General features: G+C 36.7%; 3 protein-coding genes across 7 annotated transcripts in view; 1 reads left to right on the forward strand and 2 right to left on the reverse strand.

The window, feature by feature from the left end:
- Positions 1-34,589: 34,589 nt before the first annotated feature.
- Positions 34,590-35,884, reverse strand: LOC131675245 (putative ammonium transporter 3). The gene is made up of 2 exons (XM_058954152.1): positions 35,232-35,884; positions 34,590-35,158 (listed from the first exon to the last, which is right to left on the reverse strand). Exons 1-2 carry the CDS (start codon positions 35,359-35,361, stop codon positions 34,851-34,853), a joined length of 438 nt encoding a protein of 145 aa, XP_058810135.1. The 5' UTR covers positions 35,362-35,884; the 3' UTR covers positions 34,590-34,850.
- A 139-nt stretch (positions 35,885-36,023) lies between these two features.
- Positions 36,024-37,547, reverse strand: LOC131675246 (gamma-aminobutyric acid receptor-associated protein). 3 transcript variants are annotated; one of them, XM_058954155.1, is made up of 4 exons: positions 37,277-37,547; positions 37,038-37,185; positions 36,546-36,743; positions 36,024-36,216 (listed from the first exon to the last, which is right to left on the reverse strand). In XM_058954155.1, the coding sequence occupies exons 2-4, from the start codon at positions 37,125-37,127 to the stop codon at positions 36,151-36,153; spliced, it is 354 nt and encodes a 117-aa protein (XP_058810138.1). In that variant the 5' UTR covers positions 37,128-37,185; positions 37,277-37,547; the 3' UTR covers positions 36,024-36,150. The 3 variants fall into 3 exon arrangements, with proteins under 3 accessions (XP_058810138.1, XP_058810136.1, XP_058810137.1); XM_058954153.1 differs by having other exon boundaries at positions 37,038-37,219; XM_058954154.1 differs by having other exon boundaries at positions 37,038-37,219; positions 37,274-37,547.
- Positions 37,548-62,843: 25,296 nt separating this feature from the next.
- LOC131675196 (mediator of RNA polymerase II transcription subunit 16) overlaps positions 62,844-72,089 on the forward strand; it is a 391,451-nt gene continuing 382,205 nt past the window's right edge. The window contains exons 1-3 of one of the 3 annotated variants that reach the window (XM_058954093.1): positions 62,844-63,029; positions 63,175-63,315; positions 63,393-63,591. In XM_058954093.1, the coding sequence (XP_058810076.1) occupies positions 62,968-63,029; positions 63,175-63,315; positions 63,393-63,591 (402 nt within the window). In that variant the 5' untranslated portion in view covers positions 62,844-62,967. Of the gene's footprint in view, positions 63,030-63,174; positions 63,322-63,392; positions 63,592-72,089 lie in introns of those variants that run through there. The other 2 variants (XM_058954092.1, XM_058954094.1) reach the window with 2 other exon arrangements.

Genomic DNA, 72,089 nt, shown 5'->3' on the forward strand with positions numbered 1-72,089 from the left:
TCTCCACCTGGCTCTCGAGGTTCGCCCGCGGGGTTTTTGCGCGGCCTTCCTCGGCCCCGCTTAACCGGCGCCTCGATCGGTACTTCAGGAGCCTCCGCGGGCTTCTCACGCTCGTTCGAGGGGGCTGCATTCGCGACGCGCTCGCATATCGGATCCTCGCTGGATTCCTCGATCTTCGCTGGCGGGTCGCCTACGCCCTCCTCTTCGTCCAACGGTGCTGAGTCCCCGCCTCCTGGCTCCTCGTTGTCCTCATCCGAAAAGGGGCCGAGATAGGGCTTGAGGTCCTTGGCGTGGATTAGCTCGGGCAACTCTTCCTGCTGGTTACCTAGGCGGTAGGTATTCGTGCCACATACCTCCTGAACTACATAGGGACCAGCATACTTCGGCGCCAACTTCGCCGAAACGCCCTGAGCTGCGGAAGACAGGATGCGGTTCCGCCTCCACACCCAGTCCCCAACCCTAAAGTCGGCCTGACGTCTCTTCCGGTTGTAATAGACCGCCTGACGGTCCGCCTCCTCCCTAGACTTAGAGCCAGCGCGTTCCCATAAGTTGGGCAACCGGCGCATGTGCTCACCCCATTCGATCTGTTCTTGGCCCTCGGAAGCTTCCCGAGCCAACTGATCCTGGGCCCTCTTGAAGGTCGAGGGGGGAGTGGGCTGTCTACCGAAGACCAGCATGGCCGGGCTGTATCCTGTCGCGCTGTGAGTTGCCGAGTTCAACGCGAAGTTGAACTCTGGCAGGTGCTCATCCCAGCTCTTATGGTCACGCTCCACGTACGACATGAGCATGACCTTGAGGGTTCTGTTCACTCGCTCGGTTGGGTTCGCCTGCGGGTGGTAAACTGGGGTCAGGGCGCGTCGGATGCCATTTTTCATCAAATAGGCATCGACCTCTTGATTTTTAAATTCGGTCCCGTTGTCCGAAAGAAAAATCTCGGGCGCGCCGAACCTGGTTACCACCCTCTCGTGCAATTCCCGTACGATGGTCCTTCCGTTGGCCTTGCGTACGGGTACACATTCCACCCACCGAGTGAACAGGTCTATGAATACCAAGATATATTCAAACCCTCTCGAGCTCTTTGGGAAAGGGCCAGTAATGTCACTGGCCACTACCTGCCAGGGTCGCGAGACCTCTCGACGACCCATCAGCCCGCAAGGCGGCCTTTGCTCTGCCTTGCATTGCTGACATACCGGGCAACTCCGCACGTACTCTCTGACCTGATCGTACATCTTTGGCCAGAAATACAGGTGCCTAGCCCTGGAGAACGTTCGTTCTCTCCCCTGGTGTCCCGCTGCCGGCGCATCATGTACCTCCTCAAGTACTTGATGCCTCTTCTCGGCAGGAACCACAAGCTTCCAGGCTTCCTCGTTGTCGATGGATCCTTCGCTCTCCTCAGCCGGATGGTAATGGTACAGTCTCCCACCCACTACCTTCCAGGTAGGCTGAGAATGTGGGTCCTGGCATACCTCTCTGTACCTTTGAAGGTACCAGGCATCGGCGGTTTCCGGCTGATGCGTCATGGCACCCACTTCTACCACCCCCTCCTCATAGGCCCTAGATAAAGCGTCTGGCACCACGTTGAGGTCTCCTTTTCGATACTCGATATCGAAAACCTGCCCTTGTAGCGCTAGCGCCCAACGCGCTAGCCTTCCTGTAGGATTCCTCATACTGTGGAGCCACTTAAGGCAACTATGATCGGTGATGACTTTGAAGTGGTGCCCCTCGACATATGGCCGGAACTTTCCGATAGCCCATACTACTGCCAAGCATTCTCTTTCGGAGACTGTATAGTTCCTTTCCGCGCTGTTTAAGGAGCGACTGGCGTACTCTATTACGCGCTCCTGTCCATCGACTTCTTGCGTCAATACCGCGCCTATCCCACTATCGCTCGCGTCAGTTTGTAACACGAACTGCGCGTTGGGATCTGGCGACTGCAAGATCGGTGCCGAGACCATTGCGTCTCGCAACCGTTCGAAAGCCTGCTCCTGTTCCTGCTGCCAAGCAAACGGGACGCTCTTCTTCGTCAGGCGGTTTATCGGTTCAGCGATGGTTGCGAAGTCGGGTATGAAGCGACGATACCACGACATCATCCCCATGAATCGCTTCACCTGTCTGATCGTCCGTGGTACTGGGTACTCCATTATGGGCCTGATCTTTTCTGGGTCTGGCCTTACCCCTTCACGGTTCACTAGGACCCCCAGGTACTTGACTTCCGACTTACAGAAATGGCTTTTGGTCTTATTCACAGTGAGGCCCGCACCCAGGATTCGTTGTAAAACCAATCCCAGGTGTCGCTTATGCTCCTCAAAAGACGGCGAGATAATAATCACGTCGTCGAGGTACGCAAAGGCGAAAGGATCTAAATCCGGGACAATCACTCTGTCCATCAACCTCTGGAAAGTCGCGCCGGCGTAGGACAATCCAAAGGGCATTCTCTTGAACTGAAAATGCCCCAGGCCGGGGACTGTAAACGCCGTAATTGGGCGCGACTCCTTTTTGAGAGGTATCTGGTGGTACGCGCTACTCAAGTCCAGCGTCGAGATGAACTTAGCATCCCTGATCCTTCGCAGGATGTCGCTCATGAAGGGTAATGGGTAGGCGTCCGGCTTGGTTACTGCGTTTACCTTCTGGTAATTTACGCAGAACCGGTATTTGCCGTCTGCCTTCTTAACCATCACCACTGGACTTGACCACCCGCTGGTTGCTGGTTCAATGACGTCGTTGTCCAGCATGGCCTTGACCAGCGCGTGCATTTCGTCTCGCACCCTGTCGGAGACCGGGTAGTATTTCTGTTTACAGGGTCGAGCGTCTCCGATGTCAATCTCATGCTCGACCCCCACAGCACAGCCTAAACATTCGCCTCCGTCGGGAATTAATCCGTCGACGAGGCTAGCCACTTCTTGGCGCTGTGCTTCCGTGGCTTCTACCAGGCCTACGGGTGCGAGGCACGACGTACCAGTGACGCTTGCCACTTCTAACGGTACCGCCACTTTGGCTTTTGCCAAGTACAGCTGGTCCGTGTCAGGGTTCAGGTTGGCGCTGAATTCCCTTACGAAATTCGCGCCGACGTAGCAGTCATCAGACAGCAGTGGCGTTATAGCGACCCTTACATCTTTTGTGATTCCCCCTACCGTGAAGGGGAAAATCACATGACCCAGGATGGGACACGGACGGCCGTCAGCGAGCTTCGCATCTCCCGCTCGAGTGACGTCCAGGCCCAGTCCCATATCAGATGCCAACCTTAGCCCGAGTTGACCCATCACCGTTGATGAGGCCCCGGTGTCGTAGAGTGCCCTTAACTTATAGGCACCTATTCCCACCTGAAGCCACCACCTGGTCTCATCCTCGGGTCTGTACCTGCGGGGAGCTTTCGCCGTCCCTCTCCCCTCTGTGGACGGGGGGCTTTCACGGCTCTTCTTGCCTTGGGCAGCCGCTACTCGCGTCGATGTGCTCTTTCCCGCAGGTGTCTGGGTCGCCGGCGTATCCTCCGGAGCGTCAGGTGGTCTCCTGGAGCTCTTGGGTCCGGTGGTCTCCTCTCCGGCCCACTCAAACCCCTGCTCCACCACCTGAATCCGGCCTCCGTATCCTTCGAGGATACAAAATGCCCGGTCACCCAGATCAGGCATCTGTTCGGTCGCTGTCGCTTCTAATGCCGCTGTCCTGCTGGGTCTCGTGGGGTCCGATACCCCTGTCGAGACCTCCCTGAACCCTGAGGTCGTTGACGGGCCTCTGCCACGCTCAAACGACCTGCGACGAGAGGCCACCTTTACTGGGGACGCGGAGGGGACCTCCGTCCTCCGCTTCCCTGCCCGTTTCCCTTGTTGCAATCCGGGCAGTACCTTCTGGTAAAGCCCAGTTTGCCACAAGACGAGCACTTGATGGGTTGGGAGTAATCTATTTTCCTCCGCTGACCCTCTCGTCGCTGGCCAGGAGACCCTGGGGGGGTTTTATTCCTCCCCTTTTCTTGCGGCCGACCCCTCGGCCGCCTGGGAGAGTTAGCCTTCCTCTCCTTAAAGTACCGGTCCATATCGCGCCGCAGGGTCGCAATCTGCGACGACAGATCCTCAATGGGGTCTGTTGCCTGCGTCGCAGCGATTGTGGGCCGGTCCTCGGGTCTCTTGGCCGGGGTTTTAACCGGTGACTCGGGTTGCCGCTGCTCCCTACCCCGAGGCTTGCTGGTCATGGCCGCCGTACGGGGTCCTGCCCGGGGTGGTGGTGCCTTAGCTGGCACCCCCATGTGCTCGGGGTACAACGTGGACGTTGGCTCCAACCTGGTCCTCGGGCGCTCGTCGTCCCGCAAAGCGGTCTCAATTTCGGTCGCCCGGGCATGGAATTCGTCCACGTTGGAGAATGCATTCCTCCGCAGCTGCATCCGGATGGCGGGTAGGAGATTTGCATATAGCAAATCCAACTGCCTCTGCTCTGGTAACGGCGGACGCAGCTGGGCTAACATGAAGAGAAGGTGGCAGGCATATTCTCGTACCACCTCTCCCTTCTCCTGGTACCGAGCTTGCGCCTCTTGCAGCAACCTCTGTTGCTGAAGCTCACTCGACCCAAACCAACGTCGAGCGCCTGCCACGAAGTCGGCGTAGTTTCTCCATTTAAGCTTGTTAAGCTCGTACCAGGTCCTCGCAACGCCTTCGAGGAGCTCTGATACCGAGCACAAGATTTCGCCGTCCGTTAGCCCAGACCCCGCGCGTAGATCTTCTAGCCTCGACAAGAAGGTGTCTACGCACTCTGAGGCCGTGCCAGAGTATCGCAGCTTCCACCCTCTCACAATCCTACCCGCGTCCCGAGTCGCGTAGTACCCTGACGCCGCATTAGCGTCGTACCAGGCGGATCCTTCGGTGGTTGCCTGCCTTTCATCCATGTCGGCGTCTCTTGGTCCTCTTCTCGGTGGCTGCTCCATCCTTGAAGGCACCTGCCTTTGGGGGGCCTCTCGAGGTTCGCCAGGGGTCGGTCGCTGGGGTTCCGGGGTACTACCTGGTACCCTTGGGTCGTAGTGGCACGTATACGTGGATTGGAAATCCACGGTTCTCCTGGGCCGCTCTGGTACGACCGTTCGTCGACCGGTGGGGTCCCTGTTTCTCAACTGCTGGACCTCCACCTGCAGAGCGGTGACCTGGTCACTCCACCGTGCGCATACTTGGTCGTGCCTTTCCAGCATCTCAAGTATGCGGTTGATCCCGACACGGTTGCGCTCGATTTCCTCTTTCAATCGTTCAGTTACGCACCGTTCCTCTTCTTCTTCCTGAGGCTGTAACTCCTCATTCTCGAAGCGTCGGGCTCTTCGCCTATCTGGCGATCCGGTGGAGCCCTTGTGCTCACCTTCGACCCCCTCCGTGGGCCCCTTAACCTCGCCGGTCCCCCCTTCCTCTGCGGGCTCTCGCTCCCCCATCTCGCTCTGGCTCTCCTCTTCGAGGTTCTCGTAGACGGCGAGAGTCCGCGTTAGGTTCGCCTCCACCGCCTCATCTCTATATAGCAGCATGAGTGGGTGGGCGACAAGATCCTCGGCGTCGGCTGCTTCCAACTCGCGTCGCTTGGTCTCCAGCCACCTCTCGCGGCTCCGTCGCCTGCGTTGTGTGGCCTCCCTATCCAACGCCGCTCCTTGGAAGTCTAGGTCGATGTACTCGCCTAGCAACCAATATGCTAATCGGACTGCCTGCATCAGCCTAGGACCATCTGTGCGCAACTCCAGTTGCGTCAGGTATCTGTCCAGCTGTGTCGAAGGCAGTTCCGAAGCCCACCGGGTTATCGCGTCGGCGGTATCCTCCATGACGCTTATGCTGGGGCGTAGGTGACGGTTGAGGTTAATTTACCCTAGTCGACCACTACCGCCTCCTATCGCCCAAGGCGCGAGCGGGGTGTTGCAATTATTATCGCCAACCACCCAATTACGCCTTTATTCACAAGGCAACAATACGCGTGGCTTGTGGGTGTGTGCAGGTATCGCGCACTCTAAGGAAGTTCGAACTTCCGCTTCGCAACTACCTGCCTATAGGTGGAGGCTAACTGTTTGTTAGCTCCACCGGGTTAGTTAATCTAACCCTACACACACCCCTATTCCGCGCTCTGCTGGTACTGTCGCTCGGTGACTCACCCCCACTTAATTACCTTAATGTGTAATTAAAACACTTAAAAAGTAAAAAGTTAACCTATATACCCTTAGTCACCTTTTATTTTCAAATTAGAGCGACTACGGACGTCTCTTCGACCCCTGGGGTTAGTGTGCTCTCGGCTCACAAAAGCAGGTATTATTGGGTCGGAGAGGCGTCTTTCCCCTACCGCAGAGCACGTACCGAACGAGCCACGCGCTATTTTACCCGCTCGCACCTTATTACGCGCGCGCGCAAACGTCTCTCTCTCGCGCGCGTTGCTCTCTTTATTTGTGCACTTTCCCTCGTGTGTGAGTCCTAAATTAGTTGGGCGCCATGTAACAGGCTGTCGTTTAGTCGATAATCTCCTAAAAGTGCCCGTATTTCAACTATACGAAGCCTTGTTATCTATGCGCTTGATGCGCATTAACCTACCTTACCTCGGAGTGCGCCTGCGCAGAGTCTCTTCAAAGTTCCGAGTTGGGTTCCCCCAACTCGCCACTTGGCGGCGCTGTCGCTCTTGCTAGTAGCGCTCGTGCGGCCGCCGCTGGAACTCACGTCGTCGGTTCACCTCTACCTATGTTAACGCGCTCCGTGCTACGCTACCGGCGAATTCGAACGAAATGTAAACAAGGCTAGGCGCGACCTCCGGACAAAGGATTAAACACAATAACGGAAACTCGTTTAAATGGAAAACCACGAATGATTTATTTAATAAAATAAATTACACGGAGGGAATGCCAAGAGTCTCACGCACGCACGCGTGAATGACAATACACGCTATTCGAGAGAGAGAGAAAAGAAAACCGCGATTATCGCGAACTACCTACTCGCTCGCAACAACAAATTCTTCGCGCTCGCTGCGCGGATTCGCACGCCAAATTGTTACAACAATTAGAAAGGGGAAGGTGCACCTACCGCAACGACGGCGTGGATACGGTGGCCAACCGTATCCGAATAACACGCTGTTACTCGCTGTTCCGCTGCTTGCTGCACCACTCGATTACTGTCGCTGCTGTTGTTGTTGTCGCTATTGTCGTTGCCGTTGTTGATGCTGCTGCTGTTGCTGCTATCGCAGTCACTGCTACTGCTATTGCTGCTGCAGCTGCACTCTCGCCCACTCACGCAATGTCACCAGGAAAAGTCAACGGCAAATACGAAAAACTTCGAAACGGGTGGAGGTTAGGCGCGCTAGCTGACTGAGTGTCACAGTCGTACTGCCGGTTGCTACCTCCCCTCCCGGTCAATGCCCCTTACGCGCTCTCTCTCTCGCGAACCGAGCGCGGCTACTTACATTTAGCCGCTCGTTAACCTCGCGCGAGTCACACGATTTTCGGCAATCGTTGCACTACTTGTTATTCCGCGTCGAAATAAAAAAAACTCGATATAGATCTATTTTTCTTTTCGTACCAGAATGATCGGACTACAGGTCAATTACTCACAGTTAATTTTCAATGATTGATTTGCTTACATTTACCGATTGGAAAGCGGTCAGCTGACCAAGGGAACGGAGAATGTATAGATACGCGCTTAGCTTCGTGAATAGGTCGCTAGGCGATGCGTTGATATAGTATAATCTAGTATTTTCACCCGTAAATATATTTATATGTATATTTACCATATTCTCACGCGAGTCTTTTCGATGTGTATGTGTGTGTGAGCGTGTTTGTGTTTGTATAGCACACGTAATATATTTATATTATTTTATCATATGAAAATATTAATGTGAGTTGTGAAAGCAGGCCCTTTGAAACTTTTGCGATAAAATTGATTGTTTTGAAAGACATTCTGGGCTTGTAAAAGAAATTTTGGAATATTCTATTATTTTTTAAACAATTTAATATTGAGGTTATGTGCCAAAAACATGGTAAAAATGCCGAAAAAAACGGTTTTTTCAAATTTTGAGCAAGTTCCGGTCGAAAAATGGTGATTCTGATGCCGGCATTCAGAGGAACGGAAAAAGATACATCAAAGTGTTATATTTAAAAGTTAGCCAATTATATTGTTCATAATTAAAAAATTCATCGAAAAATTCAAAAATTTTTTCTGACTGGAAAAAAAATTGAAATAAACTGAAAAATGAAAGTTAAAAATGTTTCATACTCTTCAGAATTTTTAATACAAAATGTAACATAATATAATTTAATTAAATATCAAACGTTTAACAAAAAAATAAAAATTAACATATTAAAATATTTCAGTTCAATTAATTTGGCTATTTAAATTACCAAATACACACAAACATCACACACACGCACACACACATATATATATATAATTTTTTAATGCGGCTACAATAGTATTGCGTTGGTTTCAAGCCCGTTGGAACTCAGAAAGAAAGTGATTATGCATTAAAAACCAATGTACGCTAAGAGGTAAAATAAATAGATATATATTAATCTCTATTCATTCATGCCATTTAGAGACTCACAAAATAAATCAGGGTTTGTGACCTTCACTGTAGGTGATTTACATCACACAGCGCGGTCGAGCGAGCGTCGTAGGCCCTGTGAGCATCCACTATTATCGCTCACTGTGTCTCATCTAATGATCGCTTGATAGATTTAAAAATGGATTTTTAAAGAAAAAAGCCAAGAAATTCAATAAAAAAAGAATTTTCAAAATAAAAATAACACTTTTTGAGCTATGGCCAATTCAATTCTCTTTTTTATAAACTTTAGTGTAGCATGTGGTGCAAACTACTACAGTTGGCGCAGATGCATCAATTTTGAAGCCCACTATGCCTTCAATTTTCACTTGAAGCTTGCCTTGAATTGTTTTCAATGTCTTACTTGAAGATAGACATAATAAACAGAGTCTTTTCCTGTTATCTTCATGAGATGGTGAAACGTAACACTTTTTCGAAACCGGAAGTGGCATTTTGTTGTAATTATTGGAAATACATTGATTTCCATACACAGTGAATAAAAAGCATCTTGTGCCTGACAATTCTTAATCAATACTAATTGGGAAAGCTACGAAAAGTCTCTGTAATGTGTTATGATATTGACCAAATATTACACCAGCTGTTCACCTCATCCATGTATACATATATCTCAATGCACACAAAAGAATCAAAACAAAGTCGCCGGTAGCCAACCAAGCATTTTCAAGCATGATCATATTATAAGCTCTATTGCTACAGCGTATATCATTAAATGTAAAAATATTATCACTATCCAAGATCCCACATATATATGTGTGTGTATGTGTGTATATGTGCGTGTCTGTGTGTATACAATGTACATATCTATATAAATATGCGCCTACATTTGTCATTGTAAGCATGTTTTTTTTAATTAATTTGAATCCGTAAAATGATACTTTACATTTTTTTTGATAAAAAACGCTTTTATTTGTTTTTCTCAAAAAGTGTATCATTCGCGATTTTGAATCAACTTAATTCTCATTGTATATGATATAAGAAACATAATGACGTAAGAATCGGCGGGGTGGGAGACCGATTCATTTAAATTGTCTACAGAACACCGTGTGCTGAATATGAAAAATGTACAAAGATAGCATTTTTTGTTCATAGAATATTGGAAATTAGTATTTTTTTGGAGTTTTCAATATTGGAAAATACATTATGAACAAGGCATTTTTTGAAAAAATCTAGCTTCTCAATGACAAAAAATAAATATAGATTAATTAATTTGGCATTACTATTATCATTATTATCATATTTCTAATATTATTTAAAATTAATTATTAAACGTATTTCAATTCGTTAGCATCGAAATATTATGCCACGCATGAAGGTTGAGCACCGTTTTTGTTTAGCTGTGGCGCGCTCATAGCAGTCCATCTCACTGCTCCCTGCTCGCCGCCGAGAGCCTATACTTCCAAAGCCGCGCGCTGATTGGTCGATCTTTGAAACTAATGATGTAATTACTCGATTGTTAAAAAAAAAAAAAAAATAATAATTGATTCTTAAATAACTTTTGGAGATGAATCCGGCAATACCAATTTCCTTTAATGTTTTTGAATCGCCCTGTATACATGTTTGTTAATTTATTAAGTATTGCAGAAATTTTTGTATACAACAGGTAGAGAATTTGAAAAACTTCAACCATTTTTCAAATTTCTTACTAACTAATAACTGCCTCGGGAAAATCGATTGATTTCAACTAATTATGTTTTGGAAATCACAGAGGGATAGAGTCAAAATTGAAGAAATATTCTTCTTCAATAATATTGTATCTTTTGGTAAAATTAAATCTCTAATGAGATCATTCAATTTCACCTGCGATACCAATGATGGAATTCTAGATTTTTTGTTATTTCGTGAATATTCTGACCTGCTACCATCGTTGTTGTCGCTCAAAAAATCACATTCTTCATCGTATTCTACTAATTCATCTTTATGTTTAGTTTCAACTAATATCAAATTTCCCGCTCTTTTCATTCCTGCAATAAAAAAGTAGGGTTGCTCTTTAAAAACTCCAGGTTGGTCTTCAAATAACCTTGAAAATCGCGTTCAAGGTTAAATCTAAGGTTATCATCTTACTTCGTCCTCGATATCCTACAACTTTATTCTCTACCATTTTTTCGATTGGGGTCGTTCCTGACGAGTTATTTGTGGTGCTCGTTTAAATTTGGTCACCCTTTATAGGTTAAAAAGGGAATCGGCAGGCTGACCGGCTACCGATTCACCTTCACGCTAGCGATTTGTCGTAGAGTCTATCGACGTGAGATTGCCGTCATGTAAGTTATTATTGACGAGTAAAGGATTAATGGGTTAATACGCTGTTGTGTTTATTCGCCGCTGTGCTCGACGCGTTATTCAGTCGTGGGATCGTCTTTCGCTTCCCGAGTCCTTGAAATAAATAATTTGTTCGGACTACCGCGAGCTACCCAGGCGGGAACGGACGATTCTCCATTACAAAACATTGGCTGCTACTAATCTTCAGCCACTTGCAACCATATTCGCTTTTGGTGCAAGGCGAAGAATGTTACTATGAGGACGTGTACTAATCTGTCTTGCGTGGAACGCATATTCAGATGGGAAACGCCAAGAAGGAACGATGATCAAGGTCGACGTTGTCCCCTAACTCAACGACTCAATAAGGCCTTCGGAAATCTTGTTCACTTGTTCCTTCTGCATAACTAGTAACGGATGTGCACGGTATTCGCATTTTTGTCTGCCACTATACGTTAATTCCAGCAAGCATTTTGCCTTGGTTGATTTGGGTTCGATGCACTCGTATATCGGACAATAGACTTTCGACTGCCTCCCAGCTCTGCAGCCTAACGCAGTCGTCTCATTAGTATGTTTAACGGATGGATCGATAACGACTACCGGAGGTGAGGTCACTCTATACCTTGTCCTCGGTAAGATTTGCCGTGCTTTGAAAGCTCGTTTACTCCCTTGCCTAGCTTACAACTACGTGTTTGGGATCGATTTCTTGAAGAATTTGAAATTTAAGCTCGATTTCGTCACGAAGGTTTGGTCACGTTGCCTGACTCATCGTCCGGTCGATTCGATACCGACGAGACTACTGTGGAGTCTGCCTCTATTTCTGCCACCACCCTGATAGAGATCTCACTTGCGGAGGAGACTCAAATTAATGAGCTCCTTAGTTGTATGAAGCGACCGTCGACGGCAGGCTTTGGCATTACGAATTTAGTTGAATACTCCATCGGCGTACAGGGTCATGAGCCGATTAAGCAGCGCTACCACTTGGTGTCAAGACCAGTCAAGGAAGTTCTTCACAAACAGCTGTACGAACTTGTAGCTAACGGTAAGATAGTAAAATTCAACAGCCCATAGTTAAATTTGACTATTGCGCGACGCTCTCGAAATTTTGTAATCAATTTACCTTTATTTATCAATTTCTGGTGCTTTAATAAAACTGTAGTTTGCGGTATTGTACGTTGCATTGAACAAAATACAATATTACAAGATTCAATCAACGAAAAAGTTGAAATGTCACCTCCAGCCGATTTTGTTCATGTTCTTGTGTACTTTCTATATGAGTACTTGTACTAACTTGACTTTGCTTTAATGATGCCTGATCTAATGGAAATTATTTTTTACAGTTTTCATTTATTAATAATTGTAAACCACTTTCTTTGAGAGAAGTTATGTATTCTTACAGATCTTGAGATGAATTTGAAATGATGAATGATAAGAATTTGAAAGATTAGACTGATTTTTCAAATTCATTATCTTTTAAAGGCTTAGCTTTTGATGCTAAGATTTTGCTCAATTTCCATATATTTTTGTATTTAGAACAGAGGTAATAACGAACGTGAAGAAAAATCTTATGTTGAGTGTATATATCGTCTCACTCTTGGTGAGTCAATATTTGTTTATGAAATCCAGACAAATGACGTAAATATTTATTGCATTTGAAATATTTATAATTTGTTTTCCTCTTTCTTTTAATAAACTGACCTTCACTTTTAGAGTCCATTCTGTTTAATGATGTCCGAGTTGTTTGATATCAATAGTGTGTTTCCTGTCATTGATGAATATAGCGACGAAGATTAGAGCTGTATTTTGTATTTTCATTCAAAAATTATCTTCAAAAATTACGACACATTGCTATTGTAAAGGTTTATAATCAGAAAAATCAATTTAACTAATAATAATGGAGATTTCTGAGTAGATACGTCCAATAATTTTGATTGTTTTCTTTCCTTATTTCTTTCGACAATAATCAAATATCGTTTCGTAAAGTATTGTACATACGAGTATTTCCACGTATTTTGTTCTACAGAATCGAATAGTGCTTTTTGTTTTGTTCTGGAAATCTATGAAGAATTAGCGGACAAAAACCATAAAAAAAATTTTTAAAAATCAATTTTTCGATGTTTTTCCAATGACCCACAACGAAATATATATTTTAACGAAAATCTGAGATAGCCAAATTCTTCTTCTGAGATACTCTATCGTAGAAAAAGTTATCAGGGTGATTGGCCGACCTCCCTTTCGCAGCCAATTAAAAAAACTGATGGAATTACCCATATATATACGAATTCAAAAACTCTAATAAATTAATCGTCTAAATTCCAGTAATGTTACATTTTTATTCATTTTTGCACCTATCTCCACCCTAACAGTTTAAACATTGCCAATTTCCCATGGATAATTTTTTTTAATGAATATTTCAGCAATGACCCTACGAGTAAGTGTAATATATGCTTTCAATGTATTTTTTTCCGTAAAATTCATTGGTGCTATCAGTTTTAGTATAGAAGGGGTATACAAAGCGGTAGAGTCGAAAAACCATCAAAAAAATCGAAAAAAATGCCGTTTTTTCGATTTTTTTCAAAGGACTCACCACGATATTCGACTTTTTAACCACATCAATGGATTTCTCGTAAAAAAATTACACAATTAAAAAAAAAAACGTTGTGCATATCTTTCAGAAACCAAAAATTTGTCACTATGAATATTTTCGGAATTTTTTAAAAATCAGAATCATTCAATCTTATGACTCGAAAAAAAAAATCACCTGTTTTTGTGTTATTACAAATAATATGTGTGATTTTTTCCGAACCCCGATTATGCACCGTTTCGGAGAAAAAAAATGTTCTTGAAAAATATCATTTTTTGGTTGTATAGAAACTTAGGGGGCTTGCAAACGCTAGGGTTTGCAGCGAACGTATTGTTTTTACATGTTAAATGTGCCTTTAAACTTAGTTTTCCGATCCCGCGAGGGGGGTATTTTGAATATACTAAAACGAGGGGTACCCTTTGAAAAGACTTTAGATTCAGGTGGCTCCGGCGTTTTGTCCCGTATCATGAGGAGAATCAGTCAGGCATTTTATCAAATTGTGAACTTTTTAGCAGAAAATGTATATAAAATGATTTCAATTTCATATAGTCGTTGAAAGGCGTATACCTATGAGTAATAAATGGGGAATTAAATTAGTAATCGGATATCCTCGTATAGATCGGAAAAAATCAAAGTAAAATTACAAAATTTTTTTAGTCAAACTATGCATTTTAATCTGAATTTAGCAACATTTTATTCACAGCTTCAAAAAGCATAATGAATTTTGTTGTGACAAAAATTTAATTAATTTGAGGTGTATGATAAAGCTGAAGTCAAGAGTTTTGTTTGCTATGTTTCTTATCCACTGCAGCAGTGTGATTTATAAAAAAATTCATCTATTCAACATTTATATCTCGACGATCAAGGTCGTTAATCATAAGACAGGTAGACCCAATATGAAAAATCTAAACACTTAATTTAATGATATCTAGCCAGAGTCATAACTTTTTTTGTAAAACGCTGTTTTTCGATTATGCATAAAAAGTGAACCCAATATTAAACTATTTGGAAAAAGATGTTTTTACATATTTGAATAGTTTGAGAACCATACAAAACAGTTATATTATTGACATTTGTTGAAGTTTTACTAATTTAATCTATATACGCGTAACAATCTTTAATAATAAAAAAACGTAGATTTAGAAAATACAATAACATTTTTCATGAGATCATTAAAATAATTGGTGCATTCTGTGCATGTCAAATTTTCTTTGGTTCATATTCCTCGCTTTAAACTGATAAAATTAATATTGGAGGAAAAAAATAATATTATAAGGTTTATTCAAGATGGGTGATCAATATTTTAATAACACAGGCACACACAAAAAAAGTAGGCTGTTTCAAAGATGGCACCTATGTACCCTTATATTTTTTGGTGCGTTAAATCCGAATCCACCGTCAGAATTGGCCCTACACTCTTAAGTTACTCGTAATCGGGGTAAACTACCCCTAAAATTCGAAAAATCCCTTCTAAACTTAAATTCTTCCGTTTATAGTACATTTTCATAGATAAGTTGGAGCCTGGTGTAATATTTACAACTACAGTTCTGTATTTTAATGGACTGAAGTTGAATTTTGGAATGTCAGAGTGATGCAACCGCCTAAGTCTGCATAAAACCACGCCTATTACGAAAAAATTCTTGTCATTGTATAAAATTGCGGGGATTGACGGAATCGGAGTATCCGGTGCCAAGCTCAGGGAATAAAGTTGCACGTACACTCAGGTGTACGAGGTGTGTTCAAAAAATAACGAGAATTTTCGTTTTATGAAAAAAATATTTATTTATTCATCTACATTAATGTTGTCGCCTTCAAAGTAGTCCCCTTCGGATACAGTACACTTATGCCAACGTTTTTTCCAATCTTCGAAACACTTTTGAAACTCGATCTTTGTAATAGCTTTTAGCTCTTTCAGCGATTCGCTTTTAATGTCATCTATGCTTGTAAAACGACGGCCTTTTAATGTTCTCTTTATTTTTGGAAATAGAAAAAAGTCACATGGAGCCATATCTGGCGAATATGGAGGCTGAGGCATCGTTACAGTTTCGTTTTTGGCCAAAAATTCACGAACAAGCAATGAAGTGTGAGCAGGCGCATTATCGTGGTGCAAAAGCCATGAATAGTTTTGCCACAAATCCGGGCGTTTTTTTCGGATTGCTTCACGCAAACGACGTTGAACTTGTAGGTAGTACTGCTTATTGATTGTTTGACCTTGTGGCAAGAATTCATAATGCACTATGCCATTAAAATCGAAGAACACAGTGAGCATAACCTTCACATTCGACCGCACTTGACGAGCCTTTTTCGGTCTTGGCGATCCAGAATGCCTCCACTGGGACGATTGAGCCTTAGTTTCGACATCATATCCGTAAACCCATGTTTCGTCACCTGTTATAACACGTTTTAGTAGTTCTGCATCGTTATTGACTTCATTTAGCGACTCCTGAGCAACTTCCATTCGCCGCTGTTTTTGTTCGAAATTCAACAATTTTGGAACGAATTTTGCTGCCACACGTTTCATACCCAAAACATTCGAAAAAATGTGATGGCATGAGCCAACTGATATGCCAACATCATCAGCGACTTCTCTGATTGTGATTCGGCGATCGTTCATAACCATTTCTTTCACTTTTTTCACGTTTTCATCGGTTGTTGATGTGCTTGGGCGTCCGGGTCGTTCGTCATCTTCAACGTTTTCGTGGCCATCTTGAAAACGCTTATACCACTCATAAATCCTTGCTTTACTCATAGCAGACTCACTATATGCCTTTGTTAACATTTGACAAACTTTACTACACTTTATTTCATTTTTTACGCAAAATTTAATACAAATTCTTTGATCCATTTTTTTTCACAAACGAAAATCGCCGAGCTCGAAAAACACGTCTAACGTTAGCGGCTGCCACTTAAAAAGTAAGCAATGAATATTGCTGAAAATTTTGTCGTACTTCAGGGGCATGTGTACCAACATAATAAAAAAAAATTTTATACAAGCGGACTCTCCAAACCCGCGAAATTTAAAAATTCTCGTTACTTTTTGAACACACTTCGTATAGCATCTTTTATAGGTTTTCGCAACTCCCTAAGTCAGCAGAATACCACCCCTTATCTGGAAAATTCCCTGTCTAAACGAAAAACTGCGGCAATGGTATCAGAGTATCAAATGCTCAATTAAAAGAATAAAATTGTACGTACTCTCAGAGGCAGAACAGGATTTAGAAATTTTCGAAACTCGTAGCTCCCTAAGTCTGAAAAAAACTGTCCCTTCATCTGGAACACAATATAGGAATTTCAATTCAAATGAAAAAGAATTTCCTTTGTAAAGTACCGGTAACAAAAATTTTGATAGTCAAAAAATTACTCTGCGTTTGCATGAACTGATTCTGTATCAAAATAGCCGTAAACTTATTTCAGAAATTCGTCATTTTCTTCATTTGTACCAAACCCTCGTCTCTTGAAACGATCTGTGTAGTGGATTTATTTTTCTCTTCTTTCCTTTGGTTTCAGTATCCATCTTTAACATCCAACAGAAATCTACCATCATGTTTAGATCCCATCTTCCCTGGTAACTACGTTCCATTTCCTGTATATCCTGATGAAATCGTTCACCTTTTTCTTCACTGTAGTCCCCAGGATTTGTGGGATAATAGTCGAGATGAGAATGCAGGAAATATAATTTTAATTAGGAAGGTCGGTGGAAGAGTGTTGACGTGTCTTGGCTGTGAGTGCGAGTTTTGGTGAGAAAGTTAAAGAGGAAAAGTGTTTGGGGAGAGAAATAGAGGTGAAAAGAGCGTGGAGGCGGAAGAGGAGTGGAGTAGAGAGAGAGAGGAATAAAGAAAAAAAGAAAAGTTGAGGTTAAGAGAGAAAATCAGGAAGCGGGAAAGGCAGGTAGAGAGGAGGGGCGGTAAGAAGTAAAGGCGGAGACAGAAAAGGTAAGACAGGAAATAAAGGTGGGATCACGAGCAGAATTAGAATCAAATTAAGGCGTACGGGATAGTGATGGAAAGATTTGTGACAACAGAAAAATTAAGAGATAAAGGTGGAAGGATGGATAAGAAAGGCCCAAAGGAGGAAAAGAAGAAAAGAGTAAAGATAGTGAGAGGGAGAGACAGCGGAGAGAGGCTGGGGGAGAATATTAGAGGAGAAATGAGAGAGGCAAAGAGATGCAAGAATGAAAGCGAGGGGAGTGAGACGGAAGGGGAGGGGAGAGAAGGATTGGACAACACGATAATAGAAGTGGGAAAAAATAGTGGTGCAGAAGATATAATGGAAAAGATACGGGCAGATATAAGGGATTTAAGAGAGGTGTGGGAGGATGAAAGGAAAGAATGGACAGAAATGTTTAAATAAATAATGGGAAAAATGGAAAGACTGGAGGCAGAGGGAAAAAGAAGAGAAGAAAGATGGGATAAAGAAATAGGAAAAGTTAGGAGAGAACAAGAGAGAGAGAGAGAAGAAAGAAAGAGACGAAAGAAGAAAGGAAAAAAGCAGAACGTAGAGAAAAGAAAATGCACGAAAAATGGGCTGAGAGGATGAACCAGTTGGAAGAGGAGTGCGTGAAACTAAAAGAAAGTATAGAAGGAGGAAACAAGAAGCAAAGAGGAACAGAAGTAGGCAATAAGGAAAAATTAGAGTATATGAGAGAAAAAATGGATAGAGAAAGTAGGATAAACAATATAATAGTGACAGACTTAGAGGGGAAGTTAAGATGGGAAAAGAAGGGAGAGGCAGAGGACTGGCTAAGGGAGGAACTAGATGAAACTAAAATGAAAGGAGAGATAGTGAATCTGAGAAGAATAGGAGGGACAGCGGGGAAGGATGATTGGAGAGAAAGAGGAAAAAATATGTGGCAAATTAGATGCGCTTCATGGGAACAAAAAGAAGGAATTATGAAGAAGAAAAAGAAGCTGGGACAGAAAAAGATATACATAGATCAGGACTGGACGTGGAAGCAGAGGAAGATAAGAGAAGAAGTAAGAAGGAAAGCGAGAGAAATAAAAAGTAAAGATAAAGAGATAAAGATATGGCATAACAGGGTGAAGTTAGAGGAAGAAGAATGGTGGTGGAACAAGGAAGAGGGAAAAATATAGGAAAATCAAAGATGATGAAATGCAGAAGAGGAGAAGGAAGGGGGAAGGAAGAAGAATTCGAATGAGAAGGTGAGAGGATAGAGATGGTTAAAGAGTACAACTACTTGAGATATGTGATAAGCAGAAATAACGGAAATAAAAAGCAGATAAAGAAGGTAGAAGGGAAAATAAATATGGGACTAGGAAGAACTATGGGGGCTAGGAGAAAAGCTATTTAGAGAAAATTGGGAGCTAAGGATGAACCTGTTTGATACACTGGCGAAAAGCGTGATTATGTATGAAGCAGAAATCTGGGGATGGAAGAGATATGAAGAAATAGAGAGACTACAACTAAAATACATAAAGTGGGTATTAGGATTAGATAGAAACACGCCAAGTTACTTAATACGATGGAAAACAGGAAGACAAGAAATGAAAGAAACAGCATTAGAAAGAGCAATGAGGTATGAAAACAAAATAAGAAAAGAAAGAGATGGCTCAATAAAAAAATAAGCATGGATTGGCCACTAATTGTTTTAAAAAAAATGTTAATAACTTTTGAAAAAATTGATATTAAAGTATTGTTCGCTTAATATCTTCAAAGTACACCCTTTTACGCGTCATGAAAAAAAATTCGTTTAGATAACTTAAATGGTTATTAAATATATATTATCTTGTATACATTTTTAAAAATTTTTCGTCAAAAATTTTCAATTGTTTATAACTTATGATATAATTATTATTGTTGAAAAATGTATAAGCGAGCACAAGGTGAAATTAGTATGTTTGAGATCTGTCCTCAGGACTGTTAGCTTAAGAGAGAGCCCAGGCCGAGTCATAAAACTTTTTGCTCGCTACTCGCCTGCAACACAACGCCGCGCCAATCACCGATGTCTTTAGATGGAGTAATAAATGTTTTTTGGCGCTTTCCCGTACGAAAGGATGAGTCTAGCCACATCTGCGAATGCAGTTAGTTCAACCCTAGCGCTTGAAGGAGTAACAGCTTTTATTCTCGAGCAACTTCACTATTTTTATATTCAATCTATATGTAACTTTTAATTCTTTAATCAATAAATTCTGAGTTTTCTGTTTAATCGATTTAATTGTTTTTTGCTGAATCAATTCAATAATTATAATAATCTAATAATAGACCGATTATAGTAGACCACCAATAGTAGACCAAGTTTCAAGAAAATCTGAAACCTACCCCTAAAATATTTATTGTTATAGTCTGGAATGTGCCATATGTAATCATACCGAGAGAGAGAGACATAACGAGGAGTAGTCTCACTCGTTATAATAGAGAACAAATACCTAGGTATTATATTTAATTACGACATGAAATAGGATAAACACATTATATATTTAATAAATAAAATAAAGTATTTGATTTTTATATTTGAAAAATTGAAAAATATTATGGATTCAAAGACACATACGATAATATATTATGCTTTGTTTCATAGTACTGTCAAATCTGGAATAATTGCTTAATGTGGAGTATATACAAATAATCCAACCCTAATAAAAAGAATACAGAACAAAATATTAAGTCATAAATAAACATCGTTTTCCAAATGCAGAAAAAATTCTTACAATCAAACAATTGTTCCACCTAGAAGCAATAAATTACCATAAGTACGATAGCCTACATAATACTTACGCGAAAACGAAACATATAACGAAAAATAAACCCATACATCTACTTAAATTTAGCAAAGGAATTCGCAATAAAAATAGCTAGCTAGAAGCAATCAAAATTTTCAATAAATTATCAACAGAGCTGAAGGATATAAAGGGGAGTAAAAAAAAATTAAAAAAAAATCCCTAAGTACATACTAGTAGAAGGAAAAAAAATTATGGAAGCAAAAATTAACTTCAAAGATTTGAATTAAACACTGGCTGTTGTTAGTGAGTGTAGCCACACTCGCCTACGTCACGGATAGAGGAAATGTCGGGGTCACCCCTTTGGCTAACACGGTTGCGTGTCGGTGTGCGTGTAAACGAGAAGTCTCGTGTAAAAAGGAATTAAACCCGTGAAGGTTGCCCGCCGTGCGAGCGAAGAGAGGCTCACACTCGGGAGGCTGTTCAGGCAGAAGCGTTTCGTCCCGATGTTACCGGCTGGACTCGTCAGTGAGGCTCGACGGCCGGTAACATCTGCCTCATACGCTCGAAGTGCTCCAGCCGCTGTGCGGACTTATATATGCAGCGAGCGTATTTCTTGCCGCTCGTGGGCTGCCGACACCATCTGGATGCCGATTGTCGAACCACGAGACTGCCACAACTGGAAACGTAATATGGAAATCGGTATCCTACATCGGAAGTCCTTGAGCATACAGATATACAACAAAAAATATTAGATGTAAGAACTTGTATTTGTGCACAAGGAAACTGCAATCTGAATTACAAAAATCGCAAGAATAACAATATACATTACAAAAAATTCAATTAAAAACTAAAAAAGAATTCGAAGCCAGAGTGGATTTGGCAAATGACTATAAAATCAAGAATAAATGAAATAGAACCACTACAGAAAGTATACAAACACACACCACTGGACAAGAGACTCAAGATACGTATATATACGAGCCTCATATGTTGAAATAGATACAACATCTACATCTAATAGTCTGGCCTACAAACCTATTGAAACAGTAATTGACAGAATAGATAAAATAGCCAAAAAAAATAACATCAAGGTACTAAACAGGATAGCACAACCAGCACCACCTATGACGATTACACAAATTAATCATATGAGAATGATGAATGGGGATATAAATTACATTGGCAATAACCAAGCATTACTTTGTTTTCATAGAGGTATCAAATGGAAACTAAATTTTTACCAATTCTGTATATTCACTAAAATTACAACCTAAATATAAAGACATCGTAATAGTAGGTGAAATTGTATTTACATCTTCCTGCAAATGCGATTCAATCTTTCAACATTATATAATAGCATGTGCAGTTGGATTAACCTGTCCTGCAAGATTAAACCAAATTGAAAGATTCGTATTTGCAAAAAATATGAAAGCACCTACAGGAAACTTTTGTATCGCCAAACAAATGCTCATCAAATACTAGTGAACATATAAAGACAAAATTCCCAATTACGAGTATAAGAATTGAAGTTTGCTTATAACAGCAGTACATAATACTGCTGAATATAAGTAAGCAAGATAATATCTGATTAGTAAATTAGTAAATAAGAGTATAATAAAACTATTAAAAGTTGAAATATATGTATTCTATATATAATTCTAATATAGTTGGTTGTCCGTAGTGTATAAGTTTTGTTTATGTACCCAGCCTATGTACAGGTAACATGTTTACCTCTTTTGGCAATTACAAATGTACATTTTTTAATGGGAGGTCCTAGATCCCCCATGTGGGTCTAGGAGTTTAAAAATTTGGGAAAAGTGTTTTTTTTATTTACTAAATATAATGGTCAGGGAGTAAGAGAGAAAGAGACGCAATTCTATATACGAGAAGTGGGATGTTTCCACCGGCAAAAATCGCCAGACTCGCTCATCGGAATAGCTGACACTAACTAGGGTCAGACCCGTCTAGCGAACGCCATTCGTACTGCGTAGCAGGTTGATTTCATCTACCGTTCTCTGTCAACTAACATGCAACAACATATATGAAATTATGCTTCAAAACTGTGCTAAATTATGATGATTTGAGTTGAGTTGACATAAATGATGAGCTAGCTATCAAGAGACTCAAACCCTAAATCCTATAACTATAAAATTAATCACAAGCCCCTCTCGGCAACTTAAATATAACTTTCGACATTTATACAGTGATATAGGAGGGTGGTCCGCTAAGTACTTAGCCTCACCGCCCGATGGCGCCACTCTCGCAAAAGAAATATTATATCACATAGTACAACCTTCTCGATGGTTACTGTCAAGATTTCAGCCGGATCGGAGTTGTAGTTTATTTTTGAGAACGTGTGAAAGCAAGTGTGTCCGTTGATTTTTGAAAAATGGAAAAAGAGCAGTATCGGTCGATGATTCGATTCTAGTTTTTGGAAGGGAAATCGCGTAGCAAAATCAAAAAGCGCTTGGATGCTGTGTACGGTGACTCTTCTCCTCCGATAGCGATAGTCAAAAATTGGTTTAACGAGTTTCAACGTGGTCGCACGTCGATTTTTGAAGAGCCACGTCCAGGTGCTCCGAAAACGGCTACCACGAAGGATAACGTGACAAAAATTCACGATCTCGTATTGGCAGATCGACGATTGAAGGTGCGCGAGATAGCTAAGACCGTAAGCATCTCAAAAGGCCGCGTGGGTCATGTCCTGCATGAAATTTTGGGCATGAGAAAGCTGTCGGCGCGATGGGTGCCGCGTTTGCTCACTCCGGACAGCAAGCGCAACCGTGAGACAACTTCAGAGCAATGTCTGACGCTGTTTAAGCGCAATCCGAAGGAGTTTCTGCGTCGTTTCGTGACAGTCGACGGAACATGGATTCACTGGTATACACCAGAGACCAAGGAACAGTCGAAACAGTGGACTTTACCAGGCGAAAGTGCTCCGAAGAAGGCGAAGACTGCCCTATCGGCCGGAAAGGTGATGGCCACCGTTTTCTGGGATTCACAAGGTATGATCTACATCGACTACCTGGAGAGGGGCAAAACGGTCACAAGGCTGTACTATGCTGAATGATTGGGCCGATTCGACGTCGAATTGCAGAAAAAACGGCCCCATTTGGCGGAGAAAAAAGTGCTCTTCCACCATGACAACGCACTGGCTCACACCTCCGCCGTCGCCATGGCCAAATTGGTCGAATTAGGCTATGAACTGCTGCCCCATCCACCGTATTCTCCAGATTTAGCCCCGTGCGACTTCTTTTTGTTTCCAAACTTGAAAAAGTCACTCGCCGGGCAGAAATTTGAGTCGAATGAGGAGGTAATCGCTGCCACGGAAGCCTACTTTTCAGACCTCGAGGAAACGTATTTTTCAGACGGGTTAAAGAAGTTGGAGCATCGCTGGGCCAAGTGTATCGAACTAAAAGGAGACTATTTTAAAAAATAAAACGCCACTTTTCCAAAATTTTCATTTTTCTTTTGGAAGCTAAGTACTTATCGGACCACCCTCGTAAACACGTTAGCCGAAAGGCTAAGGTTTCTGCTTTGAATTGTTAGGATCGCCGGTTCGAATCCTAGAGATGAGTTTTTTTTTCGTCATTATGGAGAATATTGGAATCATATAACTACGTAAAACTAAATTGAAAATACGAATAACATATTATGATTGATTCTGTGTTTAAATGATAAAGCACATACAAATGAAAATTTTTGAAGATGATATTTAAAAAAATTAGCATATGCTTCCACCATATTTCCTGTACCTATTCAAAGTATAAAATGATGGAAAACGTCCGTGAACATTTGAAGAGTTTACTGGAGCATTTTTATCAACAATTTGATATACTTATCTTTAACTAAAATGCGTGCCACAAAAACTAAGCTTTAGCGCTCTTGACATGAATGCTGAAAAAAAATAATACTATGGTATTATACGAAAAAATGGAAAATATCGCCGGTTAGAAACATATATAACATTCTTCAAAATATAAGTTCATTGCGCTTGAAATTCAAATAAGTAAAACTAACGCATCAACAGGTCGTTCGATCGATACAAAAAATCACTTTATTTTCTATATTTTTCACGAGCTACTGAAAATTATTTTCAATAATGCGACGTTTATTTGAGATCTACTTTTTTGTTATACGATATGATGATATTATTCGTATATGTATAGATAAACGAGTGTTGCAGTGATATTGTATAAGACAAATATATTTAAAACAATGGAAATGTTATATGAACATGTGTGTGTGTGTGTAAAGAGGAACATCTGAAAGCTTGTATGAGCGAAAAACTTTCGCCTATTTGAAATGGTAAAAAATATAATCCAAAATAATGTCGAATGAAAGGGTTGAAAAAGATATTAATGCTAATTTGTTAAATATTCTTTATCATTTTCTACAACTATATATGAGGTCTGTCCGGAAAGTATCGGGCCTACGAATATATCTTCGCGCCATAGTGTTCGAGCGACCTCTACCGGAGACAAACGTCAACAGTAAAGCCTCACGACTCTATTGGTTAGCAGCGTATCTTTGTTTACAGTACCTTTTCGGCGTTCGTCGGATTTTGATATTGTCAAAAATGACTGAAAAACAAGATCAACGAATTTGCATCAAATTTTGCTTTCAACTCGGAAAAACGAGTTCGGAAACTATTGAAATGATGCAAAAGGCCTTCGGAAGCGAGTGTATGAGTAAAACACGAATAAAAGAGTGGTATAAACGGTTCAAGGATGGTCGCACTTCTGTCGATAGTGATTCTCGTTCCGGCCGACCTTCAACGACAAAAACCGCAGATAATATTGAGCGGGTGCGACTTGTAATCGAACAAGATCGTCATATAACTGTGCAAAAACTAGAAGAAGACCTTGGGATACCAAAAACTATCACTTCAGAAATTTTAACCGAAAATTAGGAATGAAACGCGTGTGTGCGTAATTCATCCCAAAATTGCTCACAGCAGAGCAGAAGAAGAACATTCGCTTACAAATCGCTCTGGACAGTCTGGAAATGGTCAATAATGATAATAATGTGCTTAGAAAAGTTATTACTGGTGATGAATCATGGGTTTATGGTTATGATCCTGAAACAAAACAACAATCTTCACAGTGGAAGTATTCTGAATCGCCAAGATCAAAAAAAGCACGTCAAAGTCGGAGCAATGTTAAGTCAATGTTGATTGTTTTTTTCGATTCTGAAGGTGTTGTACATCACAAATATGCACCAACAGGTCAGACAATCAATAAAAAATACTACGTTCAAATTTTGAAACGTTCGCGTCATGCAGTAAGACGAAAATGGTCGCACTTTTGGGAAAGTGGTGACTGGCTTTTCCATCACGATAATGCGCTAGCGCATTCATCCAATCTTGTGCAGCAGTTTTTGAACAAACACAATATCGCATTGCTTCAACAACCCCCATACAGTCCCGACATAGCCCCTTGTGACTTTTGACTGTTTCCAAAACTACAAGAACCACTCAAAGGACACCGATTCGATGACAAAACAACGGTTGAAAACAATGCGACGAGTGTGCTTAAGGCTATCCCTAAAAGTGAGTTCCAGGACTGTTTTGATAAGTGGAAACATCGATAGAACCGTGTTATTCAATCAAGTGGGGATTACTTTGAAGGATACCACCCACCAGATGATAAAGAATAACGCTAGCACGAAAATATAAAGGTAGGCCCGATACTTTCCGGACAGACCTCGTATCTGCCCGTATCTTTTCCATTATATCTTCTGCACCACTACTTTTTCCTACTTCTCTTATCGTGTTGTCCAATCCCTCTCCCCCCTTCCCTTCCATCTCGCTCCCCTCACTTTCTCTCTTGCATCTTTTTGCCTCTCTCATTTCTCCTCTAATATTCTCCCCCAGCCTCTCTCCGCTCTCTCTCCCTCTCACTACCTTTACTCTTTTCTTCTTTTCCTCCTTTGGGCCTTTCTTATCCATTCTTCTACCTTTATCTTTTAATTTTTCTGTTGTCACAAATCTTTCCTTCACTCTCCCGTACGCCTTAATTCGACTTTCTAATTCTGCTCGTGATCCCACCTTTATTCGCTGTCTTACCTTTTCTGTCTCCGCCTTTACTTCTTACCGCCCCTCCTCTCTGCCTACCTTTCCTGCTTTATCTCATTAATTTACGGTACAATAAAAGATTCCCATGATTATCATCATGAGCTGTCGTGCAAATATCAATTTATATTTGGTTATTAGGAAAGTTCGCTCATTAAAATTTCGTTTATACCTATTGTCTTCTTAAATATTATTTCACTATAATTTAATTTACTTATCTCAAACTCGCTCGAATCCTCACACTATGTTTTATTGAAACTTTTAATAAAGTATTGTGTCAGTAAAATTATTTGTTAATTTTTAAATTAAATGAAGACACCTGATGGGCTAGTAACCTTAAATCATTGGTATTCGTGGCTTGAAGTGGAAAATCCGAAAAGTTATCATATGAAAGTTAATTACAAAATCAGAGAAGAGCATATCAGACCATAGTACTATCAAAAAATGAACATGGCAATGGCATTTCAAGTAATGTATAACTTCAGTGAATAGTATGCGCTTTGTAACTTTAATTTCTTTAATTGAATTTTGCAATCTTGAGCGGAGAAAATTATTGTTGCTTATATAGTTCTTTGGAGCAGGCGATATAATGACCGTTTTGAAAGACAGTCATCCTGGTTTGAGTGATTGCGATGGGACTATTAAATTCTGTAATAGGGTGAAAAGGTTAATAAAAGCTGTGAATTACCGAACTCCAATCGACAATATGAAGATAGGGAATGATTTGTATAAGGTAAATTATATTATTATTTGATTGATTATTACGAAATAAATTTATATTACATTGCATTTTTTATTAATATTTTAGATTGTTGAAGATTTCATTGTTTATCTTGAAAAGTGAGAGCAAAAAGTTAAAGATGAGTATATTGAGTTCATGCCTCCAAATACATGCTATGGTTTGAAGATATCTTTGAAAGCAACTTTAGAAATATGTAATTTCCTTGTCAACACCTGTGGTTTCAAATACTTAATGACAGCTCGTTCAAATCAAGACAGTTTGGAAGTACGTTAAGTCTAAATATTTTAGATATAATATTCTTCGCAAATTTCTAACTTTTATTTCGATTGTCTGCGTTATTTATATAAACCTGGTAATTTCCAAGCATGCGCATCGATCCTGTCTTTTTTCATTTTTTATTTAACAATCAAACGGAAATTCTAAATGAGTCTTAGATTATCGACATACCTATAATAATAATCATTAATTACTAGCGAATACCTATAATAAAAATCATTAATTACTAGCGAAGATAACCTCACTCTCTAACGCTCGTATATTTTCAATTGTGCTAAAATATAATTAATAGTTTTATATTTCATAAACTTGTATCGTTATTTAATATTTGTTAACGTAGTCACATTTAAAATCTTTGAGATCGACCAATTACTATTGTATAAGTAAAAAATGGTATTATTATTACATTAATCTCATTAAAATATTTTATTCGCAGCGATTTTTCGGTATGATGCGTAATTATTGCGGTTCAAATGACCATCCCGATTTGGTGCTGTTTATACAAACTTACAGGCTTGTTTCGACTTACTCATTAGTCAAACCACCGAAAGGGTCAAACTTTACAGGCAGTGATATTATGAAAAGCTTAACTTCAATAACAAATGCTACAGATATTTATGACGTAGAAAAAAAAACAACAATGGGATGCACTAATTGACACATTACTGGACAAAGGAGTGGATATGTAACTTGAGAAGGTTGATGTCAAGTTCGAAGAGCATGATTATATGAAATGTACTACCTTTCAATAGATAATTGCATACGTAGCTGGATATGTGGCAAGAAAATCAGCTCGATTTGGCACTGTAATGGAAGTAGACACTAACGGTAAAATGCGTCGTCTAGTTTGTTCAATTTGTACCACAACACTATATCTCGACAACAAAGAGCTCGTCCCAAATTCTTACAAGCTCATACAAATCAGAAATAGAAGTGCTTTAATATAGCCTTCTATACAGCTTCTTAATTTAATTAATATTTTAGAAAGAGCTATTTCGACAGTTATTAATGATCAGCAGATAATTTATGCGGAATTATTATACGACGTTACCATAAAATTGGCAGAATTACCACCACATCCATTACTTGGTTGTAAAGAACACTATACTGTATTCACTCATAACATTGTTGCTTTCTTCTTGACGACACGAATGTTTTTTGTCGCGAAGCAATCTAACATGAATGACAATATTGAGAAAGAAATGACAAGTGAAAGAAGAAAGCTTTCAAAGCTCTCGAATGTTCCTGCGATAGAAACGAATGGTGTTGGCATCGTAAAACAATCCCATAAAATTAAAACCAAGAACGCTACGGAAAATACAAGAAAAAGAAAATACGCCTGTTCCAGTATCGAAGTTGAAGTAAAACCTGCCGCGAAAAAAACAATGTGAGGGAAAAGATAACTAATTTGCGAATAAGTTAATAGTGAATCGACGATAATGAAATAATATTATTTTTTTCAATGATAAATTTTGTAATGGAAAGAAGGGCAATAGTGAGAGATGGAAATTCACTTAATTTTAATTATATTCAGCAACGTTTCGTCAGCACATTTGCTGACCTCTTCAGGCTGATTTCTCTTGTAGTCAAATTATTATAGGCTAAAAGGAATAACTTGTAGCCAGTCATGTTACCATATATATAAATAATATTGTTTGTGAAGGTATGACATCGACGTGTAAATAAATCATTATAAAAAAATTATACTCACGTAAATACCCATGAAGTCAATTCCAATTCTCATTTAAACGACAGTTCAAATTATTTTAATATAATTAACATCAATATATAATGATGATGTATCGATATATACTGAATAAATCGATTGAAAAAAAATCTGTTAACATCTCAAATAAACGTCGCATTATTAACGCGCTAAAAATAAATTTCACTGCGTCTTCGGGCGTTTTTTCGATTGTTATTTAAGGTTATATAGTTGTAGAAAATGATAAAGAATATTTGACAAATTAGCATTAATATCTTTTTCAACCCTTTCATTCGACATTATTTTGGATTATATTTTTTACCATTTCAAATAGGCGAAAGTTTTTCGCTCATACAAGCTTTCAGATGTTCCTCTTTACACACACACACACATGTTCATATAACATTTCCATTGTTTTAAATATATTTGTCTTATACAATATCACTGCAACACTCGTTTATCTATACATATACGAATAATATCATCATATCGTATAACAAAAAAGTAGATCTCAAATAAACGTCGCATTATTGAAAATAATTTTCAGTAGCTCGTGAAAAATATAGAAAATAAAGTGATTATTTGTATCGATCGAACGACCTGTTGATGCGTTAGTTTTACTTATTTGAATTTCAAGCGCAATGAACTTATATTTTGAAGAATGTTATATATGTTTCTAACCGGCGATATTTTTCATTTTTTCGTATAATACCATAGTATTATTTTTTTTCAGCATTCATGTCAAGAGCGCTAAAGCTTAGTTTTTGTGGCACGCATTTTAGTTAAAGATAAGTATATCAAATTGTTGATAAAAATGCCCCAGTAAACTCTTCAAATGTTCACGGACGTTTTCCATCATTTTATACTTTGAATAGGTACAGGAAAAAATGGTGGAAGCATATGCTAATTTTTTTAAATATCATCTTCAAAAATTTTCATTTGTATGTGCTTCATCATTTAAACACAGAATCAATAATAATTATATGTTATTTCCATTTTCAATTTAGTTTTACGTATTTATATGATTCCAATATTCTCTATAATGACGAAAAAAAAATTCATCTCTAGGATTCAAACCGGCGATGCTAACAATTCAAAGCAGATACTTTAACTTCTCGGCTAACGTGCTTACATCACTGTATAAATGTCAAAAGTTATATTTAAGTTGCCGAGAGGGGCTGGTGATGAAGTTTATGGTTATAGTATTTGGGGTTTGAGTCTCTTGATAGCTGGCTCATCATTTATGTCAACTCAAATCATATCGTAATCATAATTAAGCACAGTTTTGAAGCAAAATTTTATATACGTTGTTGCATGTTAGTTGAAAGAGAACGGTAGATAAAATCAACCTGCTACGCAGTACGAATGGCGCTCCGTAGAGGGGTCTGACGCTAGTTAGTGTTAGCTATTCCGATGAACGTTGTCTGGCGATCTTCGCCGGTGGAAACGTCCCAGATTTCTGTTGGTCGACCGTATCAGTTGGGTCCTCTTCTCCTTTACTTCCTGATAATGGTAAACCCGTTTTTCAAAATTTTTAGGGGCACTTTTGATCATCTAATCTAACTAGGCTCTTTCGGAAATTTGTAAATATTTGACCGTTCTACGTTAATATCATGGAAACTATCTTTGCTCGCTACGATAATATTTTCTTCTTCATCATTCGGTACAAACAACAATATTTTTTTGATTATCATTTTGTTCAATAAGCGGATTTACATTTTTAATCGATTTGATTATTTTCATTACATTCGTTATGATCAACAAATATTTTGATACGAGAATTTTCCTTATTTTTACCGTCAATTCTTTGATTTACAATGTTATGCACATCATTAAAAATTATATCTCTATCTAATTCAACTTTGTAATTCTCTGTAAACAAAATGTTGTAATCTTTTACGCATTTACCGTGTTACGTCGAGGACGAGTCAGACTATTTTATAGCGGTAAAATTTTAATTTTTTATGAAAGGGGAGTTCCCGTAATTAAAAGTAATAGTCATTTAATAGCTGACTTTAATCTCAGTGACGCACTTATCCCTTCTGGGATTAACCCTTTATTGATTAGTTTTTATGTATTTTGTGCTATAAAAGAGGACGCAAAACAATTGTAACAGACACTCTGTATTCGACTCTGTGACACTACGCACCCTCTGTAATTTGATCAATAAATATCATAAATCTATTTCTATAATAACTTATTTGAGAGTTATACCTAATCTACGTTACATCTCTGGCTTCTGAGGTACGAGTTTCTGGACCAGATAAACTGCAGGTAAATTATTTAATTATTACTTTCTCACTCGGTACTTTAGATACGTTGCCGCCCTGCTTTCGTTTGAGTCTCGCACCCGTGGTAAAGCGCTTACGCGTTGACCGAAAAGAGACAGTCGCGTTTGAGTAATTCTTGTCAATTCGCGGCCGTTACGTGAGACGTAACAACCGTATCTGACGAAAAAGCCTACTGTAGCCTTGGCATTTTATTTGAATCTTTATTGTTTTGGTATATGCACATACGTTTATACTCTAAAAACTCGACAGTATAAAAAGGCTGGTTTCCTTCGGAACCATAATAAATACGGCGGTGGTTTGTTTTCAAATTTGTTGTCCTTGAGCAGTTCAAAATATATGTGGATGTGTTAATAGCTTCTCGGCCCACAATCGCTTATCAAATTTACTTTTTAGTATAATAAAATTGTTCGTCCCGGCTCTAGAAGAGTTCGTTTTTCTTTTTTCGCTTTACTGTTTTGTTCTGACGTATAAGTTACGGTACGTTCATGTTTTATACCAAATTTCTCTGCTAATTTAGACATTTTTTTATTGATGAATTCTTAGTCCAGGAAAAATAGGATTTGAGGCGGTTTTTCATTTCGGCAAGACGATTATTTTTTGACAGGTAGTGTGAACGGCGTACATTAAGATAACAACTATCCATAGTCTGAGAAAGTTTCGGAACATTGTTAAAATGTCCATAAACTAATAAATTTTGTGACTTTTTTCGTTCTTTTCTTTATAACTTTGTTCCGTTAACATTTACAACAAAATAGTTGAATACTTTTTTGTTCGTGAATAAATTACCTACAAAACCATAGGTTGCACGTCAAAAAATATCCATCAGGTAAAAAGTTATTAACTATTAACTTTTGTATTTTGAAAATATTATAAACAATTTTTTTTAGCGTTGTTATAAACATTGTGCCACCGCTTCTCGTTGAATGGTGTCTTTTCGTTACGAGATGATGTGTACGGAATCGCGAATCTGTAAGTTTAATAGTTTACGAGTTATCGTCTTATAAACAAATTATATACTCGTTTATTTTTTGAAGCCCAATTGTTATCCACTAATGAAAAAAAAATTTACGTTATGTCTTTCAATGCCCTCTATCGATTTCCAAAATGATTTATCAAAAAAAATCAAAATTGCGACCGTGAGAGCAAAAAAACAAAAGCGACCTTAATTGCAAAATAGATTAATAACATTTTCAGTAACTTTTTTGTAATAATTATTTCGGGTTTGGATAGCAATTCAAATAAACTTCAATTTAAAACAACGATGGCACAGATCCGTTGATAAACAAAAAAGTTACAGGCCGGCAAAGTTTTTGGCTTATTGTTCAACAATTTATGTCACTAGTGGAAAAAAAATATCGTCATTGGCGGAATACCTCTAGTTTTTAGGGATGAAAATTTCAAGTCTATGGGAAAAAGGTAAACGGCTTAAAAAAATTTGGGAAAATCAGCCCTCGGCAATAATTTTCACGATCTATCGCGCGGCGGCGGAGTGGGGGAAGCCAACGAATACTCGACAGAAAAATTGAGTCTGACCCTCAAAATCAGCAGCGTAATTAAAATCGCTATTTTCTCGTTAACTATTCAACATATTTTCATTATTTTTTTTTTAATTTGATACCCCGCGACGAGAGAAATCTATTCCCGCTATACAAAATCAGTAAAAGTTATAAACAATGGCATAAAATTTATTTATAAAAAAATGTCATTTTTTTCTTCATTATTATTAACAGGAATGAACTATTATTATATAGGTAAGTAGAATCAAGTAGTTTAACATGTTAACTTACATATAAATAAATAATTAAGCTTACTTTTGTACTTGGAAAAAAAATATATGATTCATTATAATTTTTTTGTCTCCTTCGAAAAAAAAGAAAAAAAATTGATTTTACAGTAATCGAGAGTATAAATTTCTAATGTTTAATAAGCGAGCGTGTATATTTAGAATTTATAATAAGCGGACGTATACATGTCAAATTTATAATAAGCGAGCGTATACTACACCGAAAAAAATTGTATTGATTATTTGTAAATTATATTGATTATTTGTTCTTTCAATTAAATGTTGAAAATAAAATGTTAAAATGTTTGATTTTACTTACCTATATAATAATAGTTCATTCCTGTTAATAATAATGAAGAAAAAAAATGACATTTTTTTATAAATAAATTTTATGCCATTGTTTATAACTTTTACTGATTTTGTATAGCGGGAATAGATTTCTCTCGTCGCGGGGTATCAAATTAAAAAAAAAATAATGAAAATATGTTGAATAGTTAACGAGAAAATAGCGATTTTAATTGCGCTGCTGATTTTGAGGGTCAGACTCAATTTTTCTGTCGAGTATTCGTTGGCTTCCCCCACTCCGCCGCCGCGCGATAGATCGTGAAAATTATTGCCGAGGGCTGATTTTCCCAAATTTTTTTAAGCCGTTTACCTTTTTCCCATAGACTTGAAATTTTCATCCCTAAAAACTAGAGGTATTCCGCCAATGACGATATTTTTTTTTTCCACTAGTGACATAAATTGTTGAACAATAAGCTAAAAACTTTGCCGGCCTGTAACTTTTTTGTTTATCAACGGATCTGTGCCATCGTTGTTTTAAATTGAAGTTTATTTGAATTGCTATCCAAACCCGAAATAATTATTACAAAAAAGTTACTGAAAATGTTATTAATCTATTTTGCAATCAAGGTCGCTTTTGTTTTTTTGCTCTCACGGTCGCAATTTTGATTTTTTTTGATAAATCATTTTGGAAATCGATAGAGGGCATTGAAAGACATAACGTAAATTTTTTTTTCATTAGTGGATAACAATTGGGCTTCAAAAAATAAACGAGTATATAATTTGTTTATAAGACGATAACTCGTAAACTATTAAACTTACAGATTCGCGATTCCGTACACATCATCTCGTAACGAAAAGACACCATTCAACGAGAAGCGGTGGCACAATGTTTATAACAACGCTAAAAAAAATTGTTTATAATATTTTCAAAATACAAAAGTTAATAGTTAACCCCTTAGCCTACACGATATCTACCAATTGCGCGAGCTATAATACGCAAGAAATTCGTTCGCGCGCCGTGTTTACCACGAGTGAGACTCGTTGTTTTCGCTTATGGCACAAATTCTTTACCACGAGTCAGACTCGTGGCTATAGGCTAAAGGGTTAATAACTTTTTACCTGATGGATATTTTTTGACGTGCAACCTATGGTTTTGTAGGTAATTTATTCACGAACAAAAAAGTATTCAACTATTTTGTTGTAAATGTTAACGGAACAAAGTTATAAAGAAAAGAACGAAAAAAGTCACAAAATTTATTAGTTTATGGACATTTTAACAATGTTCCGAAACTTTCTCAGACTATGGATAGTTGTTATCTTAATTTACGCCGTTCACACTACCTGTCAAAAAATAATCGTCTTGCCGAAATGAAAAACCGCGAAACGGCCTTTTTCGGCCTATTTTTCCTGGACTATCTAAGCCATTATTAGTTCTTAAAATATGAACATTTTTATTCGTTTAAACGTACCTGTATTATATATATATATATAATTTTAGCAACCTCCGCAGTACCGCATTCGAAAAAAAATCGCGTGCGTGTGTGCGTGTGTTTGTATATATATACGGTTAAACTAGAAGCTATTTTTATAAATTGTTTTGAGCAATCGGTAAAATATAAAATATTACGATAACCCTTTTAATTAATATGAATTGCATACCTTTCAGCCATCGCTCCACTGACGATGGTTGTCGATGTTGTAGCAAAACTTAGTTGGAATACAAATGCAGCACATACAGGTCCAAATATTTCGTCATTTATTTCAGGATCAGTTAAATAAGCACCAATACCAATAATCGGATTCGTCGGCCGTCTATCACCAAAACTCATTCCAAATCCAAACAACCAATAGGTCAACCCTCCAAGAACAATATCCACAACATTTTTCATCATGATATTTACTTCGTTTTTCAATGATACACAGCCAGACTCTAGCATTCCAAATCCTATTAATACATAGTTCTACTGTTATAAAGTAACATCTATTTAATTTCATTAACAAATAATGACTACAGCAACCTGTTTGCATGGTAAAAATTATAAAAGCATTGGAAACGATCCAACTGCTATCTTCTTTGTTGAGCTTGTATAGAGATACAATATAAACAGCGCTATCGTTATTAATATTTGCGTTATTACATAAATCCATTTTAAATTCCAATAATAATATTACATTGCTCTGGATAATAAACTACATTTTCTAAGACTTAAAGCAATCTGACAGTTAATCAATGGAAATGTCGTTGAAAAAGAAAACAAATCAATTATTAAATACATTATGAGTACTTTAGCAATCTATTATTTATCTAACATGCAACATGACTATAAAAGAAATTAGTACTTTTGTGCTTTTTGAATTTTTTAGTTACCTATAGCCAGTGTTATACAGAAATTTTTTATGTAATTTTCGATGTATTTCTATAATATTTTGAGTTCAATAACCAATTATGACAAAAAATTACTTATTTTTAATTTAAATTAGACTCTGACATACCTATTTTGAATAAACAGACTAGTAGATACCTATATAAATGTTTTACAAAATAAAAGTTATTAATTGCTATAATATAAAAAACGAACCTATTCAACAAATGTTTAGATAACATAGATAAATTAATAATTACACTCAATAGTTAAAAATTGATAAACTACCATTAATACATTTCAAAAAGTTTAATTACAATAACTTGTTGATAAATGCTCAATATATCATTACTGAAGAACCTTGTTCAATAATCATTATTTATAAAATTAATTTTTCACCCATGAAATAGCTAATTCATGTGCTTGTGATCATCAGTGAAAGTAAGATAAGAAACAAAAATTTATTGTGTCAAGAACAATCTACATAATTTTATTTTATAATACTATCATCTCTATGTAGTATAGATGATAAAACTATATTTATTCTGTCAAATATGTGTCACTTTCTGGAATATTAATATCCATAAACATTCTCATCACTGTAAGCAATATAAAGAAAAAAATCTTCTTCATGATGCTCCTACAAAAAATAACAAATTTATACAAAAAGGATGAAATTAATTTATTTATGAACTATGTAAGTCAGAAAAGTTATATAATAATATTCCAAGAACAGAAATTATATAATACTAATCTAAAATTAAATAAAACAAATAAATACTTTAGCAAAGAAGGAAACTCAAAATATATATTACATATTATATATTATATATGTGTGTGTGTACATATATATATGTATATGTATATAAACTATTTGAGTATTCAAGTTAATTTTTTATTAACATTATTTAATAAGATATAACTTTCAAAAGCTAAAATCATCTGGCTTAAAGAGTAATGTAAAATTACCTGATAAAGTGAACCCATTGTGGCACTAGTTGGAGGAATAATATTGTTCACAAAAAAAAAGAGTGCATCTTCTGCACGAAGATGAATTCGCTTACGAATCAAAAAATAAAATTGACCCACAGTAAGATCTGACGGTACAAGATATTTTTGTTTATCCAAATCGCTAATTTTGGCTTTAGGTGCTTTTTCAACAATCACCTGAAAATTTGATAAACTCTAATTAGTTTTCATTAATTTAATTTACTTATTGTAATTTTAAATTTCTTATACATATATTTAGTTTCCTATGTAGCTTATTTTTAATAAGTTCTATTCAAATTAATTGTTTCCTATTTCAATTAAGATTTTTTTAATTATTTCAATTACAAACATAAATAATAACCACAACAACAATAACAATAATAATAAGCTTGAAAAATATAATATCGGTTTTCTCTTTCTCTTTCTATCTTGTCTTTTTATTATATGATCATTAGCTTGGACTACACTTACAGGTACTCGATCTGGATATTTTCTTCGAATTTTTTCGCCTTCGGCCTTCCTTTTTTCGAAAGGATGCTCTTCCTTGTAATGAAACTTCATGATTACAAAAGGAGCACGTAATCTCTTGTTATATCGCTTACTCTCAGCAGCTGTTTAACTGTTTGTATTATTTCAAATGAAATAGACTATCCCTATTAATGATGCAATTGTTTATTCATTTATTCTTATTCATTTTGGATATACACTACCTGTCGCTATGATCCACTTTTTAAGAAATTATTAATATTAATTGACATAAATGACGTGCAATAATTTTAAAAATTGTTCATGAGTTGCTCCGTTTTACAAATAAGTTCTTTTTTTCATACAAATTATTCAAAAAACTCATGAATAATGTTAACATCTATTATTACTTTATTGCAACAATATTGTGACAATGAATAAATATTTATTTTATTTATTTAACGTCGTCAACAGAATTGTCTATCGATGAGAGGGCGAGGCTAATCATCGTCTCGATTTGCTGCTTGATTATTAGATACTGCTGCGCATGCGTTTTGCAAAGCTGAAAATGTACCAAAAAATATAAATCAAAAAAAGGTTTAAAGAAGATTAATCATCTCCCACGATATTTATTAATTTTATAAGATTTTGACGAATCTTGAATAAAAAAACATTGAAATATCCATCTTTGCGTTAGTATCATAAACTTATGAAGTAAGCGCTATAAATAGGAAGTTATCGTGCTACGAAAAGTTGTTATTATACATGTCGGTATACGGAAAAAGTTGTATTTCCTAAACAAAATTAACAATAATTTCATGAGTTTTTATAAGTTTTCAATAAAAAACTAATAAGTAATAGATTATTTACTAAAGATTAGAGTAAGAAAGAAAGAAAGGGAGTTAAGCGCTAAAAAGAAATAGAAGATAGACTTTGAAACAACACTTATTTTATTTATTATAAACAATCAAATTAGCTGATATTTACTACGCATGCGTAATATATTATAGTTCTAAAAACCTGTCATATGTGTATATTTATTGAATAAATTGCAACATATTTATCGTTTAAGTATCATAATTTTATTATGATATATTTGTAATTTGTTATTATCAATAATAACTTTTTATTTGAATCATTTATAATATGTAAAAACTAATAATATATGTATTATGTCTCTTGGCTTAAAGTTTACACAAACATTGTCATTATGGCAAAATTAAAATATTAATAATTTACTAATCAATACAACCAATATCACATTTTCTTATATAATGTATAGAATGACATGAAAACATTAAAATTTTTTTTTATTATTAAATTAAAAATTGACTGATTAATCTTCTTGTTATTAGTAACACATGGTTAACCGTTTACACTTTCAGTTAATAAAATAGTCAAACCTTCAATACTGTTCGCACAGACTTTTTCGAAAATTGTTCATCAATGCCAGTTTTGACAATTTTGCTTTTCATATTTGTTGAACAATTAATATCTTTCAAAGTATTTTTCAATTCACTTTCTTTTTTGGTTTTTTCTTTCATCGCATTTTTGACGGTAATAAGAGTCTTATAATCTCGTGTATAATTAACAATGCTTGGCATATCATTGAACAAACCTGTTATATACTTACTAACCATCATTACATAATGAAAAGCATTGTGCGCAGACAATATCTTTCTTATTTATATAATCTTTGATCAGTGTCAATGAGTTAAACTTAATCTTGTTTTCTCGTCTCTGGAGTAATAATGTTTTCTGTAGTAATATAGTGTCTAAAAAAATAACGATAAAGAAAAAAGTATGAGAATGAGTCAATAAGTCCTTAGAAAATCCAAGCGCTCAAAGCATCCCAACTTATGTTGCACCAGCAAGCCTGACTAAATAGAGTACTGCCGAAGTTTCAGCCAGATCTATCAAGTAGTTCCGTTTTTATCGAACAACTTTTGTTTCTTGTTAACAATGGAAAAAAGTTAGTTCCGAACGGTGATAAAACATTTTTATTTAAAAGTTTTACACCGAAAGAAATCAAAGCTGAGTTAGATGCAGTTCATGGTGTATCTACCCCTGTATTTACAACTGTTTACAATTGGGTAAATGAATTTAAATGTGGCCGTACATCGACTGCAGATGAACATCGTTCAGGCCATCCTGTAGACGTGAGCACTCCAGAAATGATCAATAAAATCCACGATATGGTTTTGAGTGACCGAAGAATAAAATTGCCCGAAATAGTTAAGACCATAAGGGTTCCAAAAGGTAGAGTCATTTCGTTTTTGCATGAGAAATTAAACATGAGAAAAATTTTGGCAATATGGGTGCCGCGTTTGCTCTCAGTCGACAACAGACGCAGTCGAGTGGTAGCCGTTAAGGCCCTCTTCCGCATTGATTCATAACTGTAGAAGAAACATGGATACACCACTACAATCCTGAGACGAAGGAACAGTCAAAACAGTGGATTGTGAAAGGTCAACCAGCTCCAAAGAAGGCGAAGACAGTGAAATCGGCCGACAAGGTTATGGCCACTGTTTTCTGAGATGCACGTGGAATTATCTTAGTTGACAATTTAGAAAAAGGACAAACAATCACCGGTGTTGCGTTGCAAACATAAAAACAAGGCTAAAAATTATATTGCGCTTATGAGCGCTCAAAGGCGAAAGAGTGTGTATGGGTGTGTGTCGGTCGTGCGACTATGAATTGAGTGGCACCACTTTGCCAAACACGAACGCCATCTAAGGGTGATTCAGTTCATTTCTTTCTACGGATAGGCGGGAAAATTCAGTCGTCGACGAATGATTGTCGCGTGCGGAACTCCTACGTATATCTTTGTGTAATACCAACCGTCGTTCTCGCGTTAGTGCGATTTCGCCTGATAAGCGAATGTCATCTACCGATTCGTCTGCGAATCTCTTTCCCGTCCACGACGGTTATAATTCCGGCTAGTTTGGAAGGTGCGTTATTGCGCAATTAATACTATAGTTAAAATTCTACTGAGGAGAAAATAGGCTCGGATGCTTTTGTCTCATCTGTATCGGCAGCGTGGTCAACGTGCTAAGCTTCATTGTTGTGCGAGTGGAACATTGAAGTGTAATTGTAGTGTTAAGCTTTGTATTTCAATAAAAAAGGGTATTATATGCCGGTTGACTTTTTCCTTTACGCGTTGTGTTTTCATTCGTTCCTCCTTTCAATAAAATACTAATTATTAATTTCCAATATTAATCAGCGCTAAATACAGCCGATGGTATTTAGATGCAGCATAAACATTGTTGCCTTCTGTGAGGTCTGAGATCCTCACGCTTTCTCGTTTCGCGACACCGATCTTCGAAAGCACAAGTTGTGGCTTGCGCAGGGAAGAAAGTGTGACAGCGCTAACTTCATCATCTGTGCACGTGCTCCCAAGGCTAAAACAATTAAGCAGAACATGTGCGTTAGAGACATTAGTGTCCAGTACCGAACGAGAAAAATCCAAGGACTGAACGAGAGGAAGCCATTCTCCGAAACAAAGGCTTTTGACGCGAATTCAAGGAACTTAAATCCGTTGCGCAGAGGCGCGCACATCAGTCAGCAGTGACAGCGATTGCTAGCTTCACCTGCGTTGAATAACCGAAACTAAGTACTTCAGTGCACTTCTTTATGATTGCGCTTTTTAAAATTGGTTATATCATTGGAAACGTCCTTTATGATGAAATCGGTGAAATGTCTTTATTATGCGTTTCGGACGAAAAGAAACAATTAGCGTTATCTTGGTTGTAAATTCGTCAAAGAATAGATAGCTCGCTTTTCAATTTGTGGTCACGGTGCGTAATTTAACTTATGGTTTAATAGATTTGATTACTTAGTGAATCAAGTTAAGTTAGTAGTTAATTAAAATCTTTGTTGATTATTTATCACAAATCGGTAATTAAATTCTTTTTTTGACATTAGACTATTTCTCACGGAGACTAGACAAGATGTTGCAGGTAGGCAATGCCTTGGACCGCGTTGAGGTCATTGAGCAAAAGATTAGGTCCTTTAAAAATCAAGTAGATTCTCTCACTATGTACTTGTCGATAAACCCTGATCCCTTTAATGCCGAATTTCGTTTAACAGCTCTAACCAAATTATACGAAGACTTTCTTTGTTTTAACGATGAACTTACTAACTTACAACCTGACCATGACGTACTCAATGATTTCCACATAACGCAAAATGCATATTTTGACGCCGCACCAATGTGTTAAAATTAAACAAACCCCCAAAGCTAATCGCGAATTCGACCTTGAACAATAGTGACAACAATATTACTATTTTAGAAAGACATAACTTACACGAACTCCCGACTATTATACTCTCCAAGTTCAACGGAAATCATGACGAATGGCTATCATTTAAGAACAAATACGTAGCTCTCGTCCGTTCGCGTACTGATCTCAACGCTAGTTAAGTATACTCAATTAGAAAGTCTCGAAACGGGTTCCCCTTTAGGCAAGTTAACAGAATTCTACGCGAGTAATGAAAACTACGCAAAGGCATGGAAAGTCCTTTGCGACGTGTATGATCAAAGGGGTTTGACTGTCACGGAACACTTACATGAACTTCTTGATCTTCCTGTAATAGCTAAAGCTACTCCCAATAATTTGTCTGCCCTGATAGATAAAGCACGCGAACATCTTAACATGTTGGAACAGGTGAATGTTAACATGAATGAGGACATTATCGTGAGGATTTTAGAAAGGTGTATTCCTCCAGGAGTTTTATCCAGGTGGTAAGATAGGAAGGATCCTCGCAAGCTCGTCACGCTTGAGGAAATTTTTCAATTTATTCAGTCAACGGTTTTCAAACTTAGATCTTTAGGAAAAACTTCAGTAAGCAATAAAAACAACGCTAAGAGGCTTTTTGGTGAGAGAAGCGAGAGAGCTCCGCTGAGTAAGGTTCCTCGAACTAATGCTCGTTCGTTAGCTACACATCGTCCGACGCAGACTCCATTGCAAAATCTCCAGCTGTTACTTGCAGAAAGTGCAGTCAAAATCATCCTCTATTCAGGTGTCCAGATTTCAACGGTTTCAAAGTTCAAGAACGTTGGAATTTCGTGAGAAATTAGAAGCTATGCTTCAGTTATCTGTCAGCGCATCCTCTACCGTGTAAAAGTAGCAATCGGTGCAAGAAATACAGCCGTGATCATCACACCTTGTTACATTCCGAGAAGAAATCCAAAACTGAACTTAATCAAAAGGACAAAGGCTCTTCTTAAAATGTCACCGATCTCAAAGCTAATGCTTCTGCGTCGTTATGACTTACTGGGTTTTCGTTCACCTCAGTTGCTTACCCTTCAGATTCACTGTTAATGACAACTGCCTTGATTCAATTTCACAGTCAAACAGGGAATCGCTTTATGGTACGTACCCTTCTAGATCCTTGCTCTACAGTAAATCTTGTGACTCAAAAACTTGCTAATTCTTTTCATTTAATCAAACAAACTTGTAGCATAAATATCGGAGCAGTAGACAGTATGAGCACTGTCTCAAATCAATTTGTTAAAGCTTCATTTTTTTCTAATTGCAATAGTTCTCAATTCGAATTAAATTTTTTTATAGTGCCTAACATCATAGGAATTGTACCTAATGAAGCATTTCCTAGACACCTCTACAGGATCTCTAAGAATTTGCGATTAGCAGATCCTCAATTTCACTTACCGAAACAAGTATATGTATTGATTGCAGCGCGAACTACTTTATCGACGTTCGCAGTCAGTCAAATTACTCTAAAAAATAAGGGCTTCCAAATCATTTTGCAAAAAACATCATTGGGTTGGATAGTAGTGGGAGGTTCAAATTCGATTTCTGGTTTTTCTCAGTTTTCTTCATCTTGTAATGCAGTCAAGACATGTTAATCGAACGCTTTTAGCAAATCGTAGATTTCGATCATGAGCCAGTTCGATCGCGAGATGATGTCATTTGCGAAAATCATTGTGTCGCTAACACCACTCGTAACGAGTCAGGACGTTACACCGTTTGCCTTTCCTTTAGGGACAGTAAGTTCAATCTAGGACAGTCCAAATAACTGGCTCTCAATCGTTTCAATACTCTCTGTAGAAAATTCGAAGCTAGTCTTAAGGTGGAATATTCTAAGGTTATGAACGAGTACATCAAGCTAGGTTATATGTCAGTATGCGATGAGGACACTGAGGGTGGATATTTCCTTTTACATTTTTCCGTTATCAGAGAAACTACGAGACTACAAAGGTGCGTTCTGTCTTTGATGCTTCATCCAAAACGTTAACGAATATTTCACTCAATGACTTTTTCCGAATTGCAAACTTCCATAGGCCCAAATTTTCTGCTTCTCGCAACTTCTCAATTCCGTGCCATTTTATGCTAGCGTAAACTTATTTCCTTCGCTTGTATCGGAAGCTTCTGATCAAAGATCGACGTTGTCACGCGAAAGAAAAAACAGGCCCGTATTTTTATACACAAAGCAACTACGCTCTGCTACCATGTTAATACAATGGTCAACTTTGTATTTAACAATGATACTGCGAGAAGAAATCAATTAAAGATCATTGAATAGTTATGTTTATTCAGAAAAGACGACCAATGCGCTGAACAATAAAAACCGAATCGATATCTTACGTGAAAAAATAACAACATGCTTATTGCATAACAACTAATAACAAAAGAATCTACGTTCTAGAAGTATAATAAAAAAGTTACAATAGATTCGAATTTGCTTAGTTCAGCTATGTTGGCTAAATAATTTGGTCGCATTACATTTTCCAAAAAAAAAATCAGAGTTTTCTTTTTACGCAAATTTTAAACGATAATATTTTGCAGAAATATCAGTATTTGTTCAATCCTATAAAAAAACTTAAAATATTACTCACTATCACAAGAAATTTTCCTTGTTATAATATATTTGAAAAGTACATCATTTTTTATAAAGAAATTTAAATAATATACGTACACTAATCAGTAGCCGCAGTCAACTCCATACCTTCACGCATGCGGAAGACGACTGTTTGAATTGGATCTAAAAAGATGTTAGCCATCAAGTTATCACATCATTTCATTTCATTTCACTACGTTGATTTATACTATCTATTGGTAAGGTGAATGTGACAGTGTACTACTAACAAACAATTTCTTCTTAACATTTCAAAAACAATTCTATACTCTCTAAATAAGCAATAATTCAAATATCTCTGAGCTAACCTACAAACTAAGTTGTTAAAGAAGCTCGCTCTTCGGGGCCTGCTCTCTAACGCAGTTCTGCCATGGACGACCCTAACAATATGAAACCCTCTGACGTCAATATATATGTTACTCCCCTTCTAAATCACATACACAATCAATAATTGTTGACACCGAAACGTCACCCATTCTCTCAACGTCCTCCACATACACAACAGAAGACCAAAATCAAAATAAAAGACCTCGCACACCCACCTACCGACTCTGAGATAACATAAACAGACATAAACTCCCACACATAGACAACTCTGCCAATAACCCTCCCTCCCAACTCAATTTATCTTAAAGAATAGAATTACCGAAAATCTCCGAATATACTAGAGACATTCCTCCCCCATACAAAATCATCCTTCAATATCCTTCAACACAATAACACTACCTTAAAAACTATCCAAATAGCCAGTAAACTCATCCCTCTTTTTTCCGGACAATACCTTCAATGAAATTCAATCTCCAGACCATAATAGATTTTTATTCTTTACCCACCAGAGGGAAATTGCAAATCAACTGCTAAAAAATGATATTAAAAACTAAAAAAAATAAAAAATGATTTAGAAGCAATAGTTCCCCATTCTTACGTATGCAAAAATGACATACTCAAAGGAATTTCCACAAATTTAACTGAAGAATAAATACTTAAAAACATAGATATCCCTGTACATTATAAAGGTATTCATCCCATAAAAATATGTAGATTCAACAGAAAAACTGTTCAGGGAAGCAGCGTTTCTCCTTTACCTCATTGTTTTGACAATTTGTAAAGGAGAAAGTGCCGTGTAGTCGACGAGCACTAAACCCTAAATTATGACCGCGGGACAAACTCGCCTACAAAGGTACAAGTGCCGCGCATGCTACCAGTCGAAGTACCCATACGTGTCTGACAGATGCAGCGTTCTGCGATAACGAGCCGATATAGTCTGGCGCGGCTCGATTGACCCAAACACCCGAAACTTTCCCTTAATTTTCTTGGCGATAAAGGAGTAGAGCACGTCATCGTGCTCTGACAGGCCGCAGCGAGTCAGTCAGTCGATAGACAGCGAGAGAGTCGCTTCGCAATTCTACTTTTTCAAAATCTGGTTCACTTTATCTTTCTTTGTTTTACCTTGACTATGGTCGCATTGACCAGTACAGTGCGTTGGTAATTAATTAAGCGCTAGAACGAGTGCGTGCCCGCGAAGTATTGGATTCAGCCCTACGCGGCTGTAGTGGGTCACGCCCTAGTGCGTCCCCGAGAGCGTTACCTCCACACGGCTGATGTGCCCAAATTCCACGAGGCGGCAAGGGCTGTCCCCATCCTCGAGACGTCGAGGTCGCCTTAGGTGGATACCATAGTAGTGCGCTCTTCCATTTTCGCTGCGGCATCGTCGTATCTGCGCACATCATACCGAAAGCTCTCTGCGTTTCCTCATTGTTTGTAGGTGTGTTTGCGTCGCGTGTAAGTGTATTGAAGATTATTGTTAATTATTTTCTATTTTCTTATATCATTGTTCTAAAGTTCGCCTTGGGCTTTTTCCTTACCTATAACTAGGGTTTTTTACGCCCTTGGCGAGCGTCGGCGTTGTTCGTTTTACCTTTTCATTAATTACCTTATAAATATAATATAAATTAAAGTACTCTTTGTTAATTTATTGCACTGACCCTACTTCCTCCTCTTTATTAATCTTTCGCGAACTCTCAGCTAATTTAAATGGGTAAAATTTAAAACAAGAACATTAGATGAAAAAAATCCAAATCAACCCACATACCTTCCTACCGAAATCGTAAAACCAAATTACCTTCAAAGGACGAATACTTCCATAGTTCATTTATTTATTCAGACTTAAACTAATCATAGAAACCTATATTTCTAATGTAAGGCATTAATTGCTTTCGATATTGACACGCTAAAGCAATTTGCACATCAAATAATCCTCGATGCTTATACTGTAGAAATAATCATCCTTCTGATACATGCCAAAACAATGACAAAAAAAAACCCCTCCTGTCTGAACTGTCATCAAAATCATCTACCCACCGATAGAAAATGTCCTACTAGATATTTTGAACAAAAAATACTTTCTATCTCCATAAGAAAAAATAGATCTATACATGAAATAAAAACAGAATATAAAGAAATAGAAAAATATAAATCTCATTCTTCTAATTATCCTGATTTACACAACTCTCTCATATATCAAGAAATAGTTCTAAAAAATCCTAATTACTCCCAATCAATTCTCTCAAATCATCCTCTCCGCTTTGCCCCTCCCCCTTCTCCTCCTAACAAATTAAATAAATACACACTCTCATACTCTCACATAGCTTCAAAGAAACCCACAAAACTTTCCTAACCCAACCTGCACAACGAAAACTTCATCTCCTTACCCTAAAGATCATCTAGAAACACTAATAAATCCTAGTGGTAACTACAACTTAAATCCCAAAATAACAGTTATCTCTCATGACTTCTCACACCAAGATAAACCAACCCAAACAGACGAACACAACGTTGGTCAATTACACAGTATTCAGCATGACAACGGATACTCATTTAACAACATTCTAATCCCACACGAAGGATGTGCCAACATTCATACCAATCTCTTACTAAACATCAAAGTTATTCAATTTACAAATCTTGTACAGACATCTTCCCCTAACTCACCTCAATTCTCGCAATTAAAACTCTCACAATCTCACCCCCACAAATACTATAATCATATCTACAAAATAACAAAATCACTTTCAATAACAATAATGGATATCAGCCATATAAAAATTCTACAATAGAATACTCATTCACTACGAGTCTAACTTGACTCACTAAATGAAATAGCCGATAACTTTGACATACTAATATCATGTGAAATCTGGCTTTATAATGACTTCCACGTCTCCATTCCAGGATTTCACCATATCTCAAAAAATAGACAAATTCATGAACACGGCGGACTTTCAATATTCATTAAAAATAACATCCCTTTAAAAAAAAATATACCATTCCACCTTCAGATTAAAATCCCTCTAATAACTAGAATCTCCTCAATATCAATTTCAATAAAAAATAACTCCAATTCCCACAATAATAACAATAATAAATTAGATAAATTACTATAAATTACATGTAACGAAACAGTAGACCAACTAGCTCAATCAGCTATCACAAAAGGCCTTAATACATTGATTCTGATCCCACACACTAACTTTCTTGAGGATATTCAAACCGCTCACATAACATCTTTTTAATTCATTGTACTAGATCAAAGTTCCTACAAAGGACCTCACTACTTTTATAATTACTACTATCTATAAAATGTCAACCATTGTTTCACAAAACTTATCTTTATAGAAAACATATCACCACTATTAACAGACTTACAAGTAACACTACCCAAGTGCCACTCACCGATTTCAACCAAACTTGGCACATCGTTAGAACACTAAAAAATATTGAACCCGTGTTTTTTTATTTTTGCGGAATCCACTTTTTAGGGGTAGAAACAACCCCTACCAACCCCTATGCGGGATAACCCACCTTACCCTAGGTAGAGCGAGTTTAATTGACTGCTTTCTATAAAAAACTTAAGATCTCAACCATGGAGAGGTTAACCCACCGTAACATTGACATACCTCATCCCCATAAGCCCTTACAACCCCTTATAAACCACCCCTACGAACCACTAAGCAGGCTAACCCACCTAACCCTGGGTAGAGCGAGTTTAATCGACTATTTTTTGCAAGAATTTAATATCTTAACCATAAATAGGCGAATCCATCTTAACCCTGATATACTTTACCTCAACAAACCCTCACAACCGTAATAAACCATCTCTACGAACCCCTAAGCAGGCTAACCCACTTAACTCTAGGTGGAGTAAGTTTAATCAATTATTTTTGTATTAGAAAATGAGTTCGTTGGCTCTAAATAACTTAATCTGCTTGCACCATCATCTTATAATTACTTTATCTCCCAAAGCTATATGCAATCCTCAAAACCCATCTTTTTGAAGCTATTGTTAGTGTTATCCAGGACAACGACGAGGACGTAATAGATTTTTGTTCACATATTGAGTTCGTTTGTAAGAATTGTCATATAAAGCTAAATATTTTTGATTTCCTTGTAACCGTTGATTCATAAAGAAAGATTATTTAATGATTTGCCAATTATTATGAAATTTATATTTTTCATAATTTTGTCAGCAGAGAAATCAGTATTATAATTAGCGTTCTTGAACAACTTAAGATTTCGTTGTCGGAGTAATATGTAACATTATTCTTTGTAAGTAATATGAAAGTGACGCATTACATAGAAAACTAACAGTGTCTAAAATAATATTTTGCTTTAGTGTGCCCTATAATTTTTTTTCTTTTAAACGATGTAATATATACGGAAATATTAAAATTTTTTTTTTTTAATTTGTATTCTATTCATTAATTTTGTGATAATATGTAAGCGTTTATGAAATTATTTACACCTATTGTTTTTTTAATTTACTATCGTATAGATAATTGAAGCTTATCTTGTTTTAATTTATTTAAAAAATTTTGAGTAAGTTTTTAGCTATTAATAAGGATTACTATGAATCCAAAAAATATTTTGAAACTATTAAACTTTGCTTTTCAACATCCAATGTACAACATAGAGTCAAAAATTACTGATGAAGAAACCACTTTTGCAGTAAATATAGTTGATATTATAAAAGATGCTGTTGATAATGATGTATTTTTAGAGACTTATGATACCTTATGTTTAAATGAAAATAGTGTAATTGCTAATGAGGCTTTAATGATCGGAAATGACGAAGTGGAAGATGAATCTGATGAGACATTTGAAGAAGAGAATTAAGTTACTGAAAATATTGATATAGAGTACAAAATGAATGCTGTTAACTTTTGGCGTTCGTCAACCAAGGCGCGGAGAAGTTTAGGCAGTGTTCAGAGCAAATACAGGAAAGTGAAAGATTTAAAACAATTGTACAGATGGGAACAACAAATAAGTAATAACAGCGAAAGAATAGAGAAGTTACAGTTTATTTCTAATAAGGTTTTTCAACATTTTCAAAGAGCAACAGATCAATGTCTTCCTATTCATGATATAGATTTGAAAAGATGGGCTTTGGAAGTAGAGAAGAAATAGGATTATCCGCTAAATTATTTACAGGTTCGGTTAAATGGATTCATAATTTAAAAAAAAGAATGGTATAGTTTCGAGAAAAATAAATAAATTTGTTACTCAAGCGCAAATATCAAATAAAGCAGAATTATTACAAACAACATCAAGTTTTGTTGAACAAGTCAAATTAGAAATTTCTCGAATAGGACCAAGCAACGTTTATAATTCGGATCAGTCAGGATTCAATCTTGAATCCCACGCTGGTCGTACACTCGCTATTACAGGTACATTGAAAATTGAATGTCTTGCTCAATCTCTGAATTCATTGACTCATAGCTATACAATACAGCCAATCATTTCTGCCGATGGTACTCTAAAATCACCTTTACTAATAATTTTGCAAGAAAAAGACGGCCAATTTGGTCCAATGATAGAAAAAATAATATATAAAGCTGAAAATATTGTTGCATATGCTTCGAATTCAGGAAAATCAACATCAAATTTAACTATCAAATGGTTTGAAGATATTTTTTTACGTATTGCAGGAAACGAAAGTACGCTGTGCCTAGATTCATGGACTGGACAGAAAGAAAAAATATTCACTAATTCTAACAAACGGACTAAAAAAGTAAAAGTGTGTATGATACCAGCTGGAGCCACAGGATTTTCACAACCACTAGACGTGTATGGATTCAGACCATGGAAAAACTTCTTAAAATACTTTTCAGATATAGTTCTTTTAAATAGATATGACATAAACTTACATTTAAGAAATAATATCCTTAAAATTCAATCTTTCATCCACAACCAATTTTCATCACCGCGATTTGTAAATATTTTTAAGTATGCATGGTGGAAAAGTGGGTACATTACAGAAAAACCAGAAAAGGTTCAAACTCCTGTTGAGTTTTGTTTTAAAAATGTTGACGCTTACTGTAAAGTATGTTGTAATAGCGTCGGCGTGCAATGCCGATAAATTCACCACTATTACCAATTATTTATAAAGAGGGGAGGTAAGGGAGGCGGTGTATCGCTCCAAGCAAAGCAGGAAGGAGAACAGCGGGCAAAATAACTTCACACACACTCAATTTCGTTAATAAACCGTTTATTATAAACGCACTACCTCGAGTACCGACGAGAGTACAAACCACTTATTACTAATAACACGCGAACTTATTCTAAACGAGATGACCGGCACGTTAGCGCCATGTCACCTCGTTAACCGGCTCAAACAACAACTTAGACTAAACACTGCCGAAAATTACGCCGGCTCGGGGAAGCCTGGCGTAGCAACGCGAACCGTGAAAATCGCCGAGGAAAAGGCGAGATATAAAGAGAGAGAGGAATAGATGACCTGACCAATTTCGGCGGACGTCGCTGTCGCTGGCAATCTAGAAGGTGTCCCACCGGCGGCTTGGCAGGAAGACCCTTGGCTGCTGTGTGGCCGGCGATTTGGCAGAAGAACCTGTCGGGTATTGTCTTGATGACGGCTTCTTGCAGGAAAACCTCCTGACTGCTGCGTCGCTGGCAGAGAGAATCCCGTCCGGCCAATCTGTCGAGGACTGCCGACTACTTCCCGAACGAAGGGGGCAGGCTTCGCAGCGATGGTCACCAACTAATGCGGCCGATTACTCTCGCGTGCGTGCGCGTCCCTCTCGCGAGTGCATGAGAGCCGGCTACTCACGCCTTCTCCTACCACTCGTCTCCTAATCGGCGGCATGCGGCAATGCCGGTCGCGACAAGTGACGCGCGCCAAGCCCAACCGCTAGACTATAGCTTCTCTCTCTCTCTATCTCTCTCGCACTCTCAATATTCGATCGCGTCGTCGCGTCCCTGGCCTCGTCCTCCGCTCTCGTGCGTTGCTGAAAATAAAAAGGGCAGGCATCAGGCACGTGATAATAACGTGCGTTTGATGCCGGCCATGTGCCTTCGCCCGAGAGAGAGAATACAGGCATACACGGTGTAGGCTATGACCAGCCTACACCGTCACAATGTAATACTATTGCAATAATAAAATGCGCCTGGTGTACTAATCCTCTGTGCATGCAACATTTTTTCTCTATCACTGACGAGAATCGTCCTCATTATTGCAAGAAATACGTGAAAAGCTAGGGAATTCACGGAAATCTATCATTCGCGAGAGGCGAGGGGACTCATGTTAATCTAGCACCGGATCGTGAGAGGCGAGGGGACTCACGTTAATCTAGCACCCCAAAGGGAACAATAACCTACTACGTTCTCGTCGTTGTTCCTGGGTAACGCTAAATGTAGGATTAGATAGGTTAGCCTGCTTGGAAATTGGCAGAAAATATTTGGTTAAGATATTAAATTCTTTCAAAAAATAGTTGATTGAACTTGCTCTACCCAGGGTTAGGTGGGTTTGCCTGCTTAGGGGTTCGTAGGGGTGGTATATAGGGGTTGTGAGGGTTCGTGGGGATGAGGTATGTCAAGGTTACGGTGGGTTAACCTCTCCATGCTTGAGATCTTAAGTTTCTTATAGAAAGCAGTCAATTAAACTCGCTCTACCCAGGGTTAGATGGGTAAGCCCGCTTAAGGGTTGTTGGGGGTGGTTTATAGGGGTTGTGAGGGTTTGTGGGGATGAGGTGTATCAAGGTTAAGGTGGATTAACCTGTCTAGAGTTAAAATCCTAAGTTTTTTATTGAAAACAGTTGATTGAACTCGCTCTATCCAGGGTAAGGTGGGTTATCCCGCATAGGGGTTGGTAGGGGTGGTTTCTACCCCTAAAAAGTGGATTCCGCAAAAATAAAAAAACACGGGTTCAATATTTTTTAGTGTTCTAACGATGTGCTACGTTTGGTTGAAATCGGTGAGTGGCACTTGGGTAGTGTTACTTGTTAGAATCAACCTCTATTCTCTAGCAGCCATTCTATACAGAAAGGATTTTATAAATTCCCCTTCATGTCAATGTGGATCTCCAACAGAAGACATTATTGTATGGTCTTGTTCTACGGTCACATCTCAGATAGAAATACTAATAAAAAAACTAAACAAATATACACAAAAAAATAAAATTTTCCCAACAACTACAATCATTAATATATTAAAGCTCATCCCCCATGTCTCTTCTTCACCGAATTTCTTAATAAATGCAAGTTCTCAATTTAAAATAAACCTCAAAATACTAAACAATATATCTTTCAACCCTCACTCTTATATTTAATCCTACACTGTTCACAAACCTCTAACCAATAGAAATAAATATATCAACCTTAACTATAAACCACTTATATAAATTGCAAACTTCTAATTCGTTCTGGTCAACGCATGCGTTGACCAGAACGTTTTGGCATGTTGGAGTCTCAGTTTAGATTCACAGTCAGCATTCCCATAGCATCTCGGTCATATCTGTATAAACGATATTATAGATGTATATGACATCGTGCAAATGAAATATTTTGTAGCGTCATCGGATTCTCATTACGCTCTAGATAGAATTATCTTATATTTATTGACTCATTTATTGTCAACTGTTCTAGCTATAATAAAGAAAATGTTTCAAACAAGAATTATAATTTACTAAATTTACCATATGACCTATATGAATTTACAGAGCTCAAATAAGAATAAACTAATTAGGATTTGACAATTTATGATATATTTACATTTTTTTTAATTCTTCAAAAAATAGTATGAGACAATAAATTATGTTTATTACAATACCTCTTTCTTTGGACTTTTACTCTTACTACTAGGCTACATATCGAATTGTACTTGAAAATATATAATCAGTTCTTCCCGAGGCTGACATCAATTTGATATGCTGATGATCAAAGAATAGCTATATATTAAACAATTGAGAATTTTCTTATTTTCCCTCTTTTAAACAAAAAATTTGAAACGCGGAATTCGGACACGGTATAATGATAGAACAGCCACAAGTGTACAACAGACCTAGATGCGTTATGAATAGGAGAAAAAGAAGTTTGGGATGGGTGACGGAATGCTTATTTCTGACTGTCACTGCTGCTTAGCAGTGATGAGAATTCGATGACGCTACAAAAAATTTTATTTTCATGAAGTTGTATCTTATATATATTGTTTCTATGACTATAATCAAGCTTCACAGCCGGCATTCCCATAGCATCTTGGTCATAGCTGTATAAACGATATTATAGATGTAATATGACACCGTGAAAATGAAATATTTTGTAGCGTCATCGGATTCTCATCACTGCTGCTAAGAGACCCACTGCCATCTAGTAAACTGAAACTGAAACTGAAACTGTTTGAATTGCTTACGATTCCAATGACATTATTTAAATTTCTTTATAAAATATAATGTACTTTTCAAATATATTATAATGGAGCAAATTTTTTGTGATAGTAACAATATTTTAAGATACTGGACTTGAACAAATATTGATATTTCGGCAAGATATTATTATTTAAAATTTGCATAAAAAACACTTTCATATTTTTTTATCGAAAAATGTAATGCGAGTAAATTATTTGGTCAATATAACTGAACTAAGTAAATTCGAATTTATTGTAACTTTTTTTTTTATTTTGACTATTTTCCTGGACTTATCTAGGTGGTCGGGTTAAGCCTAGCGCTGAACAATAGTTGATAAATGTTTAAAAAATATTTAACATCGTTTATGTTATTTTATTGGGAACATTAAATCAGTTCAGAAGCAATTATATGAAATTGACTTCAAATAAAAATAAAAACATTTATTATTAAAATAATTAGAAATGTTTTGAACGTTCCAGTTATAGCAATCATTATTATTAATTTTTTATAAAAAATCTTAAATAGGGCAAATAAAAGTCTCATATTTGACTGCATATTTGAATTGGGCAAATCAAAGTCTCTTAAAAACAATTTCTGTTTTTAAATTTGTATCAATCATGTACGTTGAAACAACCAGATGAGAATTAGACTTGTGAATCTGACACCCAAAAAAATTTTTTAATCATATTTTTGAGTTTTCATGAGCTAAAACGTTTTCTCCCTTTTTCCGGATTATTATTCCGCTTGAAATTTTATTTCCGGATTTTCCGTTTTTAAGAAAATTGCGAAAAAAAATCGGGTGTTCGTACAGCGCGCAAAATGCATTAAACATTTTTCTCCTGTTTAAAAAGAAATAATATCGATAGCGGATGATAGCTCCTTATTCCCGGATTATGAAATAATGTTCCTTTTGTCGATTTTCTATCAAAAATTGAGGAAAATGTAAAAATTAGTAATATATGCGGCAGTTAGTCGATAAAACAGGTCAAACGTTTGCTAATCACCAGATATCCCTATATGAGTTCTACATTGCGTAATTATAATAATAAGTAATTCAAATTCTACTCAATTAACCATTCACATTTTATGTACATATACATAAATAATTTTTTCTAAGGTTTTCTATAAGTTTGTCAACATGCCAATTTTATAATTAATATTTTAACTATATAAAATAACATAATTCTGAACAAATTATAAAAAAATTGAATTGACGAGTTAAAATTGAAAAAAACAATCATTGATCAAAAACTTATAGCTTAGTTTTATATTTGTTGAATTATTTAATAACGAATTTAATTTTACTTCCATTCTTCTTAACAATATAAAGTAATAATCCATTGTAGCATATTATAAAAATTCTTCAATATATTTGAAGTTTATTCAATATATTTTTAAGTTATTGAAGTATTTTCTATACTTCAATAAGTACTTAAGTATTTTCTATACTTCAATAAGTATTGAAGTATTTTCTATACTTCAATAAGTACTTCAATATATTGAAGTATTTTTATAATATGCTACAATGGATTATTACTTTATATTGTTAAGAAGAATGGAAGTAAAATTAAGTTCTGTTTAATGTTGAGAAATTATCATGCCCTAGATGGCATTGACGCTGATTTTTTCTCTTTTTTTTGTAAGGGAAGGGTAATTGAATAATTAAAACATGCCTTTTTTTGATGGGAAAAAGCCTGTGATGATGCGTCATCACTCGAAAATCACGCTGCCTTATGCTAGCCCCGCTCCCACTAGAAACGCGCGGCCAAGCGTCTATTGCCATACACCCGCCCACGCACTCCCGGACCTCGCGAACTATGACCTCTAGAAGTCCCCCTGACCGATTCGCACGACCCTTACGCTCGCGTACAACCTCTCGCGCACTCACGACCCGATCCGACAATCCCCCGGGGAGCTAGAAGCCCCTAAAGTCTCCAGCCGCGATCAGCTGATCGCAAGCCCCCGTTAGTTATGCAGGCATAGCTAGACTAGAAGTAGGAGCGATCGAGCGCGTGAGAGCGAGCGAGACCGCCGATGCTAGACCGATCGGAAGCGAGCGAGGGGAATCGGTAAGACCAACGAGCGGTAGATAGAAGAGGATAGACAAGCGACGCTAGTTGACCGACCAATCGTTATCAGCTTAGGGGTGGTCGAACTAATGAGGGAAAACCGACGCTATCTTCGCGACCAGTAGGCAAATTAGGCGCGAAGGACCGACCAATAAATAAATTGCGCGGGTAAAAAACATTAATATAGACGGCGCTGAGACCTGGCTTAGCAACAAGCTAGCCAATCGGCAACAACGAAGGGGAAGTAAGCTAGGAGAAGCGGCGCGTCGCCGAAAAACGGCGCGCCAGTGACCGTTAAGCCTCGACGGTGATCAGTCCGCCGAGCCTCGCCGTTGCGCGGCACCCAGTGAGAAGAATAGATATAATAGAGATAGTGAAAGAAGTAGGCAAAAGAGATAGTGAAAGTGAAAACAGCAAAAGAGATAGTGAAAGAAGTAGGCATAAAAGAGATAGTGAAAGAAATAGACATAAAAGAGATAGTGAAAGAAATAGGCATAAAAGAAAATAGTGAAAGGAATAGGCATAATAGAGAATAGCGAAAGTGAAAACAACAGAGGAAATAGTGAGGAGAATAACGATAATAGAATAACGAAAACAGAATAACGATAACAGAATAACGATAATAGAATAACGATAACAGAATAACGATAACGGAATAACGATAACAAACAGAGTAGTAATCGGCCGAAGGAATCAACAAGAGTAAGTACCCTTCCCTTACTACCGATTTTATGTGCATGACCGATAATCGTGAGTTTGCCGCACATTGCTGACCGTCGCGTCCCGGGAGTGCCGTACGACCCTCGCGCGTTCGGGATAATACGTTAACGCGCCTCCATTGCCGACCTCTGAAAATCCGCTATCAAGTCGTCATACTATCGTTGGCCGCATGACGGAGTTGTCGCGTAGTTACCGAACGGGAGTGCCGCATGACCTTCGCGCGCATTACGCCTTGTGATCGAAAACGTTTGTCGTTGTCTCCGAGCCTCTCCTTTATTACGCCGCTTCTTTGTCCCACACCTGAAATCGTCGCATGACCGCCGAATGTTCGCGCGCGGGATCCCGTATGACCTTCGCGCGCCCGTTGCCGTTGCTGTATATGTTTTCGCCACCGACCTTTCGGGTATAGTTTCGCGAGTCGCCGTGTTGCTATCATCCGTGAAACGAGTTTTCCTTAGTGCGCGTCTTTGAATTCCTTTCCGAGTCGACCTAAACGTTACGAGTCGTGTTAGACCTTCATCCGACCGGCAAAGTTCAGATACATCGTCGCCTTTATTTTGTTCGCGAGCATCGCTATAAGTACCGTCAACACCGCGAACAGTAGCTAACCTTCGCGCGACCGACCGAATTCCTGAGAGCTTTAGTTTCGAACGAGCTGGAATTTTTGCCGCGAATAAATAAACCGACGTTACGTATTCGAACCGTATCTGAAGTCCGAAACATTCGACGGAGTGATTGTTTGTTTAAGCCGACTTCGCGCCGTAGTACGCCACTCGCGTCCCCAGTAACCTAAACCAGGCTGACCATAGCAACGGGTAGATCGCTGGGCTGACCTGGGAAATTCTTTCGATTAATAAACTTGAGTTACCCTTAAGCCTGATTTATTATTGACTATACCCACTTGATCGCCCCATCCCCCGTAGCTTTCGCGATCGGTTTGAGATTAGTAAGCGCTTACGCGACTGCCCTGATCATCACCTAGCCGATAGCCACCGTCGCAGCCACTGCGCCACCAGTCCAGGGAAGGAGCTATCATCCCCTGAACCACTAGCCGTCAACCGGGGCGCCCCTGCGACGCCCCCCCTCGATGTACCCGCTTCTGGGTTAAGAGCCGCCATGCCCCGAATCTTCTAGCTAGCCGAACGAGCCGCAGCCGTGGGTGGCCTTGAAAACCACCCGTTGCCCCCCTTCTTCCCCCTTCACTCGATACGATCTAGATTCGACCGAATCGTCGCCCAGGACTTCGCGCCCCCGCTTCATTCTTCACAGGTGATAGCCGGCCGCGCGCGCAAGAACACCGACGGCGACGAGGAGGGAGGCAACGGGTAACCACCCGACCTCACAGCGACCAGCAGGACCACCGAGCCGAGAACCAGCCAACGTTGCAGCGCTACCACGCTCTCCTAACGCGAGAGCACGGTAGCTGGCGCCCAACTTAATAAAATAAAGCTGCACACGTTGTCTCGGCTGACTGCGCGCCGCTGGCGACAGTGCAAGACCGGAGAAATACCGTCTGTTATTTTTCTCCTCCCTCTCCCCCGTCGCAAGCCTAAAGGCATAAAAAACCCATATTTAATAAAATAAATGAAAAAACGAAATTACAACGTTGTAATACAAAAATAATAAAAAAAGGATAGAGTTGAGAAAAGGAAAAATGACGCGAACTACTCACATACGCTCGATTTTATGAACAAAGAAGGCGTTGACGCACCATTGAGGCGATCGTTCAACGACCAATTTATGAACAAAGGAGGCGTTGACGCACCATTGAGGCGATCGTGCAACGACCGTCCTATGTCGTTAAATAGCGCACCGTTGAGGTGATCGCTAAAATTGCCTATGAAAGGCAATGAGGTTTTTCGACACCTCGGAAAGGCGCGAATACAAAAAACTGCACTAGGCAGGACGTTTTTTATTGTTAACGAACCTCATACATTTATGCACTCGTTGTACACTTAAATTTTTACACGATTCCTTTAGCGGTAACTCAAAAAAAATTGAACTGAAAGGGTTGCGCAATACGTCGATTTGCGTCTTTGTGAGGGCTACTGGGGTAATGCCGAAAGGGTCTTTGATTGCAAGGCGAACACGTGTGGTTTTACCGGTGTCAGCATGAATACTGCCCTCTTTTCGCGGCAATTCTCATGAGACCGGAAAAGTACCGTCACACAGCGTCATTGAACTGTCGCGCTCATGTGAACTCACCCATGCGCATTCACTCTGGCGCACGCACACACATACAAATTCCGTCACAACGGAACAAGTTCGTTATTAAATAATTCAACAAATATAAAACTAAGCTATTAGTTTTTGATCAATGATTGTTTTTTTCAATTTTAACTAGTCCATTCAATTTTTTTATTACTTTGTTCAGAATAATGTTATTTTATATAGTTAAAATATTAATTATAAAATTGGCATGTTGACAAACTTATAGAAAACCTTAGAAAAAATTATTTATGTATATGTACTGTGACGGTAAACGTCTAATTAGCGATAACAATATAACCTAACTGTTACTCGCGGGGGCAGCACCTACCGGGGGGACGAAATACGTAACGAAGGAATTCGGCGCGCGAGCGGACGGAACGCGCGCGATTGAAACCGAACCAGTGAAGCTTTGACCATCATTGTGTTCGCCCGCTTTTCTTTCCGCTATCGCCGATCTTCGTGCCGTCAACGCCAACACGATAAGAGAAGAACATAGAGATCAGTGCCAGCTTGCCGTGACCGCTGTTGCCAAGGCGCCACACGTCTGCAGAACCCGAGCCGACGAAGGAGTGTGTGTGAGATTTCGCCATCGAGGGCGAAACCGTGTGCGCGCGAATTCGCGACCGGCGAAAATAAACAAAACAGTTCCGCGCAGTGCGACTACTTTTCGTCCGCTCCGTACGCCTGCAATAATAAGGTAAGCTGGCCAGCTTAATCTCGCGATCGCGGTTGCATGTTTAATAATTAATTTCCGACATTCGAAGCGTGCATGTAGCGGCTCCAATAACAAAGAGCAGCGAGCGTCCCGACAATACGTGTTGTCGATGAGCGAGCGTCGATGTAAACAAACGCGCGGGCCGACCTTATGTAGTATTTGAGTGATAATAAAAGGTTCTGTTCGAGTTACTAACAAGTGTTTTTCGATTCGCTTAACCCATTAACGACCAAGACGGTCGATTTTAGACTAACTTTTCGTAGCTGAATTTCAGGTACTCAACGAAGTAATAACTGGGTCCGACATATCAATCTTTATGTATTTTTGTCTGCTGAATCAGAATCTGGGCTCGAAATTCGAAAATTTCTATTGCAAAAAAAGATATGGCGATTTTTTTGCAAAAAAATCTGAAAAAAAATCGCATTTTCAAACTTTATGATTTTTTTTCAGGCAGAAATCGCATGAATTCATAGTGAAATCATCAACCATCGCTGCACAAATTTGTTGAAGTTTAACGATAAATTTTTACATATATGTATTTTTCGCCAAAATGCAAAAAATTGCATAAAATCGCATTTTTTGTTCATTATTTTTAGTCTTGAAAACTAAAGGATTAAACAAAAATTGTCTAAGAATAAAAATGTCTTAGAATTGAGCAAGGAATACTCTTAAATTATTTCAGATTTTTTGAGTCAATTTTTGATTTTTTGAAAAATGCTAAAACCAAATTTTTAAAAAATGTCTGCAAAAAATCTGAAAAAATTTGAGAGTATTTTTTGATCAATTCTAAGATATTTTTATTCTTAGACAATTATTGTTTAATCCTTTAGTTTTCGAGAAAAAAAATAATGAACAAAAAATGCGATTCGTTGCAATTTTTGCATTTTGACCGCCATTTTGTCGATAAATTCAGATATGTAACAAATATCTATCTTGACTCTACAGTGATTTTTTACTCTTTGCATAACCCAGAGACAACGTCGTGGACGTGGTAAAAAAATGTCTCCTTCGGGGTGCTTTTTTACCGTGAGTCCCCTTGCCTCTCACTAGTCGGGGTGCTTTTTTATCGTGAGTCCCCTTGCCTCTCACAAGCACCTATATTTTAGTGCCTTTTTTTCATACACGAACTGCAAAAATATAATTGGCAATCACTACATAAAAGGTATGTTCTTACAGGACAATTAGAACAACTTTTTTGCTTGCTTTCTCTGATCGTTTGATGTTTACTTTGCTTTATTTTACCATCATGAATATAACTTTTAGCTATCGATATAGCGAAGTCTTTTGTTCCAACTTTATTTTCATTATTCTTAGCAGCATTGAATATAACAACAGAATTTGTAATGGCAGCCTGGATGAGCCTAATGAAGACAACCCAAGTCCATTTCTTTAAACGAATACTAGGCAATAAATTATTACAGTGTCCATCATGAACATCGACCCCACCCATGTACTAATTGTAAAGGTGAAACGTTTGTGGGATTGGTATCTCAATTTTTGCCTTTTCGTTCGAACTATATCTCCTTAGTGGTTCTAATGGAGTGACCCCTGCTGACGTTGATAATATTGACACCAATTTTGAATCCATTACAGTAATATAGTTGAACGAAAAGGCAAAAATTGAGATACCAATCCCACAAGCGTTTCACCTTTACAATTAGTACATGGGTGGGGTCGATGTTCATGATGGACACTGTAATAATTTATTGCCTAGTATTCGTTTAAAGAAATGGACTTGGGTTGTCTTCATTAGGCTCATCCAGGCTGCCATTACAAATTTTGTTGTTATATTCAATGCTGCTAAGAATAATGAAAATAAAGTTGGAACAAAAGACTTCGCTATATCGATAGCTAAAAGTTATATTCATGATGGTAAAATAAAGCAAAGTAAACATCAAACGATCAGAGAAAGCAAGCAAAAAAGTTGTTCTAATTGTCCTGTAAGAACATACCTTTTATGTAGTGATTGCCAATTATATTTTTGCAGTTCGTGTATGAAAAAAAGGCACTAAAATATAGGTGCTTGTGAGAGGCAAGGGGACTCACGATAAAAAAGCACCCCGACTAGTGAGAGGCAAGGGGACTCACGGTAAAAAAGCACCCCGAAGGAGACATTTTTTTATCACGTCCACGACGTTGTCTCTGGGTTATGCAAAGAGTAAAAAATCACTGTAGAGTCAAGATAGATATTTGTTACATATCTGAATTTATCGACAAAATGGCGGTCAAAATGCAAAAATTGCAACGAATCGCATTTTTTGTTCATTATTTTTTTTCTCGAAAACTAAAGGATTAAACAATAATTGTCTAAGAATAAAAATATCTTAGAATTGATCAAAAAATACTCTCAAATTTTTTCAGATTTTTTGCAGACATTTTTTAAAAATTTGGTTTTAGCATTTTTCAAAAAATCAAAAATTGACTCAAAAAAATCTGAAATAATTTAAGAGTATTCCTTGCTCAATTCTAAGACATTTTTATTCTTAGACAATTTTTGTTTAATCCTTTAGTTTTCAAGACTAAAAATAATGAACAAAAAATGCGATTTTATGCAATTTTTTGCATTTTGGCGAAAAATACATATATGTAAAAATTTATCGTTAAACTTCAACAAATTTGTGCAGCGATGGTTGATGATTTCACTATGAATTCATGCGATTTCTGCCTGAAAAAAAATCATAAAGTTTGAAAATGCGATTTTTTTTCAGATTTTTTTGCAAAAAAATCGCCATATCTTTTTTTGCAATAGAAATTTTCGAATTTCGAGCCCAGATTCTGATTCAGCAGACAAAAATACATAAAGATTGATATGTCGGACCCAGTTATTACTTCGTTGAGTACCTGAAATTCAGCTACGAAAAGTTAGTCTAAAATCGACCGTCTTGGTCGTTAATGGGTTAATTCTTATTGCTTCCACTCACTTTTTCCTAGATCAGATGACTTATTGGTTGACTGACGCCTGTCTCCGCATGCTCTCCGGACTACATTTTGAGCATAGATTATTACGTTCGCCCTTTCAACAAAGTCGCGCGAATAAAAATATAATTAAACGGTTCTACCCCGTTACAGTACATAAAATGTGAATGGTTAATTGAGTAGAATTTGAATTACTTATTATTATAATTACGCAATGTAGAACTTATATAGGGATATCTGGTGATTAGCAAACGTTTGACCTGTTTTATCGACTAACTGCCGCATATATTACTAATTTTTACATTTTCCTCAATTTTGGATAGAAAATCGACAAAAGGAACATTGTTTCGTAATCCGGGAATAAGGAGCTATCATCCGCTATCGATATTATTTCTTTTTAAACAGGAGAAAAATGTTTAATGCATTTTGCGCGCTGTACGAACACCCGATTTTTTTTCGCAATTTTCTTAAAAACGGAAAATCCGGAAATAAAATTTCAAGCGGAATAATAATCCGGAAAAAGGGAGAAAACGTTTTAGCTCATGAAAACTCAAAAATATGATTAAAAAATTTTTTTGGGCGTCAGATTCACAAGTCTGAAAATTTCGATCATGGAGTAACCCTATGGATGTAATAACCCCCAACGTCCTAACTTTGAAAATGAAAATGAATTTAGATAGTAAATTTGAAATTCACGTAAAATGCTATATTTAAGCTGTAACAATTTACATCATGGATTTATTATACAATGTTAACAGAAAATCATATTCTAAGTCATTTTTGAATCAAGAAAGGTAGGTATTTATGTGTAATAAATAATGTAAAAATATAATCATTGATATTGATTTATGCTACTTAATTTAATGTTTCTAACTTTTTATTTAATTCATTTTGCGGTGAAACATTTTCAACTAATTTCAGTTGTAATTTACTTTTCAGCCCATACAGTGAATGTTCTATATGCACTATATCATGCAGAAATATTGTTGCATTTACTGCGACATCAGACTTAGAAGGTACAAATAGTAAAATATGGGGTTGTCATATATATGTATGTGATTTAAATAGACCATGGCATATGTATAAGTAATATTTTCTTTGAATATTTTACATTAAAACTTAGAATTTCATATTGATCTTGAACTTCAATTTTTTAGAGTTTCGACTAATAAAGATCTTGTGACAGTACTTAAATGGGATTTGTCAGGAGAACAATTAGTTGTAGCAAATTGTATAGGTGTGGTACAACTTTGGACTTTCAAAGATTATGTATTAAATAATTGGCAGTTAATTGCTTCACATTATTTTATTGGTGAACATATATTGGATGTCGCTTGGTTTCATAATGGAAAAAGGGTAAGAAATTTTTTAATCAATAGTATATTATGACAATTTTTAATATTAATTAGATTAATATCTGTCATCTCTTTCTACAATATAATGAAGTTATAATTTCTATGTTAATTCAAAACCTTATCCTGAATATTTTATTTTATTATATTATATCACAAATGTTATAGATTGTGAATTAAAAATACAGATAGAAATCTTTTAATCATATGAAGCAAATTATATATACTTATATATATTGTTGTATACTTATATATATCATATTATTATTACTTATATATATCAGCGTTGTTTCGTATATTCAAATATTAATTTTATACTTAAAATTAATTTGAGGTTTAAAACTATCCATGTAGCTATTGATATCTCCAGTATATTCCATGGTTTGTACAATGCTGATTTAGATTGCTGTTGTTGTACATGCGATATAATACAAATAAAATATAATTATATTATATTTATATTTTTATATTTAATAATTTGTATAAATCAGTTTAAAACATAATGACTTCTATTCATATTATTTTTTTTATAAATTTGATTATTTGAATACTTGTAAGACTGATCTATTATATTTATATATGTAATATTTTATAAGGACTTAAAAGTGAACAGAGATCATTGGTTATTTATCTGACTATAAATTTGAACATTGTTGTACTTTCACTTATTTCAATATCTCCTGTTTAAAGAAAATTTTATCAAAATCCATATGAAACTTCTAATTTGTAAATATCATTTATTTATTAATTAAAAAAAAAATCTGTATTAATTTTTCATTTAGATCTATTTATTTTAGTAGTTGATAATTATTAACCCATTAAGGCCCATGCCAAAACAGCATGAGACAGTGCTAAACTAACTATGCCATTCATAGCATAAGTGAAAAAAAAGTAATTAAACAAATTACCAAAAAAGTTAATATTTTTAAAAACTGCGGCAATCGATTCCACGGGAAAAAATATGATAAAAACGTATATAACGTTTTCTTGTCAAACTTCAAATTGTTAGTGTAAAACTTCAATAAACAATTGCAAGCCGGACAGGCTCACCTGTTATACGCCAAATCCCAAGCAAAATCCATGAATGGATAGACTACAGTCATTAACTAGCGTTACATTTAAGTCTGACCAGAAAACGTTATATACGTTTTTGTCGTATTTTTTCCCGTAGAATCGATTGCCGCAATCAGTTTTTAAAAATAATAACTTTTTTGGTAATTTGTTTAAATAATTTTTTATGAACAATTGCAAATGGCAAAAGAAAAAACTCGGGTACTTTTTTTTTCACTTATGCTATGAATGGCATAGTTAGTTTAGCGCTGTTTCATGCTGCTTTGGCATGGGCCTTAATGGATTAATTATATTTACCATACATGATAAATAAGATTTTTCTTACAAAATTATAAAATAACTAATTGCTGTTGTATTTCATTGTCACATTGTCATTTAATTTTGACAATACTATTTATTTTATGTAGTTACATTTTTATATATGGTAAAAGATTGTTTATCTAAACTGAGAAAAAATATGATTTAATTGGATGTCAGATTAAAATTTGCTCATTGTTGAAATTTACGTCAATAATTTGTAGTTTACGTGAAATAGTATAATCATCCATCATTTTTAATATTATAAGGCATGGTAGATAACACTTATTGTTGTCAAAAAATATTTATTGAGCAAGAATAACACAGGACCACAAAATGCGTCTTGAATATAACAAAAAACTACTAGTACAAGAGTCCAAGAAATGGAATTTCAAATTCATGAGGCAATCAACATCTTTGAATGAAAATACTATTATTGCTACAATTTTTGCACAATTTGGATTTTTTTTTATTTCTTTAAAATTTCTCCATTATCTCGCTGCAACTTCGCCATACCCGTTTCTCTTCTCAATCATTTTTTGTTCAAAGGTTACATAAGTTATTAAGGTTCTTATTTATGAACCAAGCACTCCTTTATTGATTTTCACTTTAGTGAGTTCAAAAATTTTATAAAAATATATTTAAATGAATCTCTCTCTTGTCTTTTTATGGCCTTTAAAAATTGTTTGATTAATCCTAATTTAATGTGAAGTAATAGAAGTAATATTTTTTTTTAGGTATTAAACTATTCTGTATAATGTTTTTGGAACCTGGTTCTAAATTCACTCGAAAATTCCATTCTTTTTGTACAAACGGTCACTCTTTTCACCCAACTGTCCCATTTGCATAAAAAAAAAAGGATATTTAGTATTACCGCTTTGTTGTCTTAATATAATGGATATAATTTTCAAACCCCACACAACAACCAGTCGTGCTTATCATATTACAATTTTGTCAATACAAGCTTAAGATTTATATAATCTTTTTTCAAAATAGTAGAATGTACTAATGGTATTATGGGAGCATACACGTTACCATTGTTTAGTAATACTGCCTTTAAATTTCTTATCAAAGAATCCAAAAAGAGTCACCATTCATTAGCATCATAAGTAATTGCGAATCACTCAGTTAAAGTTTGAACATTGTTGCAATATACTAAATTTTTATCTCGACAAAAGAATTTTCTAAAGGGCTTATTTCGCGTGCGATAAAATGTTAATTTCATTTTACATGATAAGCAATTTTTTTTTCTTTCAATCTTGATGCTAATAACTCTGCAGTTTTTTTTAAGTCTTAAATCTCTGATTAAATCGTTGAATTCGCATTGATTAAAAGTACTTTTCGCTAGTTCATTCGTTTCAAAATTGTCATTTCTAAATTCATTGGAATCTTCAGACTGTCTGTTATTTGCTAATATGGTATGATTATGTGCCATGACGGAAAAAGTGATGGATCGAACATTGGGATACTCTATAAAGTCTTTGTTCTTTTTTATTTTAGTCGATTGTGTTACACAAACAAAAATAGCAATCGGTTCTACGGTCAAAAGGTTCTTTTTAAAGCATTGAATGAAGAATCTGTTTTGCATATGATGCTTTATTAACTAAGGAAGAAAGGTAAATGTGACAATTTCTACATATGATTTTAGAGTCCATGTGTTACTGATAGTGTCAAATGGAATATGAAAGAATTTTTCATAATTTTTCTGCATATCAGTTGTACAAAGCCTTCTCCATTAAAGTAGCACATATCGTCCACAAACAATACAAAAAGTATTCCTTTCTTTACAGACTGACATTTTTATAGAATCATACTTCTGAAAAATATGATCAAATAAATCAAACAACATAAAATCATTTAATAAATGTAAGATGAATTGAGGTCAAACTTAAAAAATTACAGTTTGAAAAATACTTAGTTTTTTATGGTTACAAGCTTTTAATTAAGTTATGAATAGATTGAATACTCGTGAGTTCAGTACTTAAGACTTCAAACTTTAGTATATGGAGTCTAAGGTTGTAGAGTTTCAGAATTTATGAGTTTATGGCTTTGATTTGTCGGTTTAATGAGTCCTTTTAGTGCTATTGAAAAATCTAATAATCCACTTCAAGATAACAGATATATTTAGGATCATTAACACACTTATTTATTACTACTTTCAAAACCCCTGACCGCGATGAAGTTTTCAGCATAAATAACGGTAATAACTTTTATATGACCTTAAATTTGAGATAATAAAGTAAAACGGAGGTTATAATTGATTTTAGCGTATCAAAATATATGGGGATGCTAGTTGCTATTTTTTAATTAAAAGTTCTGTTTTATCTTCAAATGAATTTAGAAGCGAGGTGATGGGGTTAAAATAAGAATAGATTTGGTTTTAGCTCGTTATAATATATAAAAGGACACTTTTTTGTTTTATTTGCATAGTAACCACAAGATTTGACCTTCAGATGACCTTCCGGGTTCATTTAAACAATAAAAAATATATTTATCTGAACGTAATTTTAAATGCCCTTGAACCGAACGTGATGGGGACAAACGGAGTTCAGATTTGGGTTAAGCGTGCCAAAATACATGAGAATATTCGAGACGTTATCCTATTACATTCGCCCGCATTTTGTGGTCCAGTGTAATTGATACATATTAATAAATAGGGACTACGTTTTTTATCTTGTAATCATTTATGCTCATTTAATATTTACTTTTGGTAAATTATAAATCAATTATAGAAGTTGACTACCCTCAAGAATAATGTAAAGAGTGATATGAAATTATTATATTCTCTCAATTTCAATTTATCGAATATAATGGATTCAATGAATTTTAAAAGTTAGGGTATAATACATCAATTCTCTTAAGAATAACTTTTATCATTAATTAAGCTCTCACAGGTTATAAAATAATACATAATTTATACTTGCTATTCAATCATCATTCATTTTGTAGAGAAATATTACAGTAAACTATTGTTTCTTTGGAGAAGCTTTGTTTTTATTTTATTTGAAAATGTTTGAACTTTTGCTACAGCATATTTGGTATTTGTCATTTTATGCTTTAATCTTTGTTTTGGTTAAGATCTAAGATATTTGAGTATATCCAACGAAATTTTCACTGCAACCATATTTTTTAGTCAATAAAAAACCAATTGTTACTAAAAAAGATGATATAAAAACAACTGAATTAAAAAGTTTATATTATTCATTTTCTAATAAGTGTGATCAAGTTTCTAAACAGTTAAAATGAACACATTCATATGTTTTATCATTTTGCCTTCATAGTTCACAGAGTATTCAGAAAAAAATCTATTAAAAAGCAATTGTCTGATGACAAACTTATTAACAAATTACTAACTACTAACATTTTCATTTTTTTGACTAAATTATACAAATTCAATGTTAGCGACTAATTAGTTGGGATTCAGGTTACAAGCATTATTATCTATTTTTTTTCCAGTTTATCTACATTGCATTACGAGTTTTTTTGTCGAGTTTTAAACGGCTGGGATGTGTGTTGTGTCGAATTACGGTGAAAGAGAGAAATGGGAAAAAAGTAAAGAGATAAAAAAGAAAAAAAAGGGATAAAAGAAAGTGGTAAGCCACTATTTGAGGAAATTAGATAAGAGTTGAATATCTTCAAAATTGATTGTCTAAGAACTGTTATGAAAAATTGTCTGTCTCTCACTCGAAGGAAGCTTCCCCATCCTGACCTCACCGACTTTAATAATTTTTTGATATGTTACAGTACTCAACAAAATAAGAAACATGTATTTTTTTTATACAGACATCTACTTTTAAGGATAGAAAGCCATCCCTAAATCTTACCCCTAAAATTGTTTTTTATTATATCTCCGCATCTAATGAATAATTTTTAATAAAACCAAGTGGAGAATAATTGCTGTAAGAAGTCTAAGATATTAGGAGTATTTATAAGTCGGGGGTTGCAATCCTTATTCCATATTTTTCAAAACTACAATTTTATTCACCTTTTTTAATGAAAACAAAGTATAAACTCAACAAAATTAAGAAAAGCATTTCAATTTATTATATCATTCAGTGTTTGACCACTAAGGTGTGCAGACGTATCAACACTGTGCTCTACCTGAAAAGTTAAAGTATTAGCCAATCAGTAAAGTGACAGTTAAATTTAAAATTTAAATTAATAAACTCAAAAAAAAAAAAAAAAAACAATGGCCGAAATGGCCACTTATCAAGAGATGACAACATCACTCCTAATAAAAACAAAGAAATTTGGAAAATCGTAAGTCGCAAAAGACGAACAAACAGCCCAGAAAACCAAATCCAAAACAAAAAACGACAAGCATGATTATCAGATTACTGGCTAAGTAATACAAGAAACAGGTACGAAATACTTTAAGAACATAAAAATAAAGAAAATCATAGTGAAAAAGAAAACAACGAAGCAAATAAGTTGAAAAGCAAATCCGCTCCGATCTTCGTTTACAATGTAGAGAAAATCAAACCGTTAGAAAATCTACTGAACTCAATAGTCAAAGAAAATTACACCTCAAAAGTAATAGAACTAAACAAAATTAAAATTCAGCCAACAATTTCCAAAAATTATTTGCCAATTATTACTACATTGAAAGAAAGAAACACGGAATTTTACACTTACCAGCGCAAAGAAGAAAAAGGTTTCAAAGTTACATTAAGAAGTATTCATCCGTTAATTGATATAGACGAATTAAAAATAGTCATAGAAGAACATGGATATTAAAGTATTAAGTATTCATAATATTCGTATAAGCTATCGTATCACAAAACTACCATTGGAAAAAGTCCTTGAAAAAGTCCTCAAAACAGTCCTCAAAAAAGTCCTCAAAAAAGTCCTCGAAAAAGTCCTCAAAAAAGTCTTCGAAAAAGTCCTCAAAACAGTTCTCAAAAAAGTCCTCGAAAAAGTCCTGGAAAAAGTGCTCTTATTATCAATAATTATTAATTAATTGCAGCAAATAGGTGTTTATCGTAGTACTTAATTGTAATTTAACATTGTTACTTAAGACTAGAGAATCAATAATAAATTTATATGACGCAAAAATACAGAAATCTTATGATTAATTATTTGTGAACTCATCTGATTTATTATGAAACTACTATGGCTGCTAATACACTATTTAGTTTTTTTTATAATATTAATTACAATATTTGTTTAGTTTTAAATACTATGATTTGATTCGGAGATTAAAGTGAAGATTTGGTAAAAGAATAGAGAGAGCCATAAGTATTTATAATCTAATATGAAAGATGAAATGATGCAAATCGGACTATTTTATTTAATTCCGTTCAATAGTAAATTTTAAAGCCTCTTCCAAAGAGAAATTTCGGTGGAAAATGAAATAAAGATTAAATTTCTACGGCCCAAACTCTTATCGGCGTGATAGCGCTTCAAGACACATACGCGATGATTGGAGGATCCTATCAACACATGCTAATGGGATAAAGCAGGATAGAACATCGATTGTAAGGCCGGGTATACGCAGGCTTGGGCCACAATCCAGATTTACATAAACACCTTATTCCTGATGTGTTTTCATCATGGGAAAAAATAAAAAAACCCTTGACGAAGTCCTCGAAAAAGTCCTCAAAAAAGTCCTCTTATTATCAATTATTATTAATAAATTTCCGAAAATAGGTGTTTGTCGCAGTACTTAATTGCAATTCAACATTGTTACTTAAGACTAGGGAATCAATAATAAATTTATATGACGCAAAAATACAGAAATCTTATGGTTAATTATATGTGAACTCGTCTGATTTATTATGAAACTACTATAGCTGCTATTTAGTTTAGCACTATTTAGTTTTTTTTATAATATTAATTACAATATTTGTTTAGTTTTAAATACTATGATTTGATTCGGAGCTTAAAATGAATATTATTTTATTCATTTAACATTATTTTAATAGACTCATCTTAACGGCCGGAAAACGAAAATAGAAATTTTCCAGTATTTCGGGGAGAAATTTTTTCAGGAAAATTTACGCAACTCCAGGCTAGTCGAAAAATTAACCTGACACTCAGAACCCAACCCTAAAAACATCACTCTACAAGTGACGTAATTACATGATTGCAGTCTTGTAATTACCATAATCTTGGTGCGAATAATCACGTTGACGAATTTATCATTTAACAATCTGGCTTTTGGGCGCTGCTTTTCGCATGGATTAAAGCGTATGTGATGCTATATTATTTACATGGTCTATGAAATAATTATAATTGGATTATTGATTTTGTCAATTAATCGTGCGTCCTCATAATTTTATATTATTGTCGATCAATCGATAGGACTCGATCTATAAAACGAATATGAGTCTATCGGCTTGGGGAGCTCATGTCGCGCATCAAGGTTGAGCACCATTTCCATATAGCCGCGACGCGCGCTGGCTAGCCCCCCTAGCCGCTCCGCGCTCGCCCTGGCTTTTAAAGCCGCGCGCTGGTTGGTCGATCTTTCAAGTTAATTATCTAATTACCTAATTATCGGAAAAAACTAATAATGGCGTCTTGAATAACTTTTCAAGACGAATCCAACGGTATCCATACTTACATATGTTTTTGAATCATCCTGTATATGAAATACGCTTAACGACACCAAACTAAGGAATGTCCAACTAAACAAAAAATACAAGACGTAACATGAACAAATTGCGAAGCAAATCATACGGCAAACTATTAAGGATGCCTAGTTCGTAAACAAATACAGCAAAAACTATTTTCTAGACTACGAGAAAAAACATTAAATCAAAACAGTATTCAAATTTATCAAAATCCAAATTCAAATTTAAATGCCAACATCAATAGAATTAGACCAAACATAACATATGCACAGATAATATCAAAACAAAACAATCAGAATGAAATAGAAATATCAAAACAAACAGCTATCCAAGCAGAGCTAAGTTGACATACCAACGAAGTAAACTCAAGTAATAAACACGAACATAAGGTGGAGCAGCTGATGCAGAGAATGGATACTATGTTAAATCTTTTAATTATACTAGTAAACAAAACGGTATAATGAACAGTATAAAACTCGCTGCCTGGAATGCAAACGGTTTTATGCAGACACCTCGAATTAAATGCATTTCTAATCTACGAAAATATTGACATCATGTCGAT

This window comes from Phymastichus coffea, unplaced genomic scaffold, assembly GCF_024137745.1.
Source record: "Phymastichus coffea isolate CEN01 unplaced genomic scaffold, Cenicafe_Pcof_1.1 PCOF00017, whole genome shotgun sequence".
Classification (NCBI taxonomy): domain Eukaryota; kingdom Metazoa; phylum Arthropoda; class Insecta; order Hymenoptera; family Eulophidae; genus Phymastichus; species Phymastichus coffea.

Bases quoted from the DNA above. Each gene is read 5' to 3' on its own strand.
- LOC131675245 (XM_058954152.1), bottom strand. From the start codon at position 35,361: ATGGATTTATGTAATAACGCAAATATTAATAACGATAGCGCTGTTTAT. The intron at 35,159-35,231 runs GTTGCTGTAGTC...ATGTATTAATAG, and splicing joins AATTTTTACCATGCAAACAG to GATTTGGAATGCTAGAGTCT.
- LOC131675246 (XM_058954155.1), bottom strand. From the start codon at position 37,127: ATGAAGTTTCATTACAAGGAAGAGCATCCTTTCGAAAAAAGGAAGGCC. The intron at 36,744-37,037 runs GTAAGTGTAGTC...TCAAATTTTCAG, and splicing joins AATATCCAGATCGAGTACCT to GTGATTGTTGAAAAAGCACC. The intron at 36,217-36,545 runs GTAATTTTACAT...TATTTTTTGTAG, and splicing joins CAATGGGTTCACTTTATCAG to GAGCATCATGAAGAAGATTT.